Consider the following 70,906-nt stretch of genomic DNA (forward strand, 5'->3'; position numbering starts at 1 on the left):
AAGCCTCACTAACATGTGTTGTCAAGCTTTTGAACTTTTGCCAATTTAATAGATGAGAAATGGCATTTCAATGTAGTTTGATTTGCATTAAAGCTTCTCATATGTGTCAGACTTGTTTGCAAATACATTCCCTAGGAGACATGCTGGGCCATTTCAAACAATCTCAATGGACTGGATCTTGGGTTTGACCTAACTCATGGGTGATTGGTAGCTGTGGCTTTCCATCATGCCTAGGGGGCAGTGGGGTCTGCACAGCAAATTGACTCCTTGGTCCCCCTCTCTGATTCCTGAAGGTCACTACCCTACTCTGAGCCCCCACTGGTCAAGGGAACAACTGCTTCCTCAACACAAAGAAGACTCTGAGTGAGGAGGATGACTTGGTCTCTGAGAAATGCTCAAGTCCTGACCTCCTCTACAGCCCAGAGGGCCATTCAGGACTGAGGACTGACAGAGGCCAGACCATGGGGTACAAAGATCGGAATGGGACTGCTGTTGGAGGAATCTGTGTTTGGAGACACAAGGCAACCTGTCTCCCCAGGATAACTGACACGGCCTCTTGCTTACCTCTCGGCCTGAAGGTTCATTATCCATTCTCCCCTACATGTCTGCCTGAGTGACCCACTAAAACTTAGATAGAACCGTGGCGTTCCTGGATTACAGATTTCTTTTGGCTTTCCAGGATGACAAAACTCAGTTGGGATCTGAACCCCTCTCCCTGCTTTCCCAATAGAATCTCTTTTCCTACATAACACACCCTTTAGCCACCCATTCCCTCTATCCGTCCCATCAGTCCATCCATCCATCCATCCATCCAACCACCCATTTGTGTTAATTTACCTATTGCTATGTAACATATTACTTCAGCACCCAACATCTGAAACAACAATAAACATTCATTGTTGCACAGTCTCTGTGGATTAGGTGTCTAGAAGCAGCTTAGTTGGGTGGGTTCAGCTCTGCATCTCTCACAAGGCAGCCATCAAGCCGTCAGCTGGGGCTATAGCCATCCAAAGTCTGGGCTGGATTGGAGTGTCCACTTTCAACGTGGCTTGCTCACATGGCCAGCAAGTTGGTGCTAACTTCTGGCAGGTGGCTTCCATTCCTTGTCACATGGGTATTTCCATAGAGTCACTTGAGCATCCTAACAACATGGCAGCTGGGTTCCACCACAGTGAGCAATCCAAGCGACAACAAGGTGGAATTCACATGTCTTTTATGACCTTGTCACAACAGTCATATCCTGTCACTTCCTCCACAGTTGATTCTTTAAAGGTGAGGGTCTCCATCCAGCCCACACGGGAGGGGACTCCACCTTGGAAAGGCAGGAGTCCTAGGATATTGGGGACATGTGTTAGAATCACACTACCCATCCACCTGGCCAGTATTTATTGAGCACCTGCTGTGCACCTGGCCCGCTTAGCACCTTACGTAGTTCAGAGCCTCCAGAAGCTTATCCTCTGGATCAGGGATGCGAACCTGAATGCCCACAGGGTCCGGAAGTGACCCAGGAAGTGCAAAGGAGCAAAGTGATCCAGGCCTCCTTGTTGTTAGATGTTGACAACGAATTCAGTTTTTTTTTGTTGTTGTTGTTGTTTTAAAGCCTGTGTTTGCCAGGTTTGGTACATACATCCCCAGTTTGCAAACTGATGCAGCTATAGTGAATTTCTCAATGCACTCCTCAAATGTTCATTCATTTAAAAATGCACGGTATGTGTGTGGGGGTGGGGGGGCACCTGGGAGTCTCAGTAGATTAAGCATCTGCCTTCAGCTTAGGTCATGAATGATCTCAGAGACCTGGGATCGAGCCCCACATTGGGGCTCCCTGTGCAGCAGGAAACCTGCTTCTACCTCTCCCTCTGCCTGCTACGCCCCCTGTTTGTGCTCTCTCTCTCTCTGTCAAGTAAAAAAATAAAATTTTTGAAAAAAAATTAAAAATGCACAAGGCCCCTTTCACATATCCCAAAAATGATCCACAATCACCCCCTGCACACACAGTTTCTTTGGCCTGGAATGCCTTCTCTTCTTTCTTCCCATAGTGAACTTCTATTCCTCCTTCACAACCCAGGTGAAAATGTTTCTCCCTCTAGGAAACCTCCTCTGACTCCTCCTCTGGGGGGTGCTGCTGGCTTGCTCCTGTAGGCTGCTACCTTATCTGTGTGTCCCAGCCCCATCTCTGCACTCCCTTGCCTCCCTCACGAAGAGGTGAGTTCCTGAGGGGTGAATGAAAAGACAGGTGTGAAGCAAAAGGGGAACAATTGCCTTGGTGCATGGTGCAGGGCTTCCTGGAGGAGGTAGTCCTGGGAGAATGAATAGGTCTTGCAGACAGGGGGTCCCCTGGCAGGAGGAAGAAGATGAGCAAAATCACAGAGGCAGGGAAGCATGGATGGTGCCTGAGCAGGCAGAGTCCCAGCTCCTCCTTTCTTAGACTCCCCTCCGAGCTGGAGGGGTTCTTGGCTGCCTTCCCAGATGGTGAGGGGTGAGCTCCACAGGCCCGGAGGAGTTCCAAGTAGCTAGGGTGGGGGAGGTGACTGGAATGAGAAACACAAGTCCTGGATGAGTCATTGATGGAGTCTATCCTACAATAACAAGAAAGGGCTGGACTGGGAGGAAAAGAGAAACCCCAGGTGGGGGCTAAGGGATGGGCTGGAGGGAGTGGAATGGCCCTCAGTGGCCTCTGCCATGGGGCCTTGGTTCTTAGTTTCCACTGTCCTTGGAGCTTGAACATTCTCCAACCCTTTGTGACAGCCCTCTAGCTGATGGGTGTCCTTGCCCCCTCTTGTACTCCCTTGATCTCTACTTTCTACTGTCGGTTCATCCAGCAGCTAGAGGAATTTTGGGGAAAAATAAGTCAGATCACATTACTCTCTTCTTAGTTTCCTCCCATGGCTTTTCAGGGCTCTAAGGCAAAAACCTCCTCCACCTCTTCTTGTGTCCCTGTCCCTCTCACTGTGCCTCTTTTCTGCCTCTAATTCTTCTCCTGCCACAGGGCTTTTGCATATGCTGTTCCTCCTGACAGTAATGCTTTCCCCTGACTTCTTTCATTAGTTCATTCTTTGTCTCTCTTCAGATTTCAGCTTAAGCCTTCAGGGGGAGCCCTCCCAGACCTTTAGAACCTACTGGATTCTTTTGATATGTGCTTTTCCTCTCTTGAATAACCATACCACGATTTGTATCATGCTTCATTATTAAGATCTGATCTCCTACTATACTGTGAGTTACACAAGGGTGGATCCTGTCTGTCATGTTCACCCTGCTACTCCCGGGACTCAGCACACTGTCCCTGGGATATAGTAGGTGATCAATAAATGCATCTGTGTCTCTTGCAGGACATGACCAGTGCTTGTGGCTATTGTCTCACAACAGGCAGGGGAAGGAGGCAAAGCAAAGATTATTGGTTCCATTGTATAGCTGAAAAAACTGAGATTTGGAGAATTTAGTAAACCCCCATAAACCTCCGGGGAGTTAGTGAGCAGGCAGGAACTTGAACTCAGAGCCCTGACTATATCTCATAGGCTCCTCCACCAGGAAGCAATTTTAGGGACAGTCCAAACATGACAGGTTGGTGTCCTGGCTGGGAAGTGTCACACTGTGTGAGTCAGCCCTCTGTGGGTGGATCTCTGTGCTGTCAATCAGGACAGATGAACAAGGTAAGTTTTAAGTCTCAGGGGCTTTTGTTCTCATAGATTGTTTCCATCTCTGTCCCTGTGCACCAGACTGTGGGCATCCTAGGAGAGGGTGTGACAGTGTCTGAGGTATCCATGTATCCCCATCTCTCTTCCACTCCCATCCCAAGATCTTGTCTCAGGAAACTCACCTAAACATCACATTTTCACCTGCAAGAAGAGAAGGTCCTTGAGGGACAACACCAAATCGTTTCCATTTTTTGTCTTCCCACTGTTTATGGACTGGGAACAAAGCTTTTGTTGGCTTGGGCTGTGTTTCCATTCTTCTCCTTCTGGTTTCTTGGAAGAACTTGTCTCCCACTCTGTGCAGTTCTGGTAGAGCTGCCATCATAGGCTCTCACCCAGCAGTGGGCATAGAGTCTATTCTGACCAATCGGAATATCCTCATTTCCTTGACCACAGTGACTGGCTAAGGAATAGACCTGGGATCCAAGCAAGGCCAACCAAAGTCTCTTCCCTAGGATTAGTATATAGATGCAGGGAAAAAAATGTTGTGGTCTTAGGATTGTTGAATTGAACGTCTGTCCTTGATAGGTGAGGTCATTTCATCTAGGGCAGGCCATAGGGTATGTTACTGTGATCTTCAGCCTCCCTGTTCTGGGTCTTCTCCCCCAACCCTGTCAGTAATCTCAGTGCTTCCCCTTACTCTCAGCATCCCAGAGGGGAGCACCGTCCCTTCCAACCCAGACTTAGGCAGCTCAGTGTGGTGTTAGTCGAATCCTCTCCAGCAGATGTCAAAGACAGAGTTAGAAGTGCGAGAAACTTACCAGGGGCGATGCCCATGAGGGTGAAGGGGAGATGGGCAAAAGCTGTATCCTGGAGGAATCCACAGCTCACTGGACTTCCTGCCCTAGGATCCGTCTTGAAGGGAGATCTAAGTGGCACAGTCCATGGCTGATCCAGTGCCTCGGTACCTACTCATTCCAGTAACAGCCCATAGGAAATTATAAGGCAAGGTTCAAAGCCAAGCCTTCCACCTCCAGAGCAGGTGCCTTTTCAATGCTATTCTTCCTTGTACATTAGGGACTGCCAAGAGCGGATAAGCTAAGCGTTGTCTTAACTCCGGCCCTGTTGATGGGTAGTGGCTGCCTGGGCTCTGTGTTGAGGAGGATTCTAAGGCTGCTTCTAAGTTCTGCAGGAAGGTTCATGATGGATTCCTGATGCCTACCGTGGGTAGGAAAGGGGTGAACATGCATAGGTGAGCCAAGAATTTGCTACCCTTACAGAAGGAGCAAATAAATACTGAATGAATGAATTTGGAATCCCACGACATTCTGTTTGAATTAGGCAATGCTCTTCCCCCAAGCGAGACTGTCTCTGGGGAGAGATATCCTGACGCCAGACACCTGGCTCTGGGAGTCTCAGAGTCACAGGGACAACTGCCATTTGCTGGGGACCTCCTATATGCCAGGCACTGAGTTAGACTCTTTCAATCACCACCTCATTGGATTCTCACAAAAGTCTCATGAGGAGAGGATTAGAGCCTTCAGATTCTGCTGAGAAAACTGTGGTCCCCAAAGAGGAGGGATCTGTGCAAGGCGACCCAGCAGGTCGGGGGCAGAGACCCACTTCTACCACGCTTCCCCACTTTCTCCATTCCACCCTATGTCAGAGCTGTGATGGGTTTCCCCAAATCTGGTGTAGCAAGTGGAACATGATTCATTCAGTTAATCATTTGCCAAAGGGAGAGGAAACACATCGGACAGTCCTTGGAAAATCCTCTCTCTGGAAAGTCCCTGAGAGACGAACCAAATCAAATCTAATAGTTAAGCCTGTGTAGTTGGAGGCTGATTTCACAACCATTGGTCCCTTACATAAACAACACCATTTTATGCGTCATCTATTAATTCTGCTGTGTACCAGACAGAGTGCAAAGCATTTTACATTCATTGACTTATTTAATCCCCACCACAGTCCCATGAGGAAGTAAGTCATATGTTGTCTTAGAAGGATGGATTTGAGGTTCAGAAAGGTGAACTTCTTTGAGGTCACACACAGCGTGGAGCCAAACCATACAAAGGTGTAGGTATGCGTGTATACATTTTTGGCTGTACGTGGAGTAGTACTAAGTCGGTAAAGAGTATTTTTGGAAGAGTGTGCACTGGAATAAACATATAAGGGATGTTGAGAGGCCCAAGGGATGGGCTGTGATGAGCACCGTTGTTTACAAGCTATTTCAGATCCTTTCCTACCCTTCTTGTGTGACCTAATTTCCCTTTACATGACGAACTAGTCCCAATATATTCATTGTTATGCTACCTTGCCACATGACCCAATAAAAATCTTTCATTTAAGGGGCACCTGGGTGGCTCAGTGGGTTAAGCCTCTGCCTTCAGCTCAGGTCATGATCTCAGGGTCCTGGATTGCGCCCCACATCAGTCTCTCTGCTCGGCAGGGAGCCTGCATCCCCCCACCCTCTGCCTACTTGGGATCTCTGTCAAATAAATAAATAAAATCTTAAAAAAAAAAAGAATCTCTCATTTAAGTCTTTGATTCTAGAAAAGAGTGACACATAGCTTGGGATTCATTCAGGTAGCACAGGAAGGTGCTTAATAACATAATTTCTGGAAATGGATAACCTCGTGCAATTTCAGGCTCCACAATCAGTACCTATTCCCCATTGGGCAAGCTAGCTGACCTCTCTGTACCTCTTTTTTTTTTTTAAATCTATAAAATAAGGACAATCATAGAATCTACCCCATAACAGTTACATAACAATTACTACCTGCATGTAGAAAGTTCTAGTTTGGGGTGTTTTGATGTCTTTCCATCAGTCTTCAAGGGTTTGCCATTCATTCCCACAAAGAGACCCCGGAGCATCTCATTTGGTTCCTGTGCTTTCCAGAGGGTGGGATCCCAGTCTTCTCATTGATTCTGTGAGCTCCTGGTACTCTACTAATCCATTATTTTTCTGTGAAAGTAACTCAGAGTCAGTCTCTGTTGCCTGCAACCCCAGAACGCTGGGTGTAATGTCAGTTCTGTTTCACTGCAAAACTGGGACTCTGCAGGCTCCAAGCTGGGAAACCGTCCCCCAACCCCCACCGCCAATTCCCAGTGGAACTCTGCACTTGACATCAACAAGTCTATTCTCTCTTAAATTCATATCTGGAGTAGTGATACCAAAAGAGACTGCCCCTGCAGGTGGGAGACATTTATTTGCTTGCTTAATACATGCCATGGAGGGGTCCTCTGGGCTGTGTGGCATAGTGAAGCTATTCAGGATTATTAGTCCCAAATTAACAATGAGCAAATGTAGGACCAGGGATATGAAGGGACTTGTTAAAAGCTACACAGCAGGATGGGATGGTTCCTAGCTCAGGTTCTCACTGTTAAAAGACTGATTAACCTATGTGGGGTGGGAGATGGGCTAAAAATAAGGCTTGGGTTTTGACCTTGAACTCTCAGTACTATACTTGTCCTTTTTCAGTTCTTCACTGATTCCAAGTTTCTTTCAGCTTAATGGTAACTCAGGGCCTTTGCACATGCTGTTGCCTGGAACTCTGTTTCTTCCACCATCTTCCCTCCCCCACTCTTCATCTAATTCCTTCCTCTTTTTTAGATCTAGGCTTCTCTGTCCCTTCCTAGACCACCAGCTCCAAGTTGGTCCCCCCTACAGTTCTCAAGGTCCACATTTATCTCTTGCCTTAGCAGCTCGCACCTCAACCATTATTTGTTTCTGTTTATCGATTTCTTGCCTATCTTCCCCACTAGGTTATATATTACCTGAGGGCAGAGGCTCTGACTTCTGTCTCAGTTCCTGGCACAATGTTTGTTCAATAAATAGAGGAACCCCAGAGTCACCCAGCCAGAAATCATCTAGTTTCTGTTCTCCCTCCAAAGGCGAGGAACGATGGCTTGACCAAGGCCACAAAGCTAGTCATTATCTGCGAGAAACAAGACAAGAACTCGAGAAGTTACCATCACCTTTAAGTCTTGAACTGGGCCATCCTGATGCGGGAGCGGTGTGGGCTTCCCAGGGGCAGGGCGTTGGGACAGATGCCAATCTTTTCCACCACGTCTAAGAAGCAGGTACGATCACCATCAGCCCCATCAGTAGCATCATCCCCATTTTACAGATGAGGAAACTGAGGCTTAAGACACTTTGTGACTTGCCGATTCCCACAACTGACGAGCGGACAAGGTGGAGACTCGAACCCAGGGCTGAAGCCGAAGCGGTGCGCACCCAGCGGTGGGTGCAGCGCGGGCGCGGAGTCCTGGCACGGCCGTCGGTGCACCGGGGGCGGCTGGGCGGAGGGGAGCGGGCGGAAAAGCGGCGGGCGGCCCAGCAGCTCTCGGCAGCGGCGGCGCAGCCCCGGGAAGGGGGGCGGCTGCTCGTCCTCCCGCGCGGCAGGCGGGGCGCGGGCCGGGCGCCGCCACAAAAGGGCCGCTGTCGCGCCGCCCCGTCCCGCGCGGGAAGCAGAGCTTGACCCGCCCCTGAGGCCGCCGGCGGCCCCCGCTCTACTCGCGCTGCCTCCAGTTTCCTCTCGCGGGCTCCGTCGGGCCCTCTCCCTGTGTCCCCGGCCTCCCTTCCCCGGCCAGCCCGCTCTACACGCTCCAGTGCTAGGAGGGGGCCGCGCCCCACAGACCGACCTGCGGACCGACCGACTGATCCCGCGCCCCGGAGAGGAGCAGCCCGTCACCATGGTAACGCCTGCCAAGGCCTGGACCACCTCGCTCTGTCCCCTTTTGGTGCGGGTGTCCAGGGCGGACCCCAACCTTTTATGCTATGACCCTCAGTACCTCGCTACGGGTCTGTGTTAACTGCTCCCCACCAGGAGCGGGGGTGGGGGGCGGTAGGGGAATGGGGGTGGAGGTGTCGGAGTCCCCCTCTGGGCATGTCCTCTCTCCTCTCTGGGCCCTGTCTCTCCAGGAGCGATGTGGATGGCTAAGATTGGATGACTTGTGAACTTAGATGTCGCCCCATCCCTGGCACAGATCAGAGCTGGAACCCTAGCCCTTGGGCCTTAGATAAAACAAGCGGTGATGTTGTGCTTTCGACTTGAGGCTGAGGGTCAGGTATGCCCACTGTCCTCAGACAAGGTGCAAACAGAGATGCGGGTTCAAGCCCCCCTCCCGCCCAGTGCCAAGCGGAGAGGACGGAGTTCCTTACCAAAACTTGGGGTGGTTTTTCCACTTCACACTCAGGGCCAAAATGTCAGGTATGCCCCTAGTCCTGATGTGAGGTAGTCTCATGGGAACAGGGCCGGGAGGTAGGCCTAGCAGAAGGAGAAGAAGGAGGGCAATACCTCCATACTGTGGCTTCCTTGGCTGGCCCCTCTCTAATGTTGAGATGCTCTGGAAGGAGTGGGAGGAGTGTGTGTGTGTGTGCATGTGTGTGTGCGCCCGCGCGTGCACGTGTGCCAGTATCTGGGAACAGGGAATGAAAGAAAAGTCTGTTTTCAGGGAATCACAGCCCAGCTCCCAATAGGCCCAGGAGCCCCAGGCGGGTTCACGGGAGCACTGGGGTTTGGAAAAATCCTGAAGACCGGCCAAGGCTTTAACCCCTTGATTGATGGCCCATGTTGAATGTGTGTGGATTTTCACTCAGTGTACAAGGATTCTATTAAGACGGGTACGCACACACAGAGCATAGCAGTGTATGTTCCCATTGCCTCCCACGGCTGAACACACGTGCCCTCTGACACACACACGGCTTACCCACCGGCTGTCCCCAATGCCAAAATATGGACATCCATCTGCATCCATGCCACAGACATATGGCAAAACCAGGCTGCTAGATCCACACACCAGCAGGACAGGTGGACGACACACCTTGTTGCCCAAGCTGTTTGACAGAGATCGTCATAAGCTCGTGGTTCTTCACCTTTCCCTATGGGGAAAGCACTGTGCCCAGGGATTTATACGCAGGAGCTCATGTCACGAACATCAGCCCTAAAAATAGACCTGCTGGGATCTTCACCCAGCAGATGGGGACCTGAGGCTCTAGGAGCTTCTGTGGCTGCCCAAGGTCACCCAACCAGGAAGTGGGAGATAGGACAGCCTGAATTCTGAATGTGCGTTCAGCTGTCCAGGCCACCCCAGAACCACACCTGAATCAAGCAGTGTTCGCTAAACCTTCCCTGGTTTTGGACTGAACTCAGGGATTACTTTTAGAATCCAGAAACTCCTTGCTGAACGCCAGACCCTCAGATTAAGAGGCAGGCCCTGGGTGGTTCCCTGAAAAGGCTGAGCAACTCTTTCTTAAATACGCTTGATGGACAGACTTTTCTCCCACTTTTGTTACTTGCCCACCTCTCTGACCTCACCTCTGTACTTCAGCCACTCTGACCTTGGTTCAGAGTCTCTTATCTTTCATGTTCCTTCCTGCCACAGGGCCTTTGCATGTGCTGTTCCTGCTGGGGTGGCCCCCTTTCACCTGAAGAATTCCTTTCCATCCTATCAATGTCCACCCAAGTATCACATCCTCAGGAAAACCTTTCCCAATTTCCCCGACTCCCACTCTAGCATGCTATGTATCTTTCCTTCACGGCCCTACCACAGTTGTTCTTTGCCTGGGATGATTTGATTAAAGGCTACCTAGTGCCCTGGCGCATCCCAGTGCCAGAGCATCCTATGACAAAGGCTCTTTGGGCTTATTTGGTTTCACATTCCCGAACTTTTAGTTCTATCATAACAATTTGTGCACATTCACTTGCTGGATAAGATATTATGAAGAAAGAACAAAATCAAAATTACTATTTGCTTAATATTTTTCTTTTAATCAGCTTACCTTATACACTTAAAGGTATATTTAAGACATTTTATATCATGACCATGAAAAATCAGTATCCGCAGTCATAAACACAGAATAACTGTAAAAATGTCTACAATGAGGGCAAATTTGTGTTGGTAAATTCTGGCTCAATGAGGTTGGCTCTGGATGATTCCAAGCGGGAGGACTGCTTTCTTTTCATTAAAAGGAGTGATCACTGTGTGTCTGAGAGGTGTTTTAAGATATCCTGGCACTGAACTGAGACTTTCTCTTTGGTGTTCTCGGGAGGACTAAACAAGAGTTGGGATAACTTTCTGTGATTTCACATCAAGTTCATGGCCTCCCTAACTCATCTCATGGGTCCCCTGCTAGCCTCTCCCACACTTTGAGAAAAGCTAGTTGAATCCAATTTATTCAACATTGCCAAAGTATCTGCTTCTCCAAGGCACCTGCTATGTGCCCGGCCCTGTGTAAAGACCTGAGTGTGAGAAGAGTAAGCTCTGGTTCCTGTCCTGGGGGCTTCTAGTGCAAAGTTGCTGAGACTTCCGGGCTGGGTGACAGGCGATGGGAGTCCCTCTCTTTGCCTGGAAGCATATGTGTCATGAAAAGCAAAGAGATGCGGGTTGAGCGGGGCTCTGAAGGGTGGGAAGGAGATCACCCAGCCCAGGGAGGGGCACAGTGCAAGCTCAGGCAGTGCTTCACCAAGTGGGGCACCAGCCATGGGTCCAGGGTAGGGAGACTTTAGATGAACTTTTTTTTTTTTTTTTAGATTTTATTTATTTGACAGACAGAGATCACAAGTAGGCAGAGAGACAGGCAGAGAGAAAGGAGGAATGGGAGAGGGAGAAGTAGTCTCCCCGCTGAGCAGAGAGCCTGATGCATGGCTCAATCCCAGGACCCTGAGATCATGACCTGAGCCGAAGGCAGAGGCTTAACCCACTGAGCCACCCAGGCGCCCCTAGATGAACATTTTTATTTACAGTTGTTCATCTTCGTGAGTGGGCAGAAGTGGTTTAGGCAACACAAACACAGGGTGATAAATAAAAATCAATGGATTTAAGTTGGAAATGAATTGACAAGAAGATGAATGTGAAGTAAATACTAATCGATATAAAGCAAAATAAATTAAGATGTATAAACAGCAAGAAAAACTCTGCGTATGGCACGTGGGTGATTGGGAAGCCCTGGGCTAGAGCATCAAGTGTGTTGGAAGAAGCAGAAAAGTACGCTGCTGTGGACTGATGGCCACTAGTGGTGGGCGGAGTTGCTAAGGCAGTGGGGAACCACTCAAGGTTGTTGAGCAGTAGAGGGTCACAATCACATCTGTGTGCTAAAAGGCTATCGTAGGGGCATCTGGGTGGCTCAGTCATTAAGCGTCTGCCTTCAGCTCAGCCCCACATCGGGCTCCCTGCTCAGCGGGGAGCCTGCTTCTCCCTCTCCCACTTGTGTTCCCTCTCTCGCTGTCTTTCTCTCTGTCAAATAAATAAATAAATAAAGTCTTAAAAAAAAAAAAGGTCATTGTAATGGCCAAAGGAGAGCCCAGCCTGGGGAAGGGGCAGAAGACCTCTACCCAGCTCTACCATTTACTGAGGGTAAAGCCTTGGGCTCAGTGTCTTAACCTGTAAAATGGGAATAAAAATACCAATCCCATAGAATTGTTGGGAAGATGAAATAAAATAATGTTAATAAAATAATGAAAAGTGCTTAGGATAAAGCCTGATACAGAAGCTTGCTCAATAAGAAGCTCTAGTTATAATTGTTATTATTATCATTATGTATTTTGGGTGGGTGATGGTGAGCCCCAGGGCAAGGGCAAAAGGGATAGGGAGAGAAAAAACAAACACAAAACTTAGCCCTGGACAGGTGAAGTGGCTTGCTCAAGGTTACACCAATGAGCCATGACAGAGCTGGTCTCGAATGTGGGTCTTCTAACAACCACTGGTTTTTCAGTTCACTGCATCTGGGCTGTTTTTCCAGTTTCTAAAATGTTCTTCTTCTACTTTTATTTTTTTTTTAAGTAAGGAGTCAATTCTCACTCATGCCTCCACTCACACACAAATAAAAAGGATTTAAAGCAGGAGAAGTTTTAGCTGGACACGAGCAACAACTTCCTGGCAGCCAGGGCCACAGAATACTGTTTTAGAATCTCCAGCCTGGAGAAGTTCAAGAGGAAGGTCCCAGGTAGCTGAACCTGGCGGCCACAAGCTGATATCCACTGGGCTCTATCTGGCTCACAGATGTGTTTGGTGTGGCTAATCTATAGAACACTGGGAAAATTTACTAAAATGTCAGCAGACCCAGCAATGCTGGGTGAAGGCAACACTGGGTTGGAGCTGATGAGATGGGACGTGTGCCCCAGTCCCCACTACTCCCTATTGATTCCCCGACACTGAGGCTGATTATTAGGGGCCACTCACCAAGGGGCCAGAGGGGTTATTTTCTTGCACTTGGCTACTTCTGTCTTCCATGTCACCTTTCAGTCCCTTGTGGGCATTTGTGCCTGTGGCTGGTGGTTTGGATTCTTCCTGGGCTGAGTAGAGAGATGGATGAGACCAGATCTTTTTAAACTTTCCCATCAATTGAGGATTGACTGATCCCATTTAGAAACCATGTCCCAGCTCCAAACCTTCCTGCACCTGATTATACCTTGAATTCTAGAGTGACTTGTTGGAAGCACCCTTAGAGATAGATAGATAAGCCCAATGCACCCATTTTACAGATGGGGAAATTGAGGCCATGGTCACCCTGTGAGTCAAGGGTGAAATCTCACCTTCCCTAGGCATGCCATGGAGGAGAGCAGGGGATGACAGCAGCCCTGGGGCCCTGCCTACCTCAGTTCTTCCCAGCCCTCTCTCTTCCCAAGCTAGGGAACGATGCTCAGTGATGCTCAGAGCTTTGTCTGGTGGAGCCAATGAACAAACCTGGGCCTTTAAGAAGAGTTCGGCACACCTCAGAAAGCCCAGCTAACAACATCTGGTGAGACCATTTAGAAAGGGAACAGGCCTTAAAACACACACACAATCACACTTTTATTTTCCCCCCTTGTTTATAAAAGCTACACAGGCTGGTTACAGAATGGTCGGAAAATCCAGCAAACTATGAAGAAAATGAAAAGGGTGACTTACGAGACCCCTGCCCCCCACAGCGCTCGGGGGTGACGGCTGTTAACACTTTATTCCAAGGCCTCTTGGCTTACGCACCTTTTTACAGCATGGAGAACACACTGTCTGGGAATTTTTTCTTTTAGAAACTTCCAGTAATCAGAAGAATCGTTCCTTCCCCGGGTGAGGGAGTTGCTTGGCAGGGAGCCTCTTTCCGGGGTGGTGGAAATCTTGTATGTTGATCTGGCCACTGCTCACAGGGAAAGGCACATGGGTAAAAACGACATCAAACTTGTGTGTTAGTAAAAAAATAATGGAGGCTCAGTGCAAAGTGTTGACACAGAAGTGTAGGAACCTCTTCCCGCCCTCCCGTGCCCAGAAGGAACCGCTGGGGACAGACACTTTTCTGCCAGCCCCATAGCAGTTTCCTTGGGTCTATCCAGAAGGCCCCTGAGCATCATTCAGGCACCAGCCTGGCAGCGGGGTCTGTAGGCCCCCTTGGGGGCTCCTTCTCTGCTGCTGGGGAGGGGCTGGAGGGCCGCAGACTGGCTCTGGCTTCTCCCTTTCCAACTTCTCGCTGTTTCCTGGTGAGGAACAGTTAAAGGCCCAGCCTGGCTGCGCTCACTGGGGAGGAATGGAAACACATCGATTAAGTTTCACGGAAATCATTTTGAGGGGCCCGTGTCTGACCAGCAGTATTTGGGTTCCTGAGGGCCCAGGCTGGGCTGCCTGATTGGTTTTGAGTGGAGAGGGGCCAGCTTTCCTTCCTACGGGCTCCACACTGTGTGCTTACGCCCATATTTGGACAGCTTATGAACCCCTGGGGTTCAGGCCCATAGCAGGTAATGCTCTGACCAAGAGCTTGGAGTCCCATTAACTTGGAACATTCTTGTTTTTTTACTGGCCGCCCCTTAAATCGTTAGAGTGTGCAGCCAGTGAGCCCATTTGTGAGAGCCAAAGGCATCCCATCTGTGAGCTTTAGTCTGCGAGAAGTAAACAGCTTGAAACACTGCAGGACAGGCAGCTGGGAAGGCCACCCTGAAGGCTGGTGGCTGCTGTGGGCCCCATGGCGGGCAACGCACCAGGGGGCAGGGGAAGAGGGCGGGCCTGACTGGCCAAGATAGGGTTGGATCCTGGCTGTCTTTCCCCTCCTCTCCTCGATCTTGGACAAGATCTGCTTCCTCTTCTTTATCTGCAGAGCAGGACGTTCCTTCTCCGCCCCAGGACCTTTGTGTGGCTAAGCAAGAGAATGTGAGTGAGCACAGGGCCCCGTGCACAGCAGGTGCCTGGAAGTTGTTGTTATTCTTCGGGTGACAGCAGTGGGGTTCAGGAAGGGGTCAGGAGGGGGACATGGCTTCACACAGAGGCTGGGACTCTAGCTTCATCTGACAGGAGGAATAAAGAAAAAAAAAAGATTAAAAAAAAAAAGGCAACAACACCTTTTTCTTTTCTCAGGACCCCTGCATCCATCATCTCCCTGCTTTTCCAGAAGAATCATCTGAGCAACATAGGATAGGCTCCAGAATCCCCGTTTACAGATGGGGAGACTGAGGCACATCAAGGCAGAGATGGTTGAGCTCACTGTTGCCCCGAGGTTGACATGCAGACCACAGTTGGGACACAGGCTGTCACAGAGTGGACCTAAATAACAGGAGTCATGTGCTGGTAGACTCAGGCCCTTTGAGTTTCCCTCTGATATTCTGAGGACCCCCAGAGAAAACCCACCTCTCACGATAAGATGTCTTCGCTACCTTTCTAATGTGTGGCAAGCTTGCTTTGAAAGAAAGGAAGAGAAACCTGATGAGCCTTCAGGAGGTGACCAGATGTCCTAGAACCTAATTTAGAAAATATATTTGTTCTTATTGCTTCCTTTTTCTTTAAAAAAAAAAAAAAGTTTATTTTTATAGAACTAGAACAGTGAAAATGAAATATATTTTATATAATAAGTGTGTATTTATTATATAGTTAAATATTACATTATTTATGGTAATATATACTAATGTAAGGTCTACCCTCTGGCTATAATAATAAATATATATGATAGATATAAATATGTTTATATTAATAAAATAATACAAAACCACCCAATGCATCAACAGTTTATTTTTGAAGTTCCATTCCATTTATGCCAGCTGATGCCAGTTTTCCCCATAAAGCAGTAACATAGTGAGAACTAAAGTAATGGCCACAAGCATATAGCAGTGATGGGTCTTGCTGAATGAGCACCAACTAAGAGCTAGTCCTGTGCAGAGACCCTCCATGTCTTATGTCATTCGGTCTTGCTCAACCATTTAAGGCACATACAATTATGAGCCCCAGCTTTCCCTAGTAAGGAAACTGAGGCAGACAGAGCTAAGCTAAGCAACTTGCCAAGTCACCTAAGCAGAAAGTGGCAAGAGCAGGATTTGAACTTGGGCAGTCTGGCTGCCTTCTCCTAACCCGTCTGGGGGCATAAAGTCTCTGTTTGAAAATACAATTATGTAAGTATTTTTGGTGAGTGACTTGGGGTGGGGGGGAAAGCGGTCAGCGCTAATAGTACAGATGGTACTTGGATATGCTAAAATTCATGAAGACGTGAGTGAATGATTAAACTTCCAAAACCAAAATGAAACAAACCTAGCCCAGCTCAATGTGCACACAAGGAAAGGCCCAGAGAGGGAAGGCGCCTGCTCGAGGTGGCAGAGTGGCGTGGAATATGGGAAAGTGAGTGCCCTAGGAGAGGCTGGGTGGAGTGGGGAGGGCATGGGGCAAGGGAGGAGTGCTGGCTTCTTAGTGTGTCCACATGTTCACAGATGTCAGCCGGCGTCCTCTAACTCAGGGTCCCTGTTCCCATTGCTGTCCTCAGGATTGCATGGGTGAGGGGTAACTCTAGGGGTTTAGCCTTGCTTTGGAGGGGAAGAGCATTAGAAGAAGTCGTCAAGCCAGATGAGGCTTTTTCTGTTCTGCCAACTCGAAGACACCCCTTCCCCCACCCCGACCTTGCCCGGCACCTCAATGGGAAAATAGCCCTTCTGGCCATGTTCACTTTTGATGTCAAGAACCTGTGATAGGTCACCCCCACTGCATTGATGCTGTGTCAGTGGCAAGACCCTCCTTCCTTCAGAATGGGGGCTGTAGACATATATTCATTCCTCCCACAAATAGTGATGGAGACCGTACCCTGTGCTCAGTGCTGTGTGGGTGTGAGGGCAGAGTGGCGACCCTGACATTGGCCCAATGACCATGGGCTAGCGGCCCCTGTGTTATAGCCTCCTGGCCCTGGCCTCTTGCTGGAATGGAGAAGTCCCATATTCTTCCTCCTCCAATCCTGGATTTTATTTCCCTGTCTGAAGGGACCTCATTTGTAAAAATGATTTTTCTGCCCCAAATAAACTGTCTTTATGCTGGATTCTAGTTTATTCTCATCTTGCTTTACATGTCTCAGTGACAGATGGCCCCGGAGCTTGTGAGCAGTCCGGGCCAACCAGAATGGCTTCCATCAGGCATTTTAAGAGTTGAAAATCATAACCCATGGGTTCTATTACCCTACCAGACTGGAAACCTCTGGTCTTATCCAAATGGTTTTACAGATGGAAAAACCTGTGGTTCAGAGAGGGACATTTTGTTTGTCTTTCCATGGCATTTACTGAGTACCTATTTTTACCCAGGCCCTGTGCCAGGAATGGGAGACCCTTGGAAGAGGAGTCATCAATGCCCCCCTCACTGTGACAGTTTCAGGCACTATTAAAACAAATGGTCCCAGACTTTGTAGCTTAAAGCAACGTACAGTTCTATAGATCCTATAGATCGGAAGTCCAACATGGGTCTCACTGGGCTCAAATCAAGGTGTTGGCAGGCTGCACTCTTTTTAGGAGACTCTAGAGGAGAACCTGCTTGCCTTTTCCAGCAGCTAGGAGCAGCCCGTGTTCCTGGGCTCTTCCTCCATTTTCACAGTTAGCAACATGGCGTCTCTCAGATCCTTCTTCCCATGTCACATTTCTCCCCAACTTTCACTTCTTCTGCACCCTCTCACCCTTTGGAGACCCCATGGGATTGCATGGGACCCACTGGCTAATCCAGGATATATTCTCCCTATCTTAAGAGGGCTGATTTGTCATGCTTATTCCATCTTTGCCTTATGGGGAAACAGACTGACAGGTAATGGAGCTTAGGACACAGGCATCTTTGGGGCCACTATTCTGTTTACCAGCCCCGTCCTCAGGGAGCCCAGAGTCTTGGAGGGAGATGGCAATCAGCATGGGAACTGCTATGATAGGGGTGCCACAGAAGCCCAGGAAAGGGGATGCCTGCCCCAGGGGGTGTGGGGGAGGGAAGTCTGGGGGAATCCCATGGGAGAGATGAGGGGTGACCTGACTCTTGAAGAATGGGAAGGACTCAGCCAGGTGAAGGGGAGTGGAAGTGGAAGGCATGCCAGGAGGAAGGGACAGCGTGTGCAGAGGCTTGGAGATAAGCAAGGGAATGCACGCACTGCTGTGGCTGAAGCACAAGAGAGACAGATGGGCTGTGGGGCGAGGCCAACGCCAAGATCACAGGGAACCTGAATGCCTGGAGGCTAATGCTTTCCTGAAGGCAGTGCGGACACTTCCAAGGTCAGGTTCGTGTTTGGAAAGACAACTGCGGGTTCCTGGTCCAGAATGGCTGGAAGTGAGGCAGTCTAAAGGTTTGATGGCAATGAGGAAGGGATTCCGTGGAAGAGACAGAGGCCTGGGTCAGGACAGGGATGGGGGAGCAGAGCTGAGTTGGTGGGTGGGCTGCTGGAGGTGAGAAGAGCCTGAGGGTTGTGTGTGAACAGAGGAGGCAAGAGGAAGGGCAGGAGGATGGGCAGATTTCTGGCCTGGGAGTCTGACTGGACTGTGGGGCCATCACTGACGTAGGGACATGGGGGAGGGGTGGGTTTAGGGACGTACTGAGTTGGGTTTGACGCGTTGATGATCTGTGCCTGGTGGACACCTAGGGGAAGCACCCAGAAGGCAGCTCATCATGTGAGTCTGAATCTGTGAGCTCATGTGTCAATTATATTAATTTGTATCAATCAGGTATTACTGTGTAACAAACCACCCCAAAACTTGGTGTTGAAAAAAACCCCCAGCAATTACTTATTATCGTTCATGCACCTGCGTTTTGATGCACCTGCATGTTGCCTGCAGGTTGGTCTTCACTGATGGCTCAGCTTCAACCTGCAGGTGTGCCGGTCTGCCAGATGGTGGGATTGGAGGTTGCTGACCTCCCTGTTGCCTCTGGCCCTGACTTAGAATGCCCCCCACCATTCCTCCCCTCCACCTTGGGCCTATAGATGGCACTGAGCAAAGACCACAGGAGGGGAGGGAATGAGGATGTCTTGAGGAAGAGTATTCTAGACAGAGGGAGCTGCCAGTGCAAAGGTCCTGAGGAACAGGAAAGAAGGCCAATATAGCTGGAGGGGATGAATGAGGGGTAAGGGTAGCAGAGGAGGTCAGCGAGTTGGCTGCAGCCTTAGTCATATGGAGCCTAGAAGGTCATGGGAAGTGGCCACTACCCTAATTAGTACTGCTATGATCGCTTTTCATATTCTCCTCCTATCCCCCACAGGACCCCCCATCTCTGGACACAGCCATCCAGCATGCCCTGGCAGGCCTCTATCCCCCTTTTGAGGCCACGGCGCCCACCATCCTGGGGCAGGTGTTCCGTCTGCTGGATTCTGACTTCCAAGGGGATGGGCTGAGCTTCCTTCTGGATTTCCTTATTCCTGCCAAGCGCCTGTGTGAGCAAGTGCGAGAAGCAGCCTGTGTAAGTTTGGGAGGGAGGGTGGAGCCGGGAGACAAGCTCTCCCAGAACCAGAGGGCTGGAGGTGAGCAGGGAAGGAAGTGGGCTGGTGCATGCCTTGTCTCAGAGCAAGAATTGAGGATGTGGGATGGTTCTCCAGGTACCACTGCTTGCCCAAAGGGAGATGTCTCCACCCTCCTCCTGGCTCCCCCCAGTGGAGCAGGAAGCTCACTTGGCTCTTTGCTCTCTGATTATCTAGGAGTCAATCACGTTTATCCTTTCACTAGTGGGGAGTAAATCCTGGATAAAAGGTGGGATGACCCTTGGGAGCCTGCCCTGGGGCTGGCATTGTGGGCATCACCAAGCTGCCTTGGCTGAAGTGGGTCAGCTTCAGTGGAAATAGCAGAGAATGTTCCAGATATTTCCTGGAGCCCTTGAGGCCTCAGGACTCACTTTTGTCCCAGGAGACCTCTTTGAACCCAGATCTCAGGGAGGCCTCTCTAAGGCAAAGTGGAAAGAAAAGTGTTTTAGGTAGGTCTCCTTGGCTGCAAATGATAGATCTTTACTCAAGGTGATCTGGCCTCAGCCCCGAGTTGATACACCAATCAAATCCCTTTCTGTCTCGTGTCTCTGCTTCTCCTTTTTTGCCAACATCAATCTTACAGGCTAGATGTCCCCCCAAGACTGGGATCAACTCCCGTCCTGGAAAGGAGAAACTCTTGGAGAGGAAAAAGAACTCTTCCCCCTCAACTGCAGATAGAAAAGATGCCAGAAAAGATCCTGATTGGCCAGGCTTGGATTGGATGTCCGTCTGTGGACCAGTTGCTGCAGCCAGAGAAATGGGATAGTGGGGTTGACCAGGCTTGCATCATACATCTACGCCTCTGGTCAGAGGTGGTGACTATTTTAAGGGTGGGGACAGGCCTTTGGAGACCAAGCCCTCAGATGCCTGTTGCAGGAACTTGTCTACACCCTTCACGGGGTTGCCAACTGTGCCCCCGCTGTCCCAGCCTCAAGCATCGCTAAGAAGTTTGAAGCTCCCGCGGGCTCATGTGCCTCGGAGACCTAATGCATCGGGAGCAAAAAATAAGAGTGAGGACCATGCACATCATTTCAGGGGTAGCAAGAAATTGAATATGGCAGCTGAAAGCTCAGGTTTGGGAGCCAGAACTAGAGATGGTTGGAACTGGAAGGAGACTACGATCCTTCGTTTCCCTTGCTTGGTGTGGCTTCTGGAAGGCAGAAACTGGCATACACAGTCATTGTTATTGCAGGAGAAGAAAGATTCTCACCAAGCACCTACTGCCAGCTCCCATTTGCCCACCCTGACACTATTTTGTGCATAACCTGCCCCTCCCAGCTCCTTCCCCATGTCTTCCAGGAACAAGGGTCACAACGCTTTAATTTCCCTATTTTTAAAAAAGATTTTATTTATTCATTTGACACACAGAGATCACAAGTAGGCAGAGAGGCAGGCAGGGGTCGGGGGGAAGCAGACTCCCTGCTGAGCAGAGAGTCCGGTGCGGGGCTTGATCCCAGGACCCTGGGATCATGACCTGAGCAAAGGCAGAGGCTTAACCCACTGAGCCACCCAGGCGCCCCAATTTCCCTATTTTTAATCATAGGAGATTTTAATTATAATTATAGGTGAATTCATGTCACCTCTGAGCCCGGGGTGGGATTAATATTATGGCGGCAAGAGTCAGGTGCCCAGGTTCAAAGCCAGGCTCCATCACTGCAGAGCTGGGCGATCACCCTCTGAGCTTCCTTCATGGGAAAGCAGGAATGTGGATAAGACGGTACCCACGTCCCAGAGAGGACACACACAGCCTGGCACAGAGCCTGGTATGCAGCAGCTGCTCAGTAGCCCTTGGCTGTTACTTTCCCACTTTTTTCTTTCTCCCCTGAAAATAGGAATGTGCCAGCCCCAAAGTTGGCCTTGATAAAGGCCAGCACCCGGAGGTGGCCAGCACCCTCAGATGAAGTCCAGTGGGGAGCAGGAACAGACACAGATGCCTCCAAATGTGAAAGCCAAGGCACGAGTCCTGTTTATGCTGCTCTCAGCTGTGTGGCCATGAGCTAGTTCTTTCACCCCCTTGAGCCTCAGTTGTCCTCATCTGTAAAGTGGGGATAAAGGTACCTAAACTCCCTGCCCCACCGAGTGACTGTGAGGTTCAAATACATTGATCATAACCGTCGTCTCTGTGGTGCATTGCTGTTTGCACAATACTGCTGGGCAGTTTGGCCTCGTTCAATGGGAAGGCGAGGGAAAGCAGGTTGTAAACGGCAGAACGCTCAGTGAAAGTAGCTGAGGAACTCGCGGACTGGAGGGGTTTGGGGATAGGAAGGTTCCCTGCGGCAGCCAAATCTACAGAGTCCCTGACGGGGACTGGTTTACCTACTCAGGGTACAAGGGCAGTCAGTTCTTACCCCAATTAATCAACCTGGGAAGCACCTGCTTCATTAAGGGGAACCTCAGTGTCATTCTCTGGAGCTCCTCCACATACACATCCAAATTATAGAAGATTATCTAGGTTTTACTCAAGCCACAGGGCTCTTTTCCAAAAGCCAGGTAGAGAGAGAGAGAGAGAAATACCTGTCAGTCCCGTGGCAGGTGGGGGTGTTGCTTCTGTTGTTGCCACATTGTGTTGCTGTGGGAGTGGGTCCTGCACAGCCCGGTGGAGGGGCTCCATCAAGAGAGATCAGGTCTGGGGTGCCTGGGTGGCTCAGTGGGTTAAGCCTCTGCTTTTGGCTCAGGTCATAATCTCAGGGTCCTGGGATTGAGCCCCACATTAGGCTTTCCGCTCAGCGGGGAGCCTGCTTCCCTCTCTCTGCCTGCCTCTCTGCCTACTTGTGATCTCTCTCTCTCTCTGTGTCAAATAAATAAATAAAAAATCTTCAAGAGAGGTCAGGTCCAACCGGCTCTGGGATGCCCTGCTGTGTCCCACCTATACGGAGAATTGCTGGTGCCTCCTGTTTTTAAAAAAAAAAAAAAAAAAAAAAAGTTTTTCCTCACCTGCCATGTCATTACTCAGTGAAGAAAAATAAATAAATACTTAAATCATATTTAAACCAATAAATAATAAACATTCAAGTCCAGAATAGTGGAATGATTTTGTTTGTTTGCTTGTTTATTTGTTTCAAGATCATCCAACAAGGTAGTGGTGGGGTCGTGTTTCCTGGCTTTCACCCAGGATTGTTCCGACTTCACTCTGTAATCTCTCTGCCTTAAAAATAAGAGAATGGCGTAAATGCCATAACTGACTCATTTTCTAATGGAAAATCCCCACAATTTTTCAAAGGGCAAATGTCAGAGGGAGAGGAAATTAACATTTATTGAACGCCCACTTAGTGTACGCCAGGTGTCGTGCTGTGGGGGGTTTTATTTACACGTATATAAGATCTCACTTAATCCTCAGACCAACCCAGTCATATGATACATATGGTCATTCCTGCTTGCAGATAGGAAAATTGAGGCTTGAAACAGTTATGTAATCTGCACAAGTTAGCGATTCACACCTTGTCTCTCTGGCTCTCGAATGAAGGGCTCAGACTTGATTTGGATTGAGAGAAGTCTGGGGTAGATGTGCAGAAGGGACCGTGACCCAAGCAAAACGATCCTCATGGGAAAGGCACCTGTAAAGTAGCACCTGTCACTCAGAGCTTTTCTCTCTTGGGCCAGAAGGCTAGCGAGCATTTTTAAGATCAGGGTTAGGACTAGGGTGGGGCAGGAGAGGCATTTGCTCTAGGGATTGTGTGACTTGCCAGACTCTGAGATGGGGCCCTAAGAGTTATGTTGTAGGCACCTCTCTTGCCTCCCTGCTCCCATCCCCGACCTGCCCCAGATTCCGTCAGCCCCATGGGCAGGTCCTTCCGGGGTAGGATTCTCTGACATCACCCTTCTGTCCGCAGGCCCCGTACTCGCATTGCCTCTTCCTGCATGAGGGCTGGCCTCTGTGCCTGGGGGGTGAGGTCGTGGTACACCTGGCCCCCCTCAACCCTCTCTTGCTACGCCAAGGGGACTTCTACCTCCAAGTCGAGCCCCAGGAGGAGCAGTCCGTCTGCATCATGATCAAATGCCTCTCCTTGGACCTCCGCACGGTGGACACAAAGCTTGTTCCCATGTCGTCCTACCCTATACTTTTCACCCAGATGGGCCTGGAGGCCATCAACAGTGACTTTGAGGGAAGCCCCCTTCACAACTGCCTGGTTGCTTCAGAAGATGGAATTGTCTCTGTGCCTTGGACCAAGATAACCAGCCCGGAGTTTGTGGATGACAGATCCCAAGCAGTGAATGTCCTTTCCCTGGCCTGGGGGTCCCTTCAGTTAGAGGCCCTCGATTTGAGCTGCCCTCCGGAGCTGCCCCAGCCCGAGTCCCCAGGCTGCCAGGAGCTGCATGCCCAGAGCTTGGCCAAGGGCAAGGGCAGGACTTATGGAAACAAGTACCCAGGACTCATCAAAGTGGAGCCAGCCAGGCCTGGGGAGGTGGCCTTCAGGATGGACCATGTGGCCAGCCAGGACTTGGAGGGAGACTATGTGGTCCTTCTGGAGAGCAGAGGAGGGTCTCCTAGTAGGGGAGTGGAGACATCCCATGGGTGTCCTTTGGGGGCATTGGAGGAATTATCTAGAACTAAGGAAATCCCTTTCTCTCAAAGAACGCCACCTCTCTCAGGCACCAGTGGGGGACCGTCCTTGAAAAAATGGTCTTGTGAGAAGGCAGCAAGCTCAGAAGAGGAGCCCTGCCTTTTGGACTTGAGGAGAAAGGTCAACCGTAAGGTTGACGCACACACCCACGACTCAGAACAGCAGCCCCGGGAGCCCTGCCTCAACGTCCTTGAGAAGCCATTTCCCTGTGCCTCTGGCCTCGAGGAAGGTGGTTCAGAAGACCCGGCTTCCTCCAAGGTGCAGGGACATCTGGGAAACCCAGAAAACATGGTCCAGCCCAGGCCTAACCCAAAACAAGAGTCCTCCCTGCACCTGTGCCCAGCTTCCCCTCCTGCTACTCCAGTCCCTGAAACCAAGATGGAAGAGAGGGCCAAACTGAACCATGGGAGACTTTCTAAACCTGGGCCTGGCCCCAGTCAGAACACCTCCTCCTCCAGGTCCCCCACTCTTGGGCTCAGATTCTCCTTCTTGAAAGGGCAAAGGCAAGCCCCGGGGCCCCCAGAGAAAGCCTCACTCCAGCACGACGGGCCCTGGAAAGTTTTGTGTTCGCTCTACTCTCCCAAACCCAACAGGGCCAAGGGCTTGGGGAAAGGTAAGGTGCCCACTCGCTCGGCTGGACAGGGGACTATTCTCTGGACATGACCAGGTGACAAGGAGGCTCAGGATGCCAGGGACAGAGACCCCCCCCCCCCCTGAACTGGTTCAGCCTCAGGGTTTTAGTGCACCGGGAGCATGTCAAGAGGCTTGAAGTCTCGGGAATCTGGAATGGCTATTCTGAGCCGTCCTGAGTCCACAGTCAGCTCTGCCCCGCAGCGGCTGGCTGACCTTGGTCAAGGACTCCTTCTTGGTGCAGTGTGGGTGTCCTCTGCCTCACACAGTTGTTCTGAGGTTCAAAGACACACTAAAAGTAAGCAGCTTAGGGACACCTGGCTGGCTCAATTGGAAGAGCTCGTGACTCTTGATCTCAAGGTTGTGAGTTTGAGCCCCATGTTGGGTGTGTAGATTATCAAATAAATAAATAAACTTAAAAAAAAAAAAAGGACCTAGCATAACACCTGCCATGTGGTAGGAGACCAGTAGCCATAAGCTGTTATTATCAGTCAGAAGATGCCAGAGAAGAATCTGGGGAAACCCAGATTCTCCTTAATACTGTATTCTTTGTTGCTCTTCCCCAGCTGGGACAACTAAGACCAAAGCATCTGGCCCAGCTGCTGACTCAGGCCCACTGACCAGGGAAAAGACTGGCTTTCCAGAAGGCCCTCCTGGAAGAGTCCCCGCTGTGGATGAGGAGACCCCAGGGCCTGAGCCCAGGATGGGGACTCTGAGTGTGGAGATGTTCCAGTCAAGAATAGCATGTCTGCCAGGTCCTCGGGGATCATAGGGCAGCAGGATGTGGAGAGGAGGGTGGTGGGGTGGGGTGAGGGTGTGTTGGGGTGGGGAGTCTCTGAGCATCCTGGTGTTGGTGGGTGTGGAGGAGACAAGGAAGGTCCTGGAGGCTTGTGTTCTGGACCAAGTACCCCTGGGACTCAGGCTTTTCATATTTCCAGTGAAGGAACTGGATTATATGAAACCAATTTCTAGATATCCATCCATCCATCCATCCATCCATCCATCCATCCATCCATCCAACTATCCATCCATCTATCCATCCATCCATCCATCCATCCATCCATCCATCCATCCTAATTTTCAGTGAGGCAGCCAGCATTGGTGTCTTAGGTCTGTTCCCTAGAAACAGGGCCTAAGACAGGGATTCTTGGAGAAGTGATTTGTTGAAGGTGGTTCTCAGGAGAAGGGGAGTGAGGAGAGCAGGACATGGCAGGGGAGGAGCTGAGTGACAATGGGGCCTGACCCCGTGAAGATTTGGGACATGAATTACACCACAGAGCTGGTTCCATTTTAAGGTGTAGGGGGCTGGTCTTTTGTGTGCTTGGGTCTGTTGGTCATCAACCTAGGCGGGGCCTGGGATGCAGGGTGAACCTGTGATCCAGTTCAGTTGAGGGCAATTCTCTAGAGAACGGGACATCTGTGAGCCAATACAGCCAGCAGTCAACAGCCGCTGGGGGATGGGTATCAAGCCTGACAAAGGGATCCGAGTGGGGTTTTACCAGCATCCAGTAGAGAGGATATTATCCCTTCTGTTGAATATTTATTCATCTTTGCAACAAACATTTCTTTAATACCTGCTGTGTACAGCCAGACCCTGGGCTCAGCACTGAGGATTCAGCGAGGAACAAGACTGATGTGTGCCCTGCTCTCAAAAAGTCTATATTCTCAGGGTAGAGAAAATTCAACAGGTTATTACAATCCAGTGTAAACAAATTGCACTGTGGAGGAGTACAGGGTGCTGTAGGAGACCGATGAGTGCCCTGGCCCAGGCTTGGGTACGAGGAGAGGTCAGGGAGGAAAGAGGAAGCAACAGAAAGCTCAGTCTAGAGCATGACTAGGTTTTATCCAGGTGAAGGGGTGGGAACAGTGTTCCAGACAGAGGGAACAGAATATGCAAATGTCCAGAAGCAAGAAAGACCTCAGGGCTTTTTGTGATGTACTGTCTTAAAAATCTATTTTACTTCATAGACCTGTACCATTTTGTGCTGAGTGCTGGGATACAATGAGTGGAGCCCTCAGTTTTGCAGGATTGAATAAAGGCCTACATTTGCTGTAGGAGGCTGCAGTGGGAGAAGGGCTTCTACAGAGGGCAGAGAGGAGGTCTTCCTGGAGGCGGTGGCTGCTTGGAAAGATAAGGAGGGTTTCACCAGACAGAAATGGGAGGGGAGAGAATCCCTGGCAGAAGAAACAGCATGAACAGAGGTGGGAGGTGTGAAAGGATCCGCCTAGGTTAGGCAATGACAGATGACCCTTTCTGGCTGGGCCATAGGTTGCAAGGGGTGACACAGTCTATTAGTTGTAGATGATGATCTGATCTTCACGTGGTCTTCTCTCTGTGTGTCTGTGTCCACATTTCCTCTTTTCACAGGGACACTAGTCATATTGGATTAGGGCCCACCCCAATGACCTCATGTTAATTGAATCATGTCTTTAAAGACCCTGTCTCTAAATACAGTTACATTCTGAGTTCCTGGGGATTAGGACTTCAACATATGGCAGTGGGGGGCTGTAGGAAGAACACAATACAGCTGATAACATAAAATGAATGAAATGAGCCTGGAAGAGTGTGCAGCCTCTGGGGAGACTTAAGGGGCAAGTGGAGAAACTTGCACTTTTTCCTAGAGGCCATGGGGAGCCACGAACTGTTTAGAGTAGGGGAGCAGCACCCCACAGAGCCTCTACTGAGCTCCAGTCATGGATCTACAGAGACAGGAGCTCATGTCTCCTGGTGGTCAAGGGCCAGATCAAGCATGACTCAAGCAGGTGAGGGACCTGGCTCTGTGCGAGCCTGGGAAGCCACTTCCCCTCGCTGGGCTCCAGTTTCCTTATCAAGAAAATGGGCCTGGGGACGATGATGCAGCATTGCCTGACCTGACGGCCCCAGTGGCTGCGAGAGGATTTCAGAGGAACATGGACAGACATCTCTGACTTTGTAGGTTATATCATTTTCTCATGTTTAATCATTTCACATTTTTTTACTTCCTCTTATAAAAAATACTAACATACCAAAAAAAAAGCAGAGACTGTAGTGTAATGAACACCCACTTACCCATTATTCAGATTTAATAAGTCTTAACATTTTGGCGTAAGTGAAAGATCTTCATATCTTCTCCCTGAATACTTCAGCATGCCTCTCTCAGCTCTGAAGATATTTTCCCTAAGAACTGCAATACCATTAGCCCATCTAACAAACCTAAATATAATTTCTAATACTCAACACCCAGTTCATATTCAAATTTCCCATGTTGTCCCCAGTGAAATGCTTTTCCTTTTGAAATTTATAAATGAGTATCACGGGGAAAAGAAAAATCAAACCCATGATCTCAAGAGGATCTAAAGGTAGACACACGCGGTCGGACATCCTTTTCGATTATGTCAAATTTCCAAATGTGCATGAAGGAAAGACTGTTCTAGAAGGTCTGCACCCCTGTGTGAGACAGCACTTATGAAGGCTGTTAAGCTTGTCTCTAAGACTTCCTGAGCCATAAAGGGTCTTACATGCTTACACACTGTAGAAGGTCGTGCCCACGTGGAGTGGACGGTGGCTGTTGCAAGATAGTTCTGCGTGAGGTGACTCTGGAGGGCAGGGCTCCGAGCCCAGGGTGTGAGGCAGGCCCAGTTTCAGAGGCCTGAGCCTCTTTCCTTCCTCTGTGCTCTCCCCTCACTACCGTGCAGCTGGGCTGCACTGACTCCCTGGGCCTCGGACTCTCAGCCCCTGTGGGGACAGTGGGCCATGCAGCCCTAATTCCTGGAATGAGAAACAGTCTACGGAACCCATGGGTAAAAGTCTGCAAGAATGAAACATGAGCTGGCAGCCCTGGGCTGGGGGCAGAGATGAGGACAGAGGCGATGTTCCGTGTAACAATGGTTGTCACTGAGCCCGTGGCTCCGTGTGTTTCTCAGGACCATCTCATTTAGCCTCAAAATGACCTAGTAAGCTCCACATTTTATTCTCCCCATTTAACAGATGAGGAAACAGGCTCAGAGGCACAGCGACTAGCCCAAGGACACACAGTGAGTCAGTGCCGCTGACACTTGAACCCATCCACATGCCTCCAAAGTCTAGTCCCTGAGCTGTGCGTCCCAGAGTGCCCTGTGCAGAAGGGAGTCCAGAATGAGGGAGTCCAGAATGGAGGGCGGAGTCAAAGACAGCTTTCTGAGGAAGTGGCTATTGAGCTGGGTCTTGAAGGCTGACTCAGAGTTCAGAGTTGCCGAGGGAGGAGACAAAGGACATCCGAGGCGGAGAGACCTGGGGTTCTCACGGCTCACCTGTGTCCTCCCTTCTCCAGGTGGTCGGGACAGGGCAGGGAGGCCCCTGCTTCTGGTGTCAACCACTGAGGGGGCCTGGGAGGCACCATGGTGCACAACCTCAGAAGTCACCAAGCTGCTTTCCTACCTGTGCACTGTCCCCAGGTAAGGGGCTGGGCCAGCTGGCCACTCTGTCCCCTTTTGACTTCTTGGCCCAGAGTCCCGGGCTGGGCACTGAGTGGACAGACACCGCGCCCTTCCACCCAGTCGTCTGTTCCCAGAGCCAGTCCCAAGCCAGATGCTGGGGGGAGGGGGGAGCAGGACAGACTTAGTCCCTGCCATCAGGGGGTTCCCAGATTGCGGGAGATGGATGGCGTGTGAGGAGCAGAGCATGGACGAGCAACTCTTAGGAGCATCAGTGTGGTGAAAAGAATGGGGGTGATGTAGATCGGTGATGATTAGTGGGTGATCCTGGCTGATTTCTAAGACCTCCACTCCCCCACCTGCGTGACTTCAGGTTGGGCTGGCTGGGGAAAGCCACCATCCTTTCTTCAGTGTTCCAGCCCCCAGCCAGGAGGGTCTCAGAGGTGGTGTTTGTTCAGGACTGTGCTAGAGACCCCAACCCAACCTAGAGGCTGTGTGGCTAGGGGTAGGGGATGGAGGGACTGATGGAACCCTTTGGAACCTTCTCCATATGCTCTACCCCATGGGAACTATCATGGCCACTTGCTGGCCATTAAGATTTTTCTTCCTCTTCTTCAAGGTGGTGTGACTGTTCTGGCCTAAGGGGCAGATGGGACCCACTTTTTTCGTGCTGAGAAGTGGTCAGTGTGTTAGACAGAATCCTGGAATCCCACCAATTTGCTGTGTGACCTTGGGGCAGTAACCTCCCCTCTCTGAGTGTCACTTGAAAAAAAGGGACGACCAAGTGGACTCTGGGGACCAATGTAAACTGTGGAGTCCTGTCCCCAGCTTCACGCTAGGTCACGCTAGAGACTCAGATGCTCCTCATATCGGGGCCTGCCCCCCAGGTTGGTGGCCAGGCTTATGCGGAAGCAAACGGCTCTCCCAGCATGAACAGTGGGAGGCAGGCAAGGTGCGGGGCCTCTTCTCATTGTCTGCCATGGCGCCACTCTGTGCCTCAGTTTCCCCTGCTAGGGTCATGACAAAAGCAGGCATTTATGTTCCTCTTACCCTGCGCAGTCACTGAGTGCCTCACTCCAATGAATTCATCAGTCCTCACCACAGCCAGTCCCACGGGTTCAGCACTATGATCCCCATTACAGATGGGAAAATGGACTCTCAGCAAGATGGAACAACTTGTCCAGGTTCCAGACACTGTACCACAAGTCTAGCACCACACTGGCCGCCTGCATTTTTTCTGAGAACTGGCTAGACTTCAGGCTTGGAGGTCCCGGGGGGTTATTTTCCCAACCTGCCTGATCATGAGGATGGCCAAGGGCACTTGGAACCGCACAGCCTCCCTGCCCCACCCTGGATCTGCTGGGGGGATGGGGCAGGGGCGGGGGTGACGAACCAATTATTTTAACAAGTCCTGACAATTGGGCCAGTTTGGGAAATCCTAAGGTCATCACCGAAAAGTACACCGGGAACCACTGAGGGTGCTCGGGCTGCAAGCAACAAATTCCAGTTCAAAATGTCTTAACTGATAAGGAAATCTAACTTTCTTGGTCTCCGTTTTCTAGCTCTTAGGAGGAAACTGGTAAAGGAGAGCCTGTCTTTCCCAGAAGTGCCCCCACGGTTTCTGGCCTCAACCAATCAGAAACCAGCCCCTGGGGGACCTGTTATACGGAGGGCATGGGATTCCTGAGCAAAACGTGGGATTCCTGAAGAAAACGAGAGCTCTGCCCACAGGGAAAGGATGGGTTCAATGCTGGACGACTCGTCCACTGCAGTGGGGACAGTGGCTTATAGGGTGTGAGAGAGGGCTGTGTGAGGTTCTGTGGGAACACCGAAGAGGAAGCAATGGACTCCACCTGGATAAAGACCATGGAGGGCTTCCTGGAGTGGGGTGGGCGTTGGCAGTTAGTTGGTCTTGTAGGAGGAAGAGTTCACCAATAAATCAAGGCTCCTGGCAGCCAGTCCCCCCACCCCCATAGTTCCTTCCCCCTAGAAAGCCTGGTCCATCCAGCAAGATTGCCAACTCTGTTTATCACCCACAGGCCTGAAGATAAAACCAAGGGGCTGGCTGTTGTGATTGATGCCAGGAAACAGCCCCTGTATCCTGGTCTGGTCAGTGCCCTGCAGGCCACCCAGGTGAGTGGGCGGTGGACAGCCTCAGCCTAGCAAGTGTTGGGAGCTCCAGGGCACTTGTGGTGCTCATGGAGCCCAGGGAGCTGAGAGCTGGAACCAGGAACGCCAGGCAGACACTCTTAATTACAGTATAGAAATCCCAGCCCAAAGAGGCCTGAAGAGAGAGGGAGTTCATTGGTTCATTTGACTTGACAATCCGGAAATTAGATCCAACTTCCAAGTATGGCTTGATTCAGGGGCTCAAATCTTGTCTCCAAGACCTGGTTCCTGTCTCTGCATTTCTGGCCAGTTTCTCCTGGGAGGGCGCTCTTCTCAGCCAGGCTCCCTGCCTTGGTAGCTATCTGGGTCCCAGCAGCTTTCACTTCCCATGGTCTTTCATTTAAGTCCAGTAGGACAGAGTGAGAGATTCTCTTCCCAGGAGTCCCAGCAAGTTTCCTTCTGTCTCCTTAGCTCAGGTGGTCATCCCCCAACCAATCTTCATGGCCAGGGGAATGCGGCACACTGATCGGCTTAGACTTGGGTCCCCTGAACCTCATGAGTGCAGAAGGCCGGAGGAAGAGGTTCCTAAGTCAATGGGTTAGGCAACAGAGGAAGTGGAAGGTTGGCGTATGCTTACCTTATGGTCTGATCTCCTCTTCTTCCTTTCCTCACTTTATAATGGGGAAACTGAGGCCCAGTGGGGATGGATCATGTAGGAAGTTTGTAACACAGCCTGGACCTACTGTTCTGTTGACTCCCAATGACTCACCCTCCAAACATCCCACCTACACGTCCCCCGCCATGCCCCACCCACCCTGTTTGCCTGAATCTTAGCAGGTGGCTCAGTGAAGGTCTAGGCAGAGCCCCCCTGAAAGGATTCTCTCTGACAGGCTCTGGCCCCAGGCTCCATGGGTGCTGTGCTCTACCTGGGGGACGAGGAGGCTGCTCTCCAGCCGGGGATGCTGGCTGACATCCAGGTGAGTGGGGGAGCTGAACTGAGCTGGGGTGCAGAATTCAGCAGCTAGGGAAGGTTAACAAGTTCAAGGTCAGCCTAGTTAGTGGAGTTCAGCAAGTACAAGGCCGTGTGCTACAACTCCAAGCCCCAGCCTCTCCGGCAGGTGCTTCCAAACCATACAGTTCTCCCTCTCTGGCAATGCCAGCAGCTCCTGGCGCATGACGGACCTGCAATGGCATGAAGACTATTTAAAAAGCTTCATCTCCTCGACCCCTCCTTCCCTTTTTTCAGATGGGGAAACTGAGGCCCAAGGCCACGCAGCAAGCTAGAAACATATTGCGGCCCCGATCTTCCTGCCTTCCCCCTCCCTTGGGTCTCTCAGCATCTCCGGTTCAGATCATTTAGGGCTTTGCAGGAAAGAGGCCTGCCATTTTCTTTAATCAGTGCATGTATTACAATCATGGTGTGGGCACCCTGCCCTCTGCCTTGTTTCCAGAAATGATTTGAAAAACCTCCTTCCTCTTTCTCCTCATCGGTAAAGAGACACACTGTGAGCCAGGATGTGCATTTCATGCTTTTATGGACCAGTGAATCCCTTGAGGGATCTTGTCAAAGTGCAGGTTCCAATGAAGCAGTTCTGGATGGGGCGTGGGATTCCGCATCTCTAGGAGCCCCTAGGTGGTGCTCAGGCTGCTGGTCCGTGGACCACTCATTGAGTACCAAGGAGAACAGACGGGTCCAAAAAAACTGAGTCCACCCGATCCCAAGCTTAGGTATCTGGAGCTGGGCCTGGCATAAACATTCATCTTTAGCACCCAGGAGAAGCAGCCACTTTGTCCCTCCTCCATGTCTTAGAGGACATTCAGATTTGGTGAACTTTTTCATCAGCCCCAAGAAGGAGACAGCACCTTGGTGGGTCGTCAGAGGACAGTACAAGGATTCCAAAGAAGTTATAAGAAAAGGGTCAGCATCAATCAATTTGTGTGATGGCCTGGAGAGCTGTGCTGGGAAAGAGCCTGGCTTAGAGGGAGCCAGTGCTGTGATTGATTAGTGATGTCTGCCCTGGGCACAGGCTAAGAGGTGGGGTATGTTAAGTGCTTTGATGTGCCCTTCCTTAGCCAGGATCTCATTCTTAATGTTGATTTGTCAGACTTTCCAGAGAAGATCCTTGGTCCAGAAAGCAACTCTTAAAGCCAGGGCCAGCCTTCCCTGCGGCGGGTGGAGCAGTGTTGGGACAGGGATCTGGCAGGCCCTTCTCAAACATATGTCCCCACCCAGAATCCTCCAGTCCTCCTGACTGACTTCTTTGATCTGCAGGTAGAGGTGGTGACCTCACTGAGGGCTCTCAGCCACCACGTGGACCCCAGCCAGCTGCCCCCAGCCCTGGAGGGCTCCCTCCCCTACTGCCACAGCGAGTGGGTGCAATTCTTCCAGGTGCCTGCCCTCACAGCCTCTACCCCCCACCCTGTCTCCTCCTCTTCCTCCTTTCACACTCTTGCTTCAGGGATCCAGCGACCCTGTCAGGTTCCAAACCAGACATTCAACAAACGTTTATGATGAGGGTTCAGAGGGTGGTGATTAAGAGCTGAGGCTCTGGGCCCAAAGTGCCTGGGTTCTATTCCCCGCTCTGCTGTGTGACCTTGAGTAAGTTACCTACCTTCTCTGAGTCCTTTTCTTTTAGTCCAAAATTGGGAAGGGGAGGTAAAGATAGTCGTTTCCAAGGGGCTGATGTGAAGATTAATTGAGTTAATGCGGGAGAAGAGCTTGGAAGAGTGGCTGGTGTATGCACAGAGCTGTGTCTGTTGTTAACTGATTGTGCTGTGGCCCCGCACAACTCAGAGAGCTCAGGGACTGGCGGGGGAGGCAGACATGTTCCCTTCTGAGAGAGGAAGATCAGGAAACAGCCTGCACTGGGCTCCTTCCCCTCATGATCTCAGCCTCTCCTCAGCACAACCCCGGAGGGGGCATTTCATGTCCAGTTTAACACACGAGGACACACAGGACAGTGTGTGTGTGTGTGTGTGTGTGGTGGTGGGGAGGGACTAGCACAACAGCACACAGAAGATTCCAGGCTTAAATCGCATGGAAACCAGTGCCCATAAATGTCGTCCTCGACTTTCCCTACTGCTCATCCTCGGCACTGTTCACATTTGGGACTGGATAATTCCCTTTTGCGGGGAGCTCTCTTGTGCATTGTGGCATGATTTGTACTGTCCCTGGCCACTACCCACTCTGACAGGGGCACCTCGCAAACTACGACAACCGAAAACATCTCTAGACATTGTCTGATGTCCCCTGGGGGATGAAATCACCCCCGGTGAGAACCGCTGGTCTCCACTGACCGCCGCGTGCGGTGGTTTGTTTACTTGTTTGGGGCCTGGGTTCTCTCCTGTTGAACCTGTGCCCATTTTTGAAAAGGCAGAGTGGGTTCAAAATTCAAAAATGCTGCTGAAGGGTGTATATATTGAAAAATCTCCTTTCCTATTCATCCCACCGGCCCCCAATTCCCCTCTGATGAATCCAGTGGTCTTTGAACTCTATTTTCATGAAATCTAGCCCATAGGCCCAGAATATAAAACTAATGATGATGATGGCTAAGACACTAAGTGCCTCGCCCACATGAACCCGTTTCATCCTCCTGCAAGCCTATAAGGTAGGGACGACTGCGATCCTATTTTATAGAGGAGGAAGTAGAGGCACAGAGAGGTTAGGCAACTTGCCCAAGGTCTCACAGCCTGTCAGTGGTGAAGCTGGGCTGAAGGGGGACCCAGCAGAGGATGTCCCCTATCTCCACCCTCCCACATCTGCTCCTGCCCCTCCCCCCAGAGGATACCTTGGGTCTTCTTTCCTCTCCTTCTCTCCTTCCTAGCCTCAGTGATTCTCAAAGTGTGGTCCCTGGACCAGAGGTATCAGCACCACCTGGGAACTTACTAGGGACGTACCTTCTCAGGCCCCACCCAAAAGAATTCAATAAAGAACTCAGGAGTGGGGCTCAGCAGTCTGGATTTTGACCATCCCTCCAGGTGATTCTGATGCAGCTCAAGTTTGCGAACCATTGCTTGATGCCCGCCCTGGGTCCCCCTGGCATGGGCAGACGCCCTCCTCGGGGGCCCAGGCTGACACCCCGGCTCTGGTCTTCCATCATGCAGAAGTTGGACCCTTTCCTTGCTGACCTCCGCCGGGCCGCCTCCTTGCTAAAGGCTTCCATCAACCAGATTGAGAAGAGTGAGCCTCCTGGAGGGGTGCAGGTAAGCCAGGTTCATGGGATGGGGAAGCCCCTCTGTACCCCAGATTCCGTGGACCAAGGGGTTCAGTGAAGGGGACAGCGTGCTGGGCATAACCATCCCCCTTTTTTATTCATTCATTGGACTAATATTTATAGGTCACTCACTGTGTGTCATGCCGTGGGGACCCCAGCCTGGGGCAAAACGACTAGTCCCTGCCTTTGGAGGGTGTTGTGGGTGCAGTGCTAGAGGCAGTCCTTTAAAAAGCAAACAAAGAAATGGATATGTAGCTACAAAGTGTGCCAAATGCCAAGAAAGATCGAGAACCATAGGGAAAGAGGGGGGACCTCCGTAAAGAGATGGTATTTAAGCAGACTCCTGAGAATGACAAGGGGCCGGTGATGGGAACAGGAGGGGGACTGTGCCAGGTGGAGGACAAATATGTGCCAAGGTGCTGAGGGGGGTTTGTTCTGGTATGTTCTAGAAGAGCATGGAGGCCAGATGTAGAGCAGAGCAGTGGGAGCAGGGTAGGAGAGGAAGAGAACAACAGGAGGATCTTTTAACCCCACGGAGGCTGGATCAAGGAGTTGGGCTGGGCTGGGACCCTAAGCTGCCAGAGAAGCCTTGGGAGAGTTCTGAGCAGCAGGATGAATGCCTTGGCCCTCTGAGATCCTTCCAGCTGCCATATGGAGAACAGAGGGAGCCAGCAAGCCACAGAGAGACCAGTTAAGAGGCTGGGCTGAGTGTCCCACAGAGATGAGGCGCTTGGACCAGTGAGGTTGCCATGGTGATGAGAGGAAGCATGGCTGGAGGAGATGTTTTAGAGATAGAAAGGATAGACTTTCTGCAGGACCTTGAATACCAAACTGGGGGACTCAGGCACGATCTGGGTGTGGGGAGCCCTGAAAGGCTGTAGAGTGAGAGTGGGGATTGATCCTCAGGCCACCTCCTTACACTGACAGGAGGCCTCCAGGTGTCTGAGCAAGTCCAAGGAGCTGATGGAGGCCGTGCTGAGGGACCCAGGCCTGCTGGGCCTCCAGCGGGAAGGGGGAGCCACTCTGGCCAAGCTGCGGCAGGAAGCTGGTAGGCTGGATTCCAACCCTGATGTCAGGTATGAATGGCCAGGGTTTTCCTCACCCACTTTTGTTCCCTGGCCCTGGGGGCCTGGAGCTGGGGACCCACCAAGCGGGCCCTAAGGACTTCTAGGATGGGGGCATTTGCAGGGCTCATATCCAGGGCTGAGGCTTTGGTAAGGTCCCCGTCCCTTCTCTGCTGCCCCTCCTTCAGCCCCGGCCCTCCTCAGCCCAGGTAGGTGTCCAAGGACAGCCCCTGCTCATTTCTGGTCACCCTCAAGCACTTTCTCTGACTTTCTAAGACACTAGGCTGCGTCCCTTCAAGGGTCCATCTTGTTTATTCCCCAGAAGAACCTCGTGAGGGCCGTACCATCCTCATTTGGCCGATGGGAGGCTGAGGCTCAGGGAAATGCTCTAACGGCACCACCCGCCTTCCCTGGTGGGCTCCTCAGCCCCGCTCAGGGAACCTTAGGCGGCATCAGTGGTCTCAGAGCCACAGAACAACAGACACATATTTCTGGAAAGTACTGGTTTGCTTACATTTCAGGGTGGGGGGTGCAAGTCAGTAATTAAATCCGTCAGTAATTGGAGCTATTTTATTTCCATTAGAACAAACACAATTACAAGGTTTACACAAGCTTCCAAGAATCATTAGTTTATTTAACCAACACCTGAATAGTACTTAGTACGAGCACAGCCCTGTCCTAAGGGCTTTGCAAATATTAACTTGTTTAATTCCCACTAGGAGGAATCTAGCATTACCCTCCTTTTACAAAGGAGGGGCCTGAGGCCCAGAGGGAGGTTGAGTGACTTTCCCAGGATCACACAGCTGACCTGTACCGGGGTCCGGACTTCAACCCAGGCAGCCTGACCCCGTCACCTTGAGCTGCAGCCCACAGACAGATTCACGCTGATGTGGGGCCTGGTGCTGGGCTGGAGCCATCTCCCTGCCCCTCACACGGCCTGGTGGGGCTGGCACTGTCCTTCCCAGCGTGACCCCACCTCGCTGGCTGGTTCCCTGGCTCCTCTGTCCTCCGTGGGCCTCTCCAGACTGTTGACCCCCAGAAATTCCACCAGGGCGCGCTGTGGTCCCACATGAGCCTCTGAGCCTACTAGTTCTGTGGGAAGGACCCTGCAGCTCCCGGTCCGCTCCTTCCTCTCTCTGTCCCTCCAGGCAGGCTGGTATTTTCCAGCTTGAGCACCACCGACCCTGGGCCCTCAGCCCTTCCTGGAAGGGCAGCGATCTGTGGGAAGCTGCCGTCCGTGGAGGAGGCCCAGAGCAAGGATAGCAGGCTTTCCTTCCAAAGCATTTTTTCCTTTTTCCTTCTCAAGTTAAGACCCCATAGGGCAGAAGAGGGTGGGGTAGGATTTAAGGGGTGTTCCTCCCCTCACCGCAGTGTTACCACGCCTCACTCCTGTCTGCGTCCCTTCACTTATGTCTTACTGGCTTTGACAATATTTAAAAAGCTGCACACCAGGTTTCAATACAGAATGCCATGCATGAGAGTCTGTTCTTCTCTCTGGACCGCAGTTTTCCCATCTGTAAAATGGAGGCTGGGCTGCAAGGGTGTGTTACACCCACTCACCATCTTTACAATAGAAGTAATAAGCGCTAACCCACACTGTGTGCTGGGCACTGTGTTAAGGGGTTTGAGTGTGTGAGGCCTGTTTCTCAGCCTTCGCTGCCCCCAGAACTGCCCAAGAAGCTTTAGAAAGCACTGATATCCACGCCGCCCTCAGCATCTGATTCCACGGCTTGGGGTGGGTGTGAAGATTTGAACCCAGATCTGTCCAGCTCACTTCATACCCTCCCGGGGAAGGGGAGGGGGTCATTTGCTTTCCTGCTGTGTCCTCTGGTCTTCCCGATCCCTTGGAAGGCCAAGTCTGAGGTCCAGAGAGGTATAGGGACCTGTCAAAGGTCACACAGCAACTCAGCAGCTGGAATCCCCAGGCCAGAACCATGGAATTGGTGGGAGGTTGCAGGGGGCTACTGGTGGGGAGGAACATCTGGGGCCCTCTTTCCCCCTCTTCCGCCTCCCAGGAGCCATCTGGCTGAAGCTGTCGCCTTGTACGGCCTCGTGGATGAGCGGCTGCATGTCCTAGTCAGTGCATCTAACCATCTCCTGGGGAGGCTGGAGCTCCGGATCCGCCTGGGCCGTCTGGAAGCTGCCATCCTCCAGGTGAAAGGGGAGGCTGGCTTCCCTGCAGAGAAAACCCTGCCCCAGGTCCTGACCCAGCAGGCACTCTGCTCTGGCGTAAGGACACAAGGCTGGCCATTCTTCAATGCCAGGCGGGCCTCCGGTGACACGGCCATGACATGGCATTCTCTAGGTGCTGGACGTGTGAAGACATAACCCCCCCAAAGCCCTACCCCGCCAAGCCCTGGGCCAGAGCCTCTGCACCTACCAGGATTTTCCAACCCATCCCTTGCCAGGGATGTGGGAGGATGGCGGGATTCCTCCCACTCATCGATGAGGATGCGGAGGCTGGGAGACATGACATCACCCGCCTGTGGTCACACACCTGGGGATCCCGGAGCCTGCCCCTGGCATTGCTGCTCTGACTGCCGGGGTCTTGAGCCAGTGCACCCCTCCAGGCTGGAGCTGTGGAGCATGCAGACAGCGTGGGCGCTAATCCTGGCTCCAGCCACTGATTATGACCCTAGGCAGGTTATTGCACTGTTCGCTGCCTCAGTTTCCCCATCTGTTCAGTGGGGAATAATGTAAGTGCCTGCTGTGCTGGGCTTTTTGAGGATAAAACGAGTGAACACATACTCTTGAAGGCATCCCAGAATCAGAAGGGGACTTTTGCTCATGGGTTGGAGAGCCGCTGTCCCTTGCTGATTCCTCATGTCTGCCCCATTTTGCCCCTGAATAAGTTGAGGCCCAGAAAGGGGAAGTGACTTGCCCAGTCGATATACTGAGTGCATAGCACCTTACTTCATAGCACCCATGCACCTTACTCTACAGAAGGCAGCTTTTCCTCTGGCACTGTTTGTATACCCCTGGGGGTGGGGAGCTCACTACTCTCAAGGCTGCCTCTTTTATGATTGGTGCCAGCAAGTGGTTAGACTAAGCGAAATTTGCTACCCTGTGACTTGGTTCAAACAAGTGTGCATGATGCTGGCCATGCCAGATGCCCTCTGGGGTCCCCTTTGGGGAGTACTCTCCCCTTCAGGTATTTGTTTTGATTTAATTTAATTTAATGTAATTAACTTAATTTATTTGAGCAAGAGAGAGAGTTAGCAAAAGAAAAGAAGCAGGGGGACAGGCAGAGGAAGAAGGAGAAGCAGACTTTCCACCTAACAGGGTGCCCAAGGCATGGCTCGATCCTGGGACTATGTGACCATGACCTGAGCCAAGGGTAAACGCTTAACTGACTGAGCCACCCAGGCACTCTTTCCCTTCAGGTAGCTGAAGAATGTGACAATGCACCCGACCTCCCCAAGCTATCGCTCCTGCCCAGACCTGGGAAGGTGTCAGTCTAGGCCAGTGGGCACGGGTCCAGCCACTGAATAACTGAGGACGAGAAGATCCCCATCTCCAAGGGAGCTGGGGAACCGGCTAAGAGACATCCCCCAGGTCCCCCCACCATGTCCAAACTTCCCTCCCCTGCCCTAGGTCAGCAACTGGATGGAGCAGGAGGGGAGCCGGTGCCTGCAAGCGCTGACCCCCAAAGACAGAAGCTTGGAGACTGTGGAGAAGGCACACGTGGAGTTTGAGGACTTCTTTCTCCAGGCTGCAGTGCGTTCCTAAGACTGGGAGCAGGACCAGGGCACATGGAGAGGGCAGTGGAGGAGGAGGGCATGGCTGGGGCAAAGGTGTGGAGGTTGGAGAGCACAATGAAACTCCCAGAGATAGGAAGAAGACCCGCTGAGATCACGAAGGGTTCAGCTTAGATGCTATCTCCTCCAGGAAGCCTTCCAGGATCACCACTAGACCAAAAAAACCTCTCTCAGAATTCCTGGAAGATTTCATTAAATGTAGATTCCAGGGTCCCACCCGAGATCTCTTCAGTCAGGCTCAGAGGTCGGAGCAAGGAATTTGTATCCTTGATGTACTGGACCCTAGTTCAGCCCCTTTCAGTTCTCAGGGAGTTCCTAGGCCAGCAGGGACTGGGAACATGTGGGGACATGCAGCAGGAGCCCCAAACCCAGACCCTGGGTCAGGGAAGTTTTCCAGAAGGAGATGACTCTAAGCAGAGTCCCAGTGAGGCAAGTGGGCTGCTGAGGCAGAGGCCTGGCCCCGTTTTACAGATGAGGCAACAGAGGTCTGGCAAGTGTCACCACCCAGCGGCGGGACAGTGGAGGGTCCTGACCTCCGGAGGAGGACTTGGCTAGGATGGGAGCTGAGTGGACCTCCTCCTCTCCCTGCTCAGGCCCAGTACCGCCGTGGCCTGGAGCTGTCCAAGCAGGCGGCTGAGCTGGGAGCCGTGGCCAGAGGAAGCAGCGCGGCGGGAGGAGCAAAGTTCCCGGAGCTGGCAGCCTTCGCTTCCACCCAGCGGGCCTTCCAGGCGAAGCTGACCCACTTCTACATGGCGGCTGAGCGGCAGCGCACGGACCTGGAGACGCTGCTCCACCTGCACCTCTTCTGCAAGAAGGTGAGCCTTGTGGCCGCCTGCACGGACCCCTCCCCGCCCTCTGCAGCCGGGAGCTGGGGTGGGGACAGCAAGCAGCCCTTGTGCAGCCCTGGGCTCTTCGCGTGACTCCTTCTGTAACCCTGTAGGGTGGGAGGAGAGCATGACCTGCATTTTCTAGAAGAGAAGCCAGGTGGGAGAGGACAGGTTACGAGTTACCCCCCTAAATCAGTCCTGGCTGATCTCAGACCCCAGCTTGTCGCACTACACCCAGCAGCCTCCCAGCAACCCGAACGTCAGCTCTCAGAGGACACTCAGAAATCACCTGCTTCTTCAACATTGGGATTAGGGGAAGGGTGCCAGGTGTTTTCCAGAATCCAATCAAAGCCATAGACTTTGTCTCCACGGGTAGCTCACTAGGAGGACTACAGGTGGTCAGACCAGGTCAAGAACGTTGATCTTGCCCCACCCCCCGTTGCAGAGCTGGGAAAACAGGATCAGAGAAGGGCTGTCATTTAGCCAACATCACACAGCAAGCTCATGGCACCATTCTAGTGCCTTTCCCATGCCTCACCTTGCCCTGCATAGATGGTGGGAGCTGGGGAAGGGGAGGCGGTTGGAAGAGGTAGGCCCGAAAGGCTTCTCTGAGCACCCTCAGAACAGAGGTCTCAGTCCTTGCCAAGAACCCAGAGTTTGGCTAGGAGTGGGGAGGAGAGGATAGGGTTCCTCTGGGGGATGGGAGTGTGGCAGTGCTGGGGTAGCAGGCAAGAAGAACTCCTTTGCTTTGCGTCCATCATCTCTTCGTAATCTAGTGCAGCAAGGTTGAGCGGTCCCATTCTACAGATGAGCAAACTGAGGCCCCAAGAGGGAAAGGGCTTTGTGTAAGGCCACACAGCTGCGGAAAAGAAGATTTGGAATTTAAACACAGATGGATTCATGATGCTCTCTGTTCTTCTCCAAAGATGCGAGGGCAGGTGGTAATAGATTCCCCTGTTCCATCAGGTGTGATGATGATGATGATGGTGATATGATTATTATGAGATGAGCCCACATTAGTGACTGTGGACTCCATGCCAGACACTCCAACAAGTGCTTCACAAACATTGCTTGACTTGATCTCATCATCTCTATTTGTTCTTTTTTAATTTAATTTTTTTAAAGTAGGTTCTATGCTTAACGTGGGGTTCGAACTCATACCCGGAGATCAGGTCCCATGATCTACTGACTGAGCCAGCTAGGTGCCCCTAATCTCACCATATCTTTATGAGGGAGGGGTGCCAACATTGTTTCCATTCTGCGGATGCATAAACGGAGGCCCAAAGACGGAAGTGTCTCGCTCATGTTTCCCCAGTGGGCCAGTGACCAAGCAGGATTTGACTTAAGGCCCCCACCCCCACCTCCCCCAAATCCATTTAGTCAAATCTCTCATTTTCCTGGTGGAGAACTAGGCTTAGGAGGACAAGGGAACAGCCGGGGCTACCCCAGATGGGCCAAGAACCCACAGTTCTGGCCCAGGCCCAATGCCCTCAGACTCACCCCCTCACACAGAGTGTGGGAAGGGCCAGACGTCAGGCTGGCCCAGCACACAGGAGACAGAAAACACGGGATGCTTTGGAGGGCAGCAAGAGGGACTCTGGTCAAGTCCCTCCTGGGGCAAAGGGAGGACAGGCCACTCTCTGTCTCTGTGGGGCCGCTGGCAAAGGATGTGGTCAGTGGCACCAAAGCGACCTCCTCCCAGCTGACAGGAGAGAGCCAAGCAGTGGCCGCATCTGAGGCTCAGAGTCCGAAACAGCTTCTGCCTGCACAGGCCGTGTGACCTCAGTGAGGTCTCTACTACTCTGGGTCTCAGCTCCTTGTCAGGAATAACGATCATAACAGTGATCCTAACCAATGCTTCTGTAGTTCCTGTTAAGTGGTGGCCCTGTTCATCATTCACGTGTCGTCTTATTGTCACACCCACCCTCGGAGGCAGGTGCTATGATTATGCCCATTTTATGCATGAGGAAACACAGAGAAGTCAAAACAACTCCTCCAGGGTCACACTGGGGGAAGTAGCAGAGCTGAGATTCCAACCCAGGTCCCCCCGCTCTGCGGCCAGCCTCGCTGGGTAGTGAGAGGAGGAAATGAAATGTAAGTAACCCTCCCCTCCCCCGCCCCCGGGGCTGTATTCTAATTTGGTGTTATTATTATCGACACCAATACGATCATCATTAGTAGCAGTAGGAGCGGTGGTAATGCCTCATGGGTTGAGGGCATCTGGCAGCTTCTCTCCCTTGCTTACTAATTTCAGCCCAAATCAGCCCTGTAGAGCAGACTCACAGCGACTCTGCGCCTTCTCACTCGCTCTTCCTCGAGACCTGCTGGTTTCTTGTCTTCAGCGCTCAGCTCACATGTCCCCTGCCTCCCGCCTGGCTGTCTGCCCCCTCCCCCCGCCATCTCTCCAGTCACCCTGTTAGTCTCACTTCAAGGTGCTCACTGTGATCTGGAATGATCCTGTGGCTTCATCACCCCCCGGGGAGGTGAGCCCCAGGACTGTGCCCTCATCCTTCCCAGGTTCCTGGGGTGGGGCAGGCCCCCATAGGGGTCAAGTGGCCAGAGGGAGAGTGAGGAGTAAGGCGGAGGAAGGAAGACTGGGGGGCAGGGGGGCGTGTGGGAAGATAGAGCTCCCCCTGTACCCCCAGGCCTGGAAATCCTACAAGAGGTGGGAGCCTGACTTGGAATCCCACCACGGCCATCTCGCTGTTTGACCTGGGCAGGCCCGTGCTCCTCTCTGGGCCTGAATCCTAATCCACACACCCAACGGGTTGGTAAGATGATGGCTAAGGTGCTGCGCATCCCTGCCCAGCCCAGCCTGGAAGATGGAGGCCCAGCCAGGCGGACAGACAGACGAAGACAGCCCTGGGCTGGGCTCAGCCCCAGGCTGAGAGCGTGCGTCCGGCAGCTTTGGCACTAAGTAATAATAAAACAACTGTGCCCCTAACAGAGAGTTATGGAGCCCTTTCCCAGCCATGAGCTCCGTGTGCTGCCGCGAATATGAAGCCATTTATCTAAAGACAAGTTCCCTTAATCCACGGAAAGATGGTTTCCTTGGAGAAAACGGTTCCCCAATCCCCACAGCTAACAGCTCGCTGTCGGCTTCTAAATTAATGGAGAGAAAGATTATGTTTTTCACGAGCTGCTGGGAACGTGTTGGCTCCTTTGCAGCCTGCAGACATTTTGTGGGTGAAGTAGGGACAGCAGAATCCCAAAAGGAGGCAGAGGCCCAGCTGAGTGGACACCCCCTCCCCCCTGGGCCTGGGTCGGCTGGTGGTCTCGCTGGTGAGTGTGTGGGCACTGCCGTCGCTGGACCAGTTTCCGTCGTGCAAGGACGGGCTTGAGAGATAAATCTGTGGAAAGCTAGACGCATCTGAGTTCAAGTCCCAGCTCCCTCCTGATTTGCCGCGTGACCTGGGGCAAGTGTCTGAGCCTTGGTTTCCCCCTCTATAAAATGGGCTGCTGGTACTGTTCAGTGCAATCATACATGAGCTACACAGAGATTGGCAAACAGTCGGTGCTCAATAAATACCCACGAGATGCCTCCCTCCGTGCCACTCAGAACGGGTGAAGACAGTGTTTCCACAATCCGAGAACCCGAATGATCTGCTAGTACCACCTCCCCTTCTTGAGAAGGAAAGGCAGAGCCTCAGCAAGGGGTGAGCCTTTGTGGGCCCCCGGTGGGGAGGAGATCATGCCTGAGGCTCCAAGGGGGGCTGAGGACCGTTTGCGGACGGCAGGTATATTTACCTCAGGGAAGAGAGGGGACCCGTTGTCTTCGCTGGCAGCAGAGACACCCAGGGCCACGCGCAGGAGGCCAGGACATTGACTGGGCCCTTCTTATGAACAACCCAGCCGTACTTCCTCTCTGCTTGGAGATGGGCCTCCCTGTCCTCATGTCCTGCTCCTAGACTGAACCCCACCTCCCTCTCTTGTTGCCCCCAGATGACCGGCTTTCACACAGACTGCCAGGACCTGATTAGGCAGCTCAGGCTGGGCAAGGCCCAGAGGGCCAGCCCTGGAGACCGGCGCCGGCTCGACCGCTACCGGCAGCGCCTGGCCTCGGAGTTCCCCGCAGAGAAGCTCACGGCCATGGGGCTCCAGGTGGCCTCCCTGAGCCAGGAGGGCCTGGGCCAGGACCTGTGGGAGGAGGCCCGGGTGAGGCACGAGGAGATCCAGACCCTTCTGAAGAAGGCCCTGGCCCACTGCCCATGCCCAGAGGGGCCCAAGGCCTGCTCAGCACCCCCAGAACTCAGAAGGGCCGCTGCCAAAGGCCAGGTTCCGAATGGAGACGTCGCTTCCAGAGGAAGGTGGGGCCTGCCCCCTTCGGACTCACCAGGCCTGGACCGTTTACCACATCCCTGCTGGCCTCGGGCCCCCAGAGAGGGACAGAACAGAAATGTGCAGGCGGGCTTTCTGCCCCAGGAAGCTGGTCGGGTCGTAGAGGCTGAAGAAAGCAAAGGCCCCCAGGAGCCCTTTCGGTTTCCAGCCCCTGAGCCCTTCTTTGACCCCCTCTTCTCCCGGCAGCGACTCCTCAGGCAGAGTGAGACCCCCCACACTACTGGGGGCAGCTTCTCCTCGGAGGGGACAGACTCACAGACGTCTCTAGAGGACTCACCCCAGACGAGTCCCCCTGACTCCCTCTAGCTAGGACCTCCACCAATGGCATCCGCCCTGTGGGTGGCTGGGGAGGGGCCCAGCGACAGGAGGGAGCTGCAGAGCCCGGGCTGGGGCTCCTGAGCACTCACTGTGTGTTTGGCCCACGCTGGGAGAGGGCAAGAAGCTGAACCTGTTCCCTGCCCCAGAAACTTCTAGGAAGACGTGACTCATCATCAGAATAGTGAGAATGGAGGGTAAGGCAGGACACGGTGGAGCCCAGGACTGACTCCACAACCCCTGGGGCCCATGGTGGAAAGAGCTGTTGGTATAGACCCTTCCAGAGGTCTTAGTCTTAGGCAAGCCAGACACCCACCGGGAGTGCAGGGGTACATAAGCTTCCCCTGGGGGCCCACGGGACACAGTTGCCAGAAGTGGGGGGATTCGGGCGTGGCTTCTGATCCGGGACGGGGATCCCGGTGCCTGTTTATTTGGCTGTGATTTCAGGAACCAGTGGTGGAGGAGAAGGGAGGTGAGTGTGGGAGGGGAATAAAGGGTGTGTTGTCAAGTGAATCAGTACTGGCTGACTGTTTATTCTCTGGGCTGGCTTGGGGCAAAGTGGATCCCAGAAGGAGAAAGGGCGAGGAAAGCTCTCTCTCGCTCTCAAGGGCTCCTCCCACAGAAAAGGCCATCCTCTCACCCTCCAGGAACCCCATGGGGTCTTGTCCTCTCCCTGGGTGCTCCAGAGAAAACCCTCTCCCCCTATGATGTTCTGTCTTCTCCTCTCCACCCCACCCATTTCAGACTCTATGAATTCCACTCCTCCCACCCCAGATCCTCCCCCCGCCCCGCTTTAGGCACCGCTTCTGGTGTCCAGTGTCTTAGCATCGTGCTGGTGGTTGGGGTGGGTGAGAGTGGGGAGACCACATCTCCATCCAGCAGGGGGACAGGCCCCTCTGATCTCACGGTGAAGCGGGAGAGTGAAGTTCTTGTCCCACGGAGTTGAAGAATGAATCTTGGGGACAAAGGAGAATGAGTAATGCGGTGGAGTTTTACTAAACAAGAACACAGACAAAAGAATCTCAGGAGTGAGAGGGGTCCTGACAGGGAGGCCGACGTGGGTCCCCACTGACACTCTTTTATTTAGGACTGATTAGGGGGCCTGTGGCCTTATCATTCTTGTGCTGTCTTGGTTTAAGTAAGGACTGGTGATAACATCTTGAATAGCTTACTTCTTCTTTGGGGTCAAGTTATTCTTTGCTGGTCACAATGTGACTGTCATAAAAAGATTCCCCACGTCTGATGCCCAGGGCAAGGTAGTCTGCTTTGTTCCCTTATTTCTGGTTTTGTTAGGCCTCAGCATTTCTGGGATTTCTGTGAGCCTAATCATGTAGCTCCTTACCTATCTCTCCCTACCTAGCCCTGCCTGTCCCTTCTCGAGTATCTAAAGATTCTATTTATTTATTTGACACACACACACACACAGAGGTCACAAGTAGGCAGAGAGGAAGGCAGAGAGAGAGAGGGAAGCAGGCTCCCTGCTGAACAGAGAGCCCGGTGTGGGGCTTGATCCCATGACCCTGAGATCATGACCTGAGCCGAAAGCAGGGGCTTAACCCACTGAGCCACCCAGGCACCCCTCTTCTTGAGTATCTAGAAGACCGCCAGGCTTTCACATCACCCCGAATAACCCTGGCTAGCGCCTCCGCTGAAGGTCATTTTGCTGGGAAAGGGTGAACCCCCCATCTCCATCTAGAATGCATTAACAAGGTGGCCTCTGGGGGCCTGGCCCTGGAATTTTCCTGACTCTGGGCAGAGGGTGGGTACTCAGCTCAGCTCTGGAAAGAGAGGGAGACGGGACTGGAGCATGCCTAGGGGAACGAGGCGAGTGTTTCTTTGGAGACGGCTCAGCAAAGAAAGTAACACAAACCTCAATGCCCAAGATGGCTTCAGCAATCTTCTAGGACTGCAGATTTTTTTCACGTGCGGTCTGTGGCCTGTCTGCCTCAGAGCCTTGAGCAGAGCTGATCAAAGGCAGCTTCCTAGGGGGTCCCACCCAGATAATTAAAATCAGGGCCTTGGAGCCAAGGCAGGGCTAGAATCTGCCTTTGTAATCAAGAGCTCAGGTGTTTCTCCTATGACAAGGTGAGGTGGGGTATGGTGGGGCAACGCTTGGAGCTGGGGTCCGAGCTGGGCTGGCCCCCCAGCCCAGGCCAGCTCTCATTCTTGTGTTCCACTCTCCTGCCTTCCATCCACACTGGCCAGAGGATGCAGGAGGCAGTTGCTGAGCCCACCTCTATCCATGCCTGTCGCCTCAGAGCAGGGGTGCTGAAGGCTCTTAAAATGCTGTTGCTATAGCAACGGCATCCAACCAGTGGGGACCACAGGCAGGGAGCCAGGGCACCTGGGGTGCAAGGATGGAAACTAACTTTGGAGAGAGGAGAATACAGACTCTGCAAGGGAAGAGGGGGGATGGGGAGGGGGATGGATGGCTCCGGAATCCTTGCAAGGGAGGGCTCCCCAAAGCCATCTTGTGCTTTCTAAAAAGAGCCAAACCCCTGTCTCTAAAAAGAGCCAAACCCCAACACCTTGTCTACATCCAGCAGTGCATGGTGGGGAGAGGGGATGCAGAAATGAAATCTAATGATGAATAATGACATATACAAATAATAAATAATAATATTAATAGCTAACATTTCGTCTGCAATTTCTTTGTGCCTAGCTCGGGACTAAGCACAGTAGACGCTTTCCAGGGCTCCCTGGATCCTTCACAACAGTCCTGTGAGGCCAATACCAAGTTCAGTCCATCTTAATGAGGAGGAAACAGACACTTGAAGTGCCACGCAGCAAGTGGCAGAGTCAGGACTTGGGGCCACGCTGACATTTTGGACTCGTCTTGGGACAGTTTGGGCTGCTTGCTGCTTCTGCACCGGCCACAGGCTTTGTCCCCTCAGAAATCGTGCTGAGCCTGGCCGCTGCTGTGTACTCCAGCCGCCTCTGCTGGGCTGGTCTTGGTCCTCTGGGCGCGGCACCTCCGGTCTCCGGTAGCCCGCGAGCCAGTGTGGCAAAGTGGTCAGTCATGTGGCTCAGGAGCTGGACAGACCAAATTTCCGCCCGGGCTCTGTGCCTCAAGACCTGTGCATCCTTGGCCAAGTGATGCTACCTTTCTGTGCCTTGGTTTCCTTCCCCATACAATGAGGATAATCAGATCTCAAAGCCTCGCTGTCAGTGCTAAGTGAGTTCTGATGTGGAAAGCTCTGGGAAAGGTGCCTGGAGCATACTAAGTGCTCAAGGAGTGGTATCTAGCATCGTACTCTGGCGCCACCCGGCCGGCCCCTGCTTTCACTATCCAGCCGATCAAGGAAGAAATTTCTCCTGAGGCCACCAAGAGATTCCAAAAGAACGTTCTGCTCTTTGAATCGTGTGGACTTCTTAATTAGTTTTCTGATTAACTGACTTCTGCCCTAACCTGTCCATGGTGGGGGGTGGCGTGTGGTCTCCCCCAGGAGACGTCCCACGAGTGACCACAGAGCTATGTGTCAGCGAAGCCTCAGCCCCTCAGAGGCCGCTCTGGGGAGCAGAGGTGCAGGGTCCTTCCATGCTGGTGGAAAGTCTGCCAGTGACATGACTACGTCTAGCTCACCATGATGGGAGCTCCTTTCTCGTGCTTGAGGGGTTGGTGGGCATGGAGTGGTGGGAGGGGCAAGGCCCGGGGAGGCAGGGACCTCCAGCGGCATTTACCCGCTGCTGCTGACTACCCACATGACCCTGGGTAGGTTGCTTCCCCTCTGGCTTATCTGTCCTATCAGGTCACTAAATGAATAAGGAATTTTCTCATCTGTAGAATCAGAGAGCCCTGCCTTTGAAGCTAAGATTAACAGTCTGAGTGCTCTAAGCAGAGGGCTGCCTCTCAGTTTTTCCACCTGCACAATGGGTTTATCAAGCCTCCCAGGCCAGAGTGATAAGATCTCTGCATCCCTGAACTCCATACCAGACCTCTTTCCCTCTCCAGAGGGGTGACTGTCTGGTCAGGGAGCAAAGCCTTAGAAACCCACTGGGCGGTGGCTTGGCGCAGAGGTAACACTGAGCCAAAATAGAAGTTAAGGCACTTTACAGTTTACAAGGTACTTTTTTATCCATCTGTTCTCTTACAATCCTGAGGGCACAAAAGTCATACTTTGGGATGTCCCCATGTTACAAATGAGAAGACTGAATAAAGACGGGCGAGAAGGAGGTGCCCTGCCCAAGGTCAGATGACAAGGAAAGAGGTCACAGGACAAAGAGGGGAAAGCTCAGGATCTGGACCCTGGTCTGGTTAATGGCAAATCTGGGAGACAGATAAGCCTCCAACTTGTCGGCCACTCTGACGTGGGTGCCCCCCACCCTCCTGCCCTCAAGTTAGCCCGCCAGACCCGGACAGGGTGGCTGGTCGGAGTCAGGGCGCAGGCTGCCCTCATAAAACAGAGACACTGTCCTCTGGGGACTGTGAACTGGCCTCTAGCCTGGAATAAATCCATCAGCCTCAAAACCCCACCCTAAAAAACTCCCACCTAAAAAACTGGCTTTCTGAGACTGGAGCCAGTGGGCCCCCTGGATATAAGTGTTCTGGGTAGGCAACAGGATTCCCGAAGTCCCATCCCCTTCTGTTTGGAGCATGATGGGGGGCCCCGGGTGAACCCCTGCACTCCTCAGGCCTCACTTGCTCCATCTGTGAAATGGGATGGGGCCAGCAGCTGATGGTAAACTAGTGTCGTCTCACGTGTGGAACTCCTGTTCTGCCCTCCCAATTCCACCACCCTCTCTGTGCACTGAGCACCTCTCCAGGTGCTCAGGCTGGAAACCCGCCAGTTGTCCTTGAACTTCCCCATAGCCCGGAAATCCACCTGCCCATCTCTCTCTAACCTTCATTTCTCTCTCCCTCCACACTCCCTATCTTCATCCCAGCTTCCACCCTCTCTCCCCAGGATCCCCTGGACAGCTGTCCTGTGTCTCCTCCATGGTCTCCCTGCAGCCACTCGGGCCCTTTTCATGTGTCTTTCACACAGAACCTAGAGGCACCCTAACAAAATGTCAGATAAGGTCCAGCCATGGTTAATGCCACCCAGGGACCCCCTGTGGCTCTCCAGATAAAGACCCACCCCTCGAAGTGATGCACAAAGCTCTGTGTGGCCTCTGCCTACGGCTTTAGCCTCACCATACCCCGCAGTCTCCGCATTCTCTCTGAGTTCTGGTAATGCTGACTCCCTTTTAGTTCCTCCACCATTCCAAACTCTTTCTAAGGTCAAGTTCCCTTAAAAGCAGACCTGGAGATGAGTCTCAGGTGCAGGTGAGTTGTTGAAAGGCAATCAGGACAGAAAGGGAAGGAGGCCAAGGTGCAGTTGTAGACCAAGTGTCAGCCTTTGCCTGGTGACACGGGGACCCCGCAGGGCATTTTATACTGCCAAGGCCCATGGGGCTCTCTGCAAAAGGGTGCTGCTCGAAACAGGGCCCAGGAGCCCGAGGAAAGTCTTTGGAAGTCTTTGCAGGTGCAGGCCCATGAGGATAATATTCAGTATAAAGAATACATAGAAAGCGCTCACAACTAAATAGTAATAATAATAATAATAATAAAACAATTTTAAAATGGGCAAAAGATCTGAATAAGCATTTCTCCAAAGAAGATACACAAAAATGCCAATAAACAGACAAAAAGATGCTCAACGTTATTAGCCATCAGGAAAATGCAAATCCGAACAATAGTGAGGGACCACCTCACGTCCACTAGGAGGGATGGACTCAAAAAGTCAAATAAAGCAAGTGTTGGCGAGGATGTAGAGAAATTAGAAGCCTCATACACTGCTGGTGGGAATGTAAAATGGCACAGCTACTTTAGAAAACAGTTTGCCAGGTCCTCAAATGGTTAAACATGAAGATACCATATGACCCAGCAATTCCATTGTGAGGAATATACCCAAGAGAAATGAAAACCTGGGTCCATGCAAAAATTAGTACATGAATATTTAGAGTTAATTATTAATAATAACCAAAAGGTAGAAGCAACCCAAATATTGATCAACAAATGAATGGATAAACAAAATGTGGTATATTCAAACAATGGGACATTAGTTAGCCGTAAAAAAATGAATGAAGTCACTTCCTAACTTATCCTATGAAGCCAACACTGTTCTAATACCAGAACCAGATAAAGACATCCCAAGTGGGGCACCGGGGTGGTTCAGTCATTAAGCATCTGCCCTAGGCTCAGGTCATGATCCCAGAGCCCTGGGATCGAGCCCTGCATTGGGCGGGCTCTCTCCTTGGCGGCAAGCCTGCTTCTTCCTCTCTCACTCCCCCAGCTTGTGTTCCCGCTCTTGCTGTCTCTTTCTCTGTCAAATAAACAAATAAATCTTTAAAAAAAAAAAAGACATCCCAAGAAAAGAAAATTACAGACCAATATACCTTATGAATATACATAAAAAATCCTCAACAAAATACTAGCAAACCAAACAATATATTAAAAAAGATTATACGGCATGACCAATTGAGATTCACTTCAGGAATGCAAGGGTAGTTAAGCATAAGAAAATAAATCAATGAAATATATCATATTAATAGAATGAAAGTTAAAAACCCACATAACCATTCTGATGCAGAAAGGCATTTGACAAAATCAAACACCTTTTCATGATAAAAGATAGTCATAAAACCAGGCAGAGAGAGGAAATTACTCAACATACTAAATGGCATTTATGAAAAACCCACAACATTAAACTCAATGGTACAAAAGTGAAAGCTTTCCCCCTAAGATCAGGAAAAAGACAAGGATGCCTGCTTTCACCAGTGCTATTCAACATTGTACTGGAGGTTCTAGCCAGAGCAATTAGACAAGAAAAAGAAATAAAAGGGATCCAAATTGGAAAGGAAGTAAAATGGTCTCTATTCACAGATGACATAACCCTGTATACAGAAAATTCCAACTAGCCCACAAGGAAACTACTAGAGCTAACATTTGCAGGATATAAGATCAACACACAAAAATCAGTTGTGTTTTTATATATCAGCAACAGATAATCTGAAAATAAAATTAAGAAATCAATTCCATTTGCAGGGAACCTGGGTGACTCAGCTGGTTAAGCAGCCAGCTCTTGATTTTGGCTCAGGTCATGATCTCAGGGTCCTGGGATTGAGCCCCACATCAGACTCTGAGCTCAATGGGAAGTCTGCTTCAGGATTATCTCTCTCCCTCTCCCTCCTTCCTCCCCACCCCCACTCTCCCTCTCTCTCAAATAAATAAATAAATCTTAAAAAAAAAAAAAAAGAAATCAATTCCATTTACAATAGCATCTAAAAGGATAAAAGCTAAGGATAAATTTAACCAAAGAAGTGAAAGACTTATACACTTCAAACTTTAAAACATTGCTGAAAAAATTAAAGAAGACCTAAAAACATGGCAAGACATCTCAGGTACATAGACAGGAAGATTTAACATTGTTAAAATGTCAACACTACCCAAAGCAATCTACAGATTCAATGTAATCTGTATCAAAATTCCAACAGCCTTTTTTTGCAAAAATGGAAAAACTGATCCTCAAATTCACGTTGAATTCCAAGCAGCTCCAAATAGCCAAAACAATTTGAAAAAAAAAAAAAAAAGGACAAAGATGGAGAACCTATAGTTCCCAATTTCAAAACTTACTACAAACCTACAGTAATCAAAACAACATGGCATTGCCATAAAGACAGACATCTAGACAGATGGAATAAAATTGAGAGTCCAGAAATAAGTCTATATATCTACGGGCAATTGGTTTTCAACAAGGGTGCCAAGTCCATTCAGCAAGCAGTACTGGGACAGCTAGATTTCCACATGTCAGAGAAGGAAGTTGGACCTCTACTTCACACCATATAAAAATGAACTGAAGTGGATTAATGACCCAGAAGTAAGAGCCAAAACTACTAAACTCTTAAAAGAAAACTTAGGAGTAAATCCTCATGAGCTTGGATTTCACCGTGGATTTTTAGATATGATACCCAAATATGAGCAACCAAAGTAAAAATTGGTAAGTTTGACTTTATCTGGATGAAAACTTTTGTGCATCAAAGGACATTATTAGGAAAGTGAAAAAAGCCAACTTACAGAATAGGAGAAAATATTTGCAAATCATATATATATTAAGGGTTTAATATCTAGCATATGTGAAGGACTACTGGGATGCCTGGGCGGCTCAGTTGGTTAAGCGATCAACTCTTGATTTTCGCTCAGGTCATGATCTCAGGGTCATGAGCTCGAGCCTCATGTCAGACTTTGTGTTGGGCATGGAACCTGCCTAAGAGTCTCTCTCTCCCTCTCCCTCTGCCCTCCCACCCCTGGCTCTTGCATACACTCTCTCTCTCTAAAAAAAAATATATATATATATATATATAATATATATATATATTATATATATATAATATATATAATATATATATATATTATATATATATAATATATATATAAAATAAAATAAAATCTATAAAGAACTACAAGTCAACAACAAAAAGATACACAACCCAATTTAAAAATGGGTAAAGAAATTAAACAGACATGTCTCCAAAGATATACAAATGGCCAGCAAGCATGTGAAAAGATGCTCAACATAATTAGTCATTAGGGAAATGCAAATCAAAAACAGTAAAATATCATCTCATACCTATTAGGACGACTCTCATCTAAAAAGCAGAAAAACACAAATGTTGGTAAAGGCATAGTGAAATTGACACCCTTGTGTTGCTGACGGGAATGTAAAATGATGCAGGGACTATGGAAATGTTTGAGCATTCCTCTAAAGGGTCAACATAAAATGACCTAGCAATTCCACTCCTTGGTGTATACCCCAAAGAAATGAAAATAGGGACCCAGCCAGGTACTTGTATACCAATGCCCATGGCAGCATCATTCACAAGAGCTAAAAAGTGGAAACAACCAAAGTGTCCACCAACAGATAAATGGAGAAACAAAGTATAGTATGTCCATAAGACGGAAAATTATCCATCCATAAAAGGAATGAAGTTCTGATGTCTGCTATGACAGGGGTGATCCTTGAGAACAATATGTTCGGTGAAATAAGCCAAACAGGACCAATATTGTATGATTCTGTTCTACAAAATATCTAGCATAAGCAAATTCATAGAAACATAAGGTATGTTAGAAGTTATGGGGCCTGGGGCACATGGGTGGCTCAGCTGGTTGAACATCTGACTGGATAACAGCTCAGGTCTTGATCTCAGGGTCCTGAGTTCAAGCCCCACTTTGGGCTCTGTGCTGGGCATGGAGTCTACTTTGGAAAAAAAAAAAAAAATTTCCCAGGGTCTGGGAGGAGGAGGGAATGGGGAATTATTTTTTAATGCGTACAGAGTTTCTGTTTGGGGGGATGCAAACGGAGATAGTGGTGATGACTGCACCTTGTGAATGGAATTAATGCCATTGAATTGTACACTTGAAAATAGTTAAAATGGCAAATTTTATGTTATATATCTTTTATCACAATAAAAAATTTCTAAAAGAAAAAGAACTATCCATGCTACACGGGGATGAAGCTTCAGGTTAAGGAAAAGAAGGCAGTCAGGAGAAATTATATGTTACATGACTCCATTTATATGAAATGCCCAGAACAGGCAAATCAGTAGAGACAGAAAGTAATTTAGTGGTTGCTTAGGGCTGAACGTGTGGGGTGGGAGGGTAAGAATCCTTAAGGAGGAAAAGAGGAAAGGGTTCCTTTTGGAGGTCATGAAGATGTTCCAAAATTGACTACGCATATCTGTGAGTACAATAAAGAACTATTGGATTGTACACTTTGGGTGAATTGTGTGGTATGTGAATTATACCTCAATAAAGCTTTTTTTTTTTTTTTTTTTTTTTTTTTAGCTACAGAAGGGATGCAAAGAAACGAAAAGCGATCATAAGGAATGGGAATGTAGGTATAGTGTTGACAATGTCTGCTTAGAAGCTCTTCCTTGTGTCAGGGCCTGGAATGTTCTTCTCCTTCTTTTTCAATTGGTTAAGTCTTTCTTATGCTTCAGATATCAGCAATAGGGTGGGCCTTTCCTGGCCACTGAGGACAAGTCTTAAAACCAGGCACTTCTCTATCACGGCACTATCTCAACTGTCATTTTGTAATATTTTATTAATGCTCATATCCCTTTCTAAACTGTGAGTTTCACGAGAGCAGGAACTGAAAGTCTCTGTTCAACATATCCTTGGCGCAGGGAAGGAACTCAACAAGATTTGTTAGATGAATGAATAAATGAATGAATGAATGCCAACTTTGATCAATTAGTAGGGACTGCCTAGAGCACACAGCTGGCTCAGTAAGAAGAATTCGATGGTTGATTAATGATGTCTGCCACGGAGGCTGGCGCCGTTAAAAGTAATAGCCGTACCCCAAATTTGGGGTCCCGGAACTAGGTAGGGCCACACCTCTGGGTCCGCTGTCAGAGGGCACTCTAGAAACAGTCTCGTCTCTCCCCCAGCTCCAGGGGAGGGGGGGTGCAAGGAGGGAGTGCAGTTGTCATCCCAGCTGGCCTTGATAATCAATCACACAGCCATGCGGTGCCCGTTAGGATTTGTCACCGAGGCACATCCAGGTGCGCCAGGCAAGAGCAGGCAGGCTCATTTGCATCTCATCTGCATGGAAATTTGCATACGCCTCCACAGCCCTGTCTCCTTGCAATTTTCAAGTTAAAATGTCATTATCGCTCCTGTGAAGCCTGTTATTTCTTGATTTCATTCTCCCTGCTCCTCTACCCACATTCCACCCCCACCCTCCAACGCACACACCCCAGACACTCAAGCCTGGACTGGGAGAAGGAACCGGCTTTGAGCTCTGGTTGTCTTGCTGATTCACTGGCGACTTCCCTTGCTGGGCCCCCTCGGGGCCACTGAGCCCAGATGCAGGAATGCGGCTGAAGCAGGCACCTCTCAACGAGCCACAGCCAGGCTGATGCAAACTCGGCCCCTCCAAGTCCTCCACACAAAGCCTCTGCTGCCCCAGCTCTATGCCTTCTGCCCAGCCTGTGTCCCTCTCCTGCAAAAACCTTCTTCCTCTTCGGAGAGCGGAAGTCCACCCTGCTAATCCTGGGGCCTGGGCCGCTGAAGCCAGTTGGATGAGGCGTAGACATGTGACCCAAGCTCGCTAGTAGGAGTCTTTCCCCAGGATTTGAATTTGGGAATCCGAGATGCTGGGCGGGTTCTGAATCGAGCGTGTTGTGTAACTTCAAGAGCAGTAGGCCGCTGAGTCAAAATGTGTCCCTAGAACGCAGGAAAGTAGTCCTCGGTGGGGGTGACTACAACTGAGGGGCCCAGAGCCAGCTCTGAGAGGCCCAGAGGCAGCGAGGGCCCTGGGCCTAGTCCAGCCCTCTTCCGAGGCCAGGTGCCCGCTCACCTGCTTCCCGCTTTCACCCCCCTGTGTGAGCCCCGGCTCCTTCTCTCGAGCTCCATTCCAGCTGGCTCTAGGGCCTTGTGTTCCTTGCAACTGGGACAAAACATTAGGCTGATGAAATGCGAGCCCAAGGACCCCAAAAGGAACTTTTGAGGGAAAAGACTCTGATACTTGACATCTCTAATGCAGCATGGAAGTTGTCATGAAGAGAAAAAGCAGAACTTCAGTGAACTTTCTTTTTGGGTGCTCCTATGGAGCCAAACAGACATCAGAAGCTCTTTAGAAACAGGACCTATGGCCTTAATCTTCCAAAGAATCTGGACTGCGACCCTACCCAGGGGCCACCTCCTCCAGGAAGCCCACTGTGATGCCCACATCGAAGTCAGAAAGGCCCTCCTACATCTCCGAATTCCACAGCCCCGGTCTGTCCTTCAAGCCTTCATTCCCACAGGACTGTGCCTAGGGCAGGGCCCTATCTGAGACCTTGAGATCCACTCCTTTCAGTTCCTGGCCTCATTAGTTAATAACAATAAAATTCATACAATACAACAATGGCCTCTTACTTTCTGAGCATGTAATCTATGCCAAAATTGTTGTGGATTATTTACCTGCATGTTATCTGAGTTCATCTTCACAACAGTCCTTTGGGGGTGGGTTGATCTTATGGATGAGAAAACCCAGGGTCAGAGAGGTTAGGTAAAAGGCCTGAGCTCACACAGCCCTCAAGAAGTCGAACCAGGATATGAACCCAGACAGTGTCATTTCAGAGGGTGTGCTCTAAAGCTCTGCACGCAGATTTGAACTCCCCACCCCCAGGCCCGCTGTATGACTTGAGGTGTTCTCAAAAATATCTTCCTATGAACTCTATTGCCCCAGTTTGTGGCTGGTGCTTCTGTGTCAGACTTAATACTTTAAGTCTTAGACAGTCTAGGTTAATGTCTCCTGTCCCCACATAATTATTAATAGCTCCCCAAAGTGTTCTGGTTTGGACAGTAAATTACATGGTCGCCCCACCCATCTGGTGCCTTTCATCAGAGGACAGTGCTTCCCCAGGAGTGGGGGAGGGGAGGGGCAGGCCTGGTGGCCTCCTCACTTCCCAGGAACAGGGCTGTGGTAGGAAGGCTGAAGCCAGAGCAGCCTCCGGGGCTGTGGGGATGTGGGGATGAGTCACAGGGACTATCTGATGAGTTGAAGTCTGCGGGGGAAGGAGCCGGGGGCTCCTCTGTTCTTCCATCATTCCTAGGCATCCTACTCGCCCTGGGGAAGGAGCCACGTGGGCAGGATGTCGCAAAGATCCGGCTGCAGCTTCTGCTCCCTCCCCTGCCACCCTCAACTATCCAGAAGAGGGGTGCCCTGATTTTCTCTCTGGGCCTCAGTTTGCCTATCTGTTAAAATGGGGACAATTATCCTGGCTCAAATTGCCAAAAGGTTGAGATAGGATGGCCGGGAGTGGGATGCCTGGAGGGGCCACCTGGTTCCGGGCCACCTTGTTCCACACCACCTCCTCCCCCAGGAACTCCTGTTAACATAACCTCATCTAGCTGGGGGTGTTGGTGGTTCTAGTTGCCAATGACCCTGGGGCAGGAAGTGCCAAAGTGTCTGAGCAAGGGCTGGGACTACGCCTGAGTGCCCAGCACGGTCAGAGCGGGCCACTTCCCTCTCTCTGAGGGTGTGGGTGCTGGGCTCAGGGGCTCACCCGTCTCAACCATCTCTTTCCTGTGTCAGTCACATTGCCTCCTCAGGAAGAGCCCCTAACCCTCCGGTACTGTCATGGGATTGGGTAATGAGGGGCATGTAGCGCTCCGCCTGGGAGTTCCATTAATGGGAGGTCGCATTATTATTAATAATCGCACCCATTTATAAGAGATTCTGAGCCCTAAGAGGCCTTGGCTGGGCCACCTCAGTGGAAGGACACAGAGCCCTGGGTTCAAGTCTCAGCTCTGTTGCTGATGTACGGTGAGCCCTTCCCCTTCTCTGAGCCCCGGATGCTTCTCCCATTGCTGGGGGGAGGATCAGACCCCAGAAAACGTAGAAGGTGAGAATCCACTGGATCTGATTCCAGGGAGCTGTTGTTAATCTAACTGGGGGCTGGCCTGGCTCTCACGTCTTCCCCCAGAATCTCAGGGACCCAGATTTCCATGATCCTTTCCCCTCTGAAGGCAGCTCAGAACCACGTGACCTTGCCTTGCTCCGGGCCCTATTCAGAGGCCCTATTTTGACCACTCGCTGTCTGAGAATCTCTGCTCTCCAGGCCAGGCCAGGAGCCCCGCTCCCCACTCCAGCCCTCAACACAGAATTGTGTCCTCTGGCTGGAGAAGGCATTTCCCAGCTGGTTTTGTCTCAACATTTCCCTATCTGTTTGGCCAACCCTCCTGCAAATGCCAGGGTCATAGGGCGGATGTGTGGGTGGGTGTGTGTGGGGGGTTGGGGGTGTTTGCTTTTGTTTCCTTCATTGTTTGTAAGAAAAAAGCTTAACCACTTTTCCCTCTGCAGGAAGGGCCCAAGGATCAGCTCCGGAAGGAGATCCAGGATGGAGCACGGGCTGAGTTTGACCGGAGAAGTCTTAGCTGGGTCCAAGGGAGGGGTCAGAGGAGAATGGGCTTCTGGTGACAGGGCTGGGGCTGCCTGGAAGCAGAGAAAGAGATCCCGGGCCCTGATGCCATATCACGTGTATGCGGCAGACTGTGTTTCCCAAAGATGACCATGACATCGCCCATGGAGCTATCCCTCTGACTTTCCTTCCTAGAGTGGGGGGCTGGGAGGTTGTCTATATTCCCTCCCCTTTGTGACTCTTTTGACCAGCTGAGCGTGGCCAAAGGGGTGCTCCGTGGCTTCCAAAGCGAAGTCATAAAAATGAACCTCCACTTTGCTCTCTTGGAAGCCAGCCACCATGCCGTGAGGAAACCTCAGCTAGTCCACACAGAGGACCACTGGGAAGGGCCACATAGAGGGTTCTGCCCAGAGCCTCCCTGAGCCCCCACTGACAGCTACTCTTGATAGCTAGATCTGCAAGTGCAGATTGCTTCTGGGTAATTCCAGATTCCAGCCATTGAGTCAGCATTCAAGTATTCCCAGCTGACATCACAGATCAGGACAAACTGTCCCTAATGGGGCTAGATCTGAACTCCTGACCCACAGAACCCAGGAGCCTCAGGAAATGGTCATTTTATGCCATGGACCCACTGCTGAGTGGTTTGTAGTGCAGAGGTAGGGCTGAACACGGTGCTTTGCAGAGGGCTGCCGCCTCCCTTAGGACGTCTGCTCATTGCTCAGGTGAAGAAGCAGATTCAGAGGGACCAGGGACTGGTTCAGGGTCGCACGGTGTCCGGCGGCTCCCTGCTCCCTGGCCGGGGAAGTTCCGACGACTAAACCAGATGCATTAGAGCGATGAGCCCAGGAAAGCCTTCACGTGGGGCCTCGCCCTGTTTTGTAAGAGGGCTTTACTGTAACACAACCACACCCGACCGTGCCCGCTTACACCACAAGGGCACAATCCAGTGTGGTCCACAAAGCCTAGAACATGAACCTCTTGGCCCTTTCCAGAAACTTCACCTTCTTTAAATGCCTGGAGAATCTGCAGCCCCTCCTGGAAACTCAAACCTCCCGAGGGACTAATTGGAAAATTCTCCACAAAAAAAACTCTTGCGTTTACCCCCCCAGGAGGCCTGGGACCTAATCTCCTTCTCTCTATGCCTCAATTTCCTCTTCCTAGAAATAAGGCAGTAATTGTCACCGCTTCTGACAGGTGTGGGGTGCCTGGGGGATCTAATGCAGGAGAAGTCCCACGGTGCACACGCCCAGGGCCCAGGGCATCCCCTCGCTTCTCTTCCGTTCTCGCAGAGAAGTTTCTGGCAGGCAGGGAGGGGCAAGAATGGAGCCAGAGCCCCCAGAGAAATTAGTTCCCTGGCCTTGGTGGCTTCACCTCATTTGTGATGTTAATTGCATAGATTTGCATAATGTGCTCACTGAGGTGTTATTTCACTTGCACATTTAAATCATTTAATCATCTGTGTTTTTCCCCTCTTAATCTTGATGATGCCAAGATGGGGTGGGGGAGGTAAAAGAAAGAAAGGAAACAGTCTCTAAGTTTCTCTCTCTCTCCTTTCTCTCTGTCTCTCTCCCAAACACACCCACATACACTGACAAAATGCACTCCTGCATGTTCAACACACTCTCCCTATCACTGGACTCCAGCCACACTGGTCTTTTGCCATTCCCCACACATTACACACATTGTTGCCTCAGGACCTTTGCACTTGCTTTTCTTCTGTTTGGCGTATTTTTTCTCCAGATACCCATGTCGTTCCCTCTCATACTTCCTTCAGATCTTTACTCAAACATCACTTCTCAAGAGAATAATACTTTCTCCATCTCCCTGTCTTGTTTACTAGCTTCTATCCTTCTGTATTTTTCTGCAAAGCCCTGTCACCACCAGCATTGTAGTACATTTGTCTATGTGTCCTCTGTGAAGTGAACACCCTTAGTAGAATGTAAGCACTACAAGGGCAGGAATTTGGGTTTTGTTTTTTGTGGGTTGTTGTTGTTGTTTGCTTTTTTAATGTTTACTACTGTCTCTCTTTGTGCCTAGAACAGTAGCTGGCACATAGTAGAAACTCAGTAAATATTTGTCAAATTAAGGAGCACCCACTGAAGGCTTGAAGGCCCCAGAGGGATAGGCTGTGATCACTGTACCATTAGAGATTGCCCAAGAACAGACACCGAGGCGCTGTCAGTTCTGAGCCCAGGATGCAGGTTTGCTACCACCAAAGACGGCCTTTTTTTCAGAAATGGAGCCATTTCTGGAAGTGCCCTCAGAACACTGACCGCAGGTCAGATTCCCCCGGGGGCTGACATTTCCCAGGCTGGCCAGAGCAGCCATCTGGGCCTTGGGAGTTGGAACAGACAGTCTTCTGGGGAACTAGGCAGTTGTTTCGCAACCCATATGTGACATTGTATGTGGAGGCAACCGGAGGTCAGGCTGATAAGCCCAGGTCAGTCATTATCTGACTGTGGAGGACGCAAGGAGGCAGCCCCTGATCACAGGGACAGAGGTCACGGAGAGGCCTGAAGACCTGCTGTTTCCCCTTCTTGGTGGATGTTTTGAGCCAACAGTCAGCTGGACGTCAGAGCCTCATTCACACCATTGCACCTGTGAGGAAACCAAGGGCCAGCCCGGAGGATCTCCTTGTTCAGGTGTCCCGAAGAGGACCTGCCTCACCCAGGACATCCTGGGCTGAGAGGCCTGGGTCAGGGAAGCGTCAGGCAGCTGCTCCTGCTGCCTTTGTGGTCCCACTCCCTCCTCCAGGTCTCAGCTCAGACGTCACCTCCTCAGGGAAGCCCTCCCCGATACCCTTGGTTTAGGTTAAGTTTCTTTATTCTCAGAGAATCACATCCTTTCCCTTAAGAGCCCACGTCTCTTTGCAGCGACCCCCTGGCGATCTTGCACCTGTGTCCCCAACCAGGTTCAAAGCTCCAGGAAGACAGGGACCATGCAGGGCTGTTCCCATGACCACCCCGTCCCTGCGGTGTGTGGTTCTTGGGTCTTGCTGGCTACCAGTTGAAAGGATGTGCACAGCATGTGCATATCTGTGGAGGTGGGACACTGCAGAAGCATTTTGCAGATGACAAGGCAGCCACAGGTGCCAGCCAGGGGGACAGGGGTGGCTGCTCAGTCCCCCGAAGCACTGGGAGCTCCATGAGGGGTAAGTGTTCCTCACTGACTCCAACCTATTCTAACTCTAAACATCAACTTCCTACTGCCTGTTGAAGCCCCAAATGGGAAATCCAGGTTCAGAAAAGAGCGCCCCCTAAACTATGCACGTGCCAGGAGTTCGGGGGTCTGTTCTAGAAAGTTCCAGAGAAACTGCCTGGCCTTCAGCTTCCCCATCTTTGCTGAGTGTCCTTGGCCCAGTCCCCAGCATCCCTGCAGCATCTCCTGACCCTAGTCTGGGTCAGAGAAGATTCTGGGGGAACTCAGAAACATGGACATCAGGGCTGAGGTGGCCAGGGGAAGATCTTCTTAGGTTGGCCCTTGCCTCATCTTTCCCCATTCTTGCTTCATGAGGACTGGTTTTCTAGCCGCTCCCTATGGAAACTGCACTCTTCTGTTCTCCGAGAGCTTTGTCCCTCCTGTTCTCATTGGCTTCCCTGGTTAACTCCTACACATACTTCAAGGCACAGCTCTAGCATCGCCTCCTCCTGGAAGCCTTCCCTGACCATGTTCCTCCCCAGGTTGGGTTTAGCACCTTTTCTGGGCACCCACATCTCCTCTGGGCCTCTGGCTCCAGCCCAGAGCTGGCCATATTTGCACATTTTTAGTAACTGCCTCTTGACTTATCTGTGTCCAGGAGCATTGGGACAGGTGTGCTTCTAAGTGAATCCCAAACACCCAGCACAGGCCCTGGACTACAGTAGGTGGTCAAATTTGGTGAACAGGTGAGGATATCAAACCATGTCCAGAGTGCAGGGGTCTCTATAACTTATCGTGGGTTTGTCTGACGTTTGGTTTCTTTTCTTTTTTTAAGATTTTACTTATTTATTTGACAGAGAGAGACACAGCAAGAGAGGGAACACAAGCAGGGGAAGGGTCAGAGGGAAAGGTAGAAGCAGGCTTCCCACCGAGCAGGGAGCCCGATGCGGAGCTCCATCCCAGGACCCTGGGATCATGACCTGAGCCAAAGGCGGATGCTTAATGACTGAGCCACCCAGGTGCCCCTGGGTTTCATTTTTTTGTTTATTTTCCTTTTTCAAGGAAATGGTCTCAGTCTTGAGGGGCCCTGCCTTAGCCCTCTCTTTAGCAGGGAAGTGTGGGCTCTGGCACCAAAGGAGCAATCGGCAGGGGCTGGGGGAGCAGCTGACACCCCCCTTCTGCGCACCCTGCACCCTCCCAGCCTGTCCCGCCTTCTCCTAAGCCCCTGCAGCATCACACTGTCCGGGTTCGGCCTACCACCTCACTAGTTCTGAGTAAATCACGTCCCTGCTCACTGCCTCAGTTTCCCCAGCTGTGACGTGAAGAGCTCAAAGTCCCTGCAGGCATTCTGAGCTTCCTCTCCCTGTGTCTTGCTCCTGGGGGGGACGAAAGGGCCAAAACATCTATTCAGGGACAGAAGGGGGTCTCTTCTCAGGGGAGAGGGCTGGAGCTTGGGGGCAGGCTGGGGGGCCTCACCCTGACAAGCCCAGCCTCATCTCTGGGGAGGGGAGCTTTGCCACTGAGGCCCCCAGCAGGGCCGGGCAGGCTGAGCTAGCAGAGGGAGGAGGCTTGTTTTGCAGAGCCTAGTCTTCCCTAGGGGAAGCCCTTCCTTGGCCTGCAGGGCTTGGCCCAGCCCCTGGCCCAGCCTGGCCTCCGCTGGGGGTAGGAGACTCTAGAGGGTGAGCCTGGCCTGGTCCCCGACTACAGCCTTGACTCTGACCTGGCCCCACTTTGGCCTTCCCTGATTTTTCAGCCTGGGCATGTCTTCCCTGGAGACCACCCTCAGAGGTCTGGCTCTCCTGAATGAGCAGGAGACGAGTAGACATGAGCAGAAGTTAGGGAAGAAGGGCTGCCTGCAGCAGCGACCCTAGGAATTAATCAGGGTGAGATCTTTGGGTAGTACAGTGTGGTGGTAAAGAGGCTGATGAGTGCTTTTTTTTTGAATCCCAGTTCTGTCTTTCAACTTTTCTGGGCCTCAGTTTACCCATCTGTAAAATGGTACCAATAACGGTATCTGTTTAATTTTTGGGGTTGCTAGGAGGATTGGTGAAGCGATTATTGGTGTGCAGCAGCGCATGGCACGCTGCCAATGCTCTGTAATAAGTTTGTACTCAGCTCCGTGGACCTGTGGGACACCAGATGTCCAGACCCTTCTCTGAAAGTCTAGTCCTTGGAGGCCTGAGTAATACCAAGCAGATGGACAGTGGGACAGACACGGCAAGAGTGTCCAGGGAGTGAGGAAGGAGGAGTAGAACATGAAGTGGGTAGAAGGCATTTTTCTTTGGGAAGGTGGACTGCTTTATGTTCAGAGACCCTCCAGAGTGTGTGTACACGTGGTCGAGGTAGATAAGGGGGTGAGCGCAGTGCCTGGGACTGGGGTCAGGGGAGCCTGGGTCCCAGCTTCAGTGCACACCTGCCTTGCTGTGTGACACACACAAAAGGCACAGCCATTTGCAGCCCCTTGGTTTCCCGGGGGCCGGAACCATCTGGTCTCAAGGGGTTTTCCTAGCACAACCGATGGCTGGATCTAGCACACCAAACTCTGAGCCACTGGCAGGAAGACAGGGCTCTGAATCTCACTCTGATTATCCTTTCCTTTTGGCTCAGGCAAGGACCTGATGCCCATTTTACAGAGGGGAAAACAGGCTCGTGGACTGAGACACTCACTAACAGTTTGTCACATTTCAGTGGCAGGGATTGGTTCCGGAGCCCTTCCGTGTGTGCAATTACCCACTTAAATAAACTGTGGGCTCTCACATCACACAAAAACAATGGAGCGGAAGTTTATGCATTCTGGACGCCATGTTTGGGGTGACCTGAGTTGCAATACTGGCCGCCCCCGGTATAGAGCTCATGTTGGCACTTTTGGGTCTGGCCAGAGCATCTCAGGGAGAAAGCAGCTATCATCTGGCTGGACTGAAAGTGAGGTACAAGGAGAAGCAGGTGGGAGATGAGGCAAGTGTACTATGGAGCCAGAGAGAGAACAAACAGTGGTGGGGTGGGGGTGGGGGGTTCTCTGGAAACATACGCTGATTTTTGGCCAAGCTGCCATCAGAAAGTCAAGGGCATGTTGTTGAAGTCATGTGCTCCTTGGCAAAAGGCAACAGAGTTTATTTATTTAATGATGATCAACATTCCCACTTGGCTGTTTGAGGCAACTTGAACCTCACATGGCCCAGACTAAGTTCCGGTTCTCGCCCACCAAACCAGCCATCTCTCCCAGACATTGGCAACACCCTCCTTCCTTGGAGTCATCTTCTATGTCTGTCTCTCACAATCACATGCAATCTGTGAGCAGGTCTTGCTGGCCCCAGCACCACCTTCCCTAATGCCACCACCGTCTTTTGCCTGGATGATCGCCGGAACCCCTCACTCAACCCCAGGCTTCAAACATCTGCTCAGTGCGGTCTAGTCCCCACACAGCATCCAATTAACGTCCTATTAGAACCTGAATCGGTGAGCTTGCCTCCGCTGCTCAAACTCCTTCCATGGCTCCCATCTCACATAGAGTAAAAAGTAATGTCTTTGGAATGTTCTAGAAGACCTAAACAGTCTAGTTCTTATTGGCTCCTTCCAATACTCCTGGGAGGTAAGCAAGGGAGGAGGGATGGCTTCTCTGTTATAGGGAGGGAAACAGAGGCCTGGAGGATGGAGATTGCGTGCTGGGGTTTGGAGCACAGATCACCCATTTCTGGGCTCTGTCCACCACTCTGTCCCAGATGCCTGAGCAGCTGCTGGTGTCTCTAATCCGAAGGGCTGCTCACCCCACCCTCTCCGCAGAGCACTGGCTCCCTGCCCGTTCTCCAGAGGGGTTACTGCCAGATGTTGAAACAGGCTTGTAGACACTGTGTGCTTGGCTGGGGCAGGCCCCTGGATTCCACACCTTTTTAGGCCAGATCACAACACGGCATGATCCACTCTGGGCTGCTGAGTAGCCATCAGAGGAATTTAAATCCTCTAGGGCCCGAAGTGGGTGAGCCCTGGGGCAGTCTGCTGGACCCTGGCTTTTCCTCTTATTTGCCAAGTGACCTTGGGCAAGTCACTTCTCTGTTTTGAATTGTGCTCTTTCTACCCCATGGGGGTCTAACATTTAAACACTCTAACAACAAGTTGATGAAAGGTGGGCTGTATTCTATGAGGTTGAAAAAATAGCTACAAGCCAGAAGATGCCAAATATAGGCTCACAGCTGATCCAAGGAAACACCTAGGGTGAAATGGCACTGGGTTTGATCCCAACCCCATTCCGTTCAACATGTCCATCAATCATGTTAAGATGGGAGGATGGCCCATTACAGTGTGGTTTGGGCAGGCAATAAGACAGTGGGTGTCTGAACCATGATGTCCAAGGACTTTGACCTGCAAGACCAATGGGCTGATTATAAGAACACAAAATATAGGGGCGCCTGGGGGCTCAGTGGGTTAAGCCGCTGCCTTCGGCTCAGGTCATGATCTCAGGGTCCTGGGATCAGGCCCTATGTCGGGCTCCCTGCTCAGCTGGGGAGTCTGCTTCTCTCTCTCTCTCTCTGCCCCTCTCCCTGCTCATGCACTCAAATAAATAAATAAAATCTTAAAAAAAAAAAAACACCACAGAATATAATAAGAGTGAATGTCTACCCCTGCACTTGGACCCAAACCTCAACAATGGAGTCTGGAATGAAGAGGTCAGGATGGAGGTGAAGCCGGTCTAAATCAGTGGTTCTCAGGGGACATTTGATTTCATGGGGTCATTTTTGGCTGTTTCTACAACTGGGGGGCTCTAATGACATTTAGGGGACAAGGACCATCCCACGTCACACCGAACAGTCTCCCACAGTTGAAAATTGCCCGACATCCTTCCTACCTTACAGATGTCTATCAGATGAAAACACAACAAATGAAAATAGGTCAGGCTTTCGTGCAGCCCACAGGAAGGTTCGTACAAGAAGTGATGTGGAAAGCTCAGTAACTTAGAAGGTTGTTACTGACAGGGAAGCATACAGAGAGTAAGGACAGTAACGCAATCGTTGAATCCGTAGTCAATGCATGAGACCGTCACCAGCTACATATTTCGAGGAAAGGGGTTCTAGAACATGAATGCAGAAACTGCAAAAACAGTGAGGCCAACTGTGAGTATTTAAGAGGGATGTGTAACTCCTTCTTAATGGGCTTAGAGCCAAATATTAGTAAGTTAGAGAGGAAAGAAATCTCACTGAATTTTTTTAAGGATGGTTGTTTTGAATCCATGTGATGAAAGCTACATGTTGAGATCAAAAGCCTGTTGTTTTTCAATCTTACTTGGATGCACCCCTAGGTTTCTCAACGATGTCGGATGGAAAGCTTCGTTTGTGATCCATGCATTAATCGCCTTTGCCTAATGAGGGATGTGATTGCAAAGTGTATTTTTTTTTTAAAGATCTAAAGACAGAATGCACTTCTATTGAAGAATGGGTTTCTCTCTCCTTCCTTCCTTCCTTCCTTCCTTCCTTCCTTCCAGATTTTATTTATTTGACAGTGAGAGAAAGAGAGCATGAGCAGGGAGGGTTGGGTGGGGGGCAGAGGCAGAGGGAGAGGCCCCAATGTGGGGCTCCATCCCAGGACCCTGAGATCATGACCTGAGCCAAAGGCAGACGCTTAACCAACTGAGCCACCCAGGCACCCCAAGGAACAGGTCTGAGAAAGTTGTGTTCTCTGTGGGACCCCACCACTACCCTGTCCTGTGTCATAAAACAGGAATTACTTGTCACCGCGCACTGAGGCTCACCTTCTTTATTTCTCCATTTGACAGGCTGCAGTGTGTCTTGGCACGTTCTCCTTACTTCAGTTAGGGTTCTTTCTCTCACTCTCTCTTATACACAAATAAGTCGGGACTGTTGCTCCTTGCCCTAACAACAGTTTTTAGTTTAATTTCCACCTGCGTCTCCTGCCCTGTCATTTTCCCGCATTGCTTGTGTATGATGGTGTCTGGTCTGCCTACATCTCTGGAATCCAAAGTTATTCATTATGAGTAGACATGTGTTATTACGTCTGGTGGGGTGGTTGTGTCCAAGAACACATTGAAATACACATGATTTTAGTATAAAGTACTTCCCTTTTCTACCTCCTTTATATTACAGACTGGGCATAGTGTTGACATATAAGTGTGTTGGGAGATTATCATCCATCAATTTCATTTTAGAAAATTAAAATGAAAGGAAGCATAAAATCACTATAAAAAGGGGCGATTCCACTTTGGGGTTTCTACCAACTAGAATGTGATTATACGTTCACCAAAAGACACGTGCAGGAATGTTGGTCACAGCACCATTTGTAAGAATCCCAAACCGCGAACAATGGAATATCCATCAAAGCTGAATGGATACCTAAACAGAGGCGAGTACTACTCCACCGTGAGAAGAATGGACGATTTGCCACCACACACGGCAATGCAGATGAATCTCAGGTGATCCGTGCAGGTGCGTGAAAGAAGCAGACACCAAAGAGTATGTATTGAGTTATGTCATTCATATAATGTTCTCAAACGAGCACAATGAATCTATCTATTAGACAGGACAGCAGTTACATTTGGGGGGTCTGAGATTGGAAGAAAGCACAAGGGAACTTCTGGGGGATGGTCACATCCTCTTTCTTGATCCGCTGTGTTCATTTTGTGAAAATCCATCAAGCTGTATACTTCTGAGCACTTTCTCTGTGCATGTGTGTGTATATTCATAGAAAGAGATATCTATATCTATGCATGGTATCATGGGGGTTTTTTTTGGTTTGTTTTTGTTTTTATTTTTGCTTGTTTTTAAGTATTTGGCTGACACAACTGTGGACACTGGGAAGGCCAAAAATCTTCAGGGTAGACCAGCAGGCTGGATGCTCAAGGAAGAGCCAATATTGCAGTTTGAGTGTTAGGCAGTCTTTTGGTAGAATTCTCCTTTCCCCCATTCTGAGGGATGGGGGTGGGGGTGGGAAAAGGAGGTGGGTCATTTTCTATCAAGGCCTTCTACTGATTAAATGAGGCCCACCTACATTATGAGAGTAATTTGCTTTACTCAAAGTCTACCGATTTAAATGTTAATCTCATCTTTAAAATATGCTCACAGAAACTCTTAGAATAATGTTTGGCCAAATATCTGAGTACTGTGGCACTGTAACATACCAGTGCTTTACCTCAATCAAGTTATTAAAGGAGGAGCCTTTGGACTGACAGGGCTGAGAACCACTTATTTAGTTGAAGCTCATCAAGGAATTCACCTTATGATTACAGTCACCAAAGAGACACTTCTACATTAAATTGTGTGAGTAGAAGTATTATAACTTGATCAAGGGAGGTGATTCTTTCTCTCTCTCTCTTTTCTCTTTCTGCTGATCAGTCATCACTTGGAGAGTTTTGGTAATTTCTGGAGGCTACACGTTCACAGTCACCGAGGTCATCATTGGAATGATGTGGAAAAGGTAGTGGCCAAAGAGAATGATTGGCATGTCAAAAGGGCATGATTCATATAATAAAACAAAACCTTCAAAAAATGGGTGATCTGAACCTGATAAAGGGCATCTATGAAAAACCCACAGCTAACATCATACTCACCAGCAAAAAGCTAGATGTTTTTTCCCTAAGGTCAGGAACAAGACAGACAATGATGTCCACTCTTTGCCATTTTTATTCAACATTGTGCTGGGGATTCAAGCCAGAACAATCAGTTAAGAAAATAAAATAAAAGGCATCAGGTTGGAAAAAAATAAAACTATCTCTATATGTCCATGACATCATCTTATATACCGAAAATCCTAAGGAACCAAGTAGGAAGTTACTAGAACTAATGAGCAAGTTCAGCAAGGTTGTAGAATACAAATTCACTATACAAAAATCAATTGAACTTTTATACGATAACAATGAATAATCTGAAATGAAATTAAGAAAAAATTTCAATGTATAATAGAATCAAAAAGAATAAAATTTTTAGGAGTAAATTATAACAAAAGATGTGCAAGATGTATACTGAAAATTACAGAACACTGTTGAAAGAAATAAAAGATTTAAATAAGTGGAGAGACATTCCATGTTTATAGATCAAAAGACTTGATATTATTAAGATGGTAATTCTCTCCAAATTGATCTACAGATTCAAGGCAATCTCTATCAAATTCCAGTTGGTTTTTTTTTTCAGATATTGACAAGATGATCTTAAAATTCATATGGAGTTGCAAGGGACTTCAAATAGTGAAAACAATCTTGAAAAAGAAGAACTAAGTTGGAAGACTCACATTTCTCAATTTCAAGACTAAATACAAAACTAGTCATCAAGCCAGTGTGCGCTGGCATTAAGGATAAGATAGATCAAGAGATCAGAACTGATCTCTAAACACAAACCCTTGTGTTTATGGTCA

General features: G+C 50.7%; 1 protein-coding gene across 1 annotated transcript; it reads left to right on the plus strand.

Annotated features, from left to right (window-relative positions):
- Window positions 1–8,205: 8,205 nt before the first annotated feature.
- KIAA1755 (KIAA1755 ortholog) lies at window positions 8,206–45,529 on the plus strand. Its single transcript, XM_032845797.1, has 14 exons — window positions 8,206–8,327; window positions 19,065–19,262; window positions 23,151–24,495; window positions 25,079–25,267; window positions 28,802–28,925; window positions 30,944–31,037; window positions 31,904–31,990; window positions 33,286–33,402; window positions 35,118–35,216; window positions 36,155–36,303; window positions 38,307–38,445; window positions 39,886–40,008; window positions 40,643–40,864; window positions 44,819–45,529. Exons 1-14 carry the CDS (start codon window positions 8,325–8,327, stop codon window positions 45,518–45,520), a joined length of 3,591 nt encoding a protein of 1,196 aa, XP_032701688.1. The 5' UTR covers window positions 8,206–8,324; the 3' UTR covers window positions 45,521–45,529.
- The last annotated feature ends 25,377 nt before the right edge of the window (window positions 45,530–70,906 follow it).

This window comes from Lontra canadensis, unplaced genomic scaffold (assembly GCF_010015895.1).
Source record: "Lontra canadensis isolate GAN:19392208 unplaced genomic scaffold, GSC_riverotter_1.0 scaffold169, whole genome shotgun sequence".
In the NCBI taxonomy this organism is placed as follows: Eukaryota; Metazoa; Chordata; class Mammalia; order Carnivora; family Mustelidae; genus Lontra; species Lontra canadensis.

What these genes read in the sequence shown, in the direction of transcription:
- KIAA1755 (XM_032845797.1), top strand. An exon ending in AAGTGCGAGAAGCAGCCTGT is followed by an intron (nt 19,263 to 23,150) that starts GTAAGTTTGGGA and finishes TTCTGTCCGCAG; the next exon opens with GCCCCGTACTCGCATTGCCT. An exon ending in TGCACCTCTTCTGCAAGAAG is followed by an intron (nt 40,865 to 44,818) that starts GTGAGCCTTGTG and finishes TGTTGCCCCCAG; the next exon opens with ATGACCGGCTTTCACACAGA.